This window comes from Lactuca sativa, chromosome 6 (genome assembly GCF_002870075.4).
Source record: "Lactuca sativa cultivar Salinas chromosome 6, Lsat_Salinas_v11, whole genome shotgun sequence".
NCBI lineage: Eukaryota > Viridiplantae > Streptophyta > Magnoliopsida > Asterales > Asteraceae > Lactuca > Lactuca sativa.
In genome coordinates this window covers 21,596,834-21,661,289 of record NC_056628.2, presented here as the reverse complement: position 1 = coordinate 21,661,289, position 64,456 = coordinate 21,596,834, and the positions used below count along the sequence as shown (strand labels likewise).

Below are 64,456 nucleotides of genomic sequence, written 5' to 3'. Positions count from 1 at the left end.
ATGAAACTGGTACTTTATGTTTGTACCCCTTTTTGGTATGAAACCGGTACTTTGTATTTGTACCCCTTTTCGTATGAAAAACCTGGTACTTTGTATTTGTACCCCCTTTTTGGTATGAAACCGGTACTTTGTATTTGTACCCCTTTTCATATGAAAAACCTGGTACTTTGTATTTGTACCCCTTTTTGGTATGAAACCGGTACTTTGTATTTGTACTCATTTTCGGTATGAAACCGGTACTTTGTATTTGTACCCCTTTTCGTTTAAAAACCTTTTGTAATGAATTCGTAATGTAAATGGACACAAACTATACCTATTATAGTCTATCATAATGTTTGTATTGTATATGCAACCTAACTATACCTATTATAGTTTAGTATGTTTGTTTGTGGTGTATAAGAATCATTTTCTATGTACGTCGAATGTATAGCAAAATATAACTATGTTTATCATGCCTTGTTTTGTACTATTGGTAATGATGGAGGATTCTTAAAATTCAGTGAGTATTTTATGTTATACAATTATCCCACAACAAGAAACACATGTAAAATATGAAGTCATTAAAGATTAACACTTTGCTCAACATGTTACAAAGTGTGTTGAAAGTTATAAGCTGTTATCTAGATTTTATGTTACAAAGTTTGTTGCTTTTTGGTGGAGTCCTGGGCTGGTTGGTCCTTCTTTTTGTTCCAAAACTTCCTTTTGTTGTTTCTCCCTCCATCTTGCTCAGGGGTGGTTGCTACAGTGACATGGCTGGCCCTATGGTCGATGAGTTGTTGTGCCAACTCCTTGGCACTGTCAAAGGTAGTTGGTCTTGAGGCCAACACGTTATCTTGAATTTGGGAGGACAATCCCCAGAGGTATCGCTCCAACTTTTTGTCTTCCGGGGTGACCATAGCAGGACAAAGGAGTGCTAGATCACAGAATCAGGCGGTATAAGTTGCAAGGTCAGAGCCTGTTATTTTGAGATCCCACGGTTCTTGCTCCAGCTTTTGCACTTCGCCTCTTGGGCAATATTCTTTCAGCATCATCTTCTTTAAGTCCTCCCAACTTAACCAGTTAGCCACTGCAAGCGTTAGCGACTTAACGTGGCTTTTACACCAAGTGAGGGCCCGGCCAGAGAAAGTGTAAGCTATAAATTTGACCTTGCTTGCTTCGGGGCATGCACAAATTTCGAAGACCGATTCGGTCTTCTCGAACCATTGCATCAGTGCGATGACTCCCCCGCTTCCATTGAAAGAATCGGGTTTGCCATTGGTGAAATCCTTAAAGGAACACTCTCTCGAGCGCCCTTGGCTTTCTTCTTGAGTGGAGTTATTAATGCCACTCCCTGTTCTTCTGGTACCGTCAGGGCTGATTTGGGACATAGCAGCTGCCACTGCGGCCGTGACCGCAACTTGGAACATGACAGGATCATATTGGGGAGGCGGCGGTGGCGGATTTGTTTGCGTTCTGCCAGTGCGTCAAGCAGACCTACGAGGCGGCATCTTTCTGCTATAGAATTTAAGAGTCGAAATAAGTATAAGTCTTTTAGTAATGGTTATTAGTCCCAACATGGACTCGTCGAGTAGGTTACTTAACCTGCAATCCTTCCCTCTGCTACTCGACGAGCAGATCCACCCACTCGTCAAGTAGGGCTTAACCCTAAAACTCGCATTTAGACAATACCTGAGAATTTGGGGCGTTACACAATGGCTCTGATACCACTGTTGGGTTTTCTATGCATCAAATACACTCTAAAACTAGGCAGCAGAAAAATCGAAACAACGATATACCTAAGTGTACATGCATCCTATGGATCTATGGCTTCATGCTAATTACATCAACCCTAGAAAACTAAAACATAGGTAAGAAAACATACCTCTTATGTAGCCCTTGATCTCCATGCTTGAGATCTTGAACCTCCATGAAGTTGCTTGGATGAAAGGACCCAAACCAGAATCCTTATAATGGTATCACACCCAATGACACCAAAGAGTGGAATAAAAATAACTAGGAGAAGGGTCAATTTCATAAAACCAAAGGGGTTAGAAACCGTCCTCAAGCCAAGGTACAAGGAGGAATGAAATCCCTAAGGCCCTATTTATAGCATTGGATGCCTCCTAGGGTTTAGTACTCCTTCCCATGTAGGATGGAGGCCGAACCATGAAATTTCACTCCTTTCCCATGTGGGATGAAGTGATTTTCATCCAACCCTAATTCCATAAGGTTCTGGAACATTCCTGATTAACCAACTATCGATTAATGAACATTCAACCCTTTAATTAATTAAAGTGTTAATTAACTCCCATAATATATTTCCAAAATATATTTCCAGTTAGTTTCTAATTAATTATTAACCATAATAATTGCTAAACTAATTTCTCCTTTATTTATTCTACTCAATTTGGGTCTTTAGGGCAACCCTAAGGGACCCTGCTATTATTAGAAATATTACCAATAGTTAATGACCTTGGACACTATTCCAACATATCCCAATGCAAAAAAAAAAAAAAAAAAGTTAGGGACCAAACGTGTAATCTTGACCAAACCATAGGGACAATTTCAGTAATTTACTCTATTATTTAATTAATATTGGTCAAGAATTATTTAAGAATTATTTTTGTGGCTAAAAGAGATTAATTGAACTAAGGGGACTATAATTGCATTTATAAAATAATTAGATTTGGGGTTGTGGATCTCTTGGATTATAGAATGGACGATTTTAAGGTGGAAGCCCACTTAGAAATCATCCAAGGCCTTGTTCTGGAGGGTTCCATTGGACTGCTTAAGGCCTAAGCTATCCAATTAGCGTTTTGACTGAATCCCCAACATCACACCTATATAAAGGACCCCAGGGCTTCATATTTCGGCTACCCCAAGAAACCCTAGAGTTCTAAGAGCCGAAATTGTGCCTCCATTCCCTCACTTCTAGATCATCTTCTTGCCTTGGCGTTTGTAAGCCATTAAGGGTATTACAATTGTGATACTAAGCTCTTGAAGTTAAAGATTCTTGTTACTTGTGAAAGGTAATCATCTAAACTTGTTTTAGTTGTTAATTTTAGATTTTGTATGCTAGATCTAGGGTTTGAAAGCTTTGGATAAATTTGCATGTACAATAGAGAAACCTAAATCCAAAGCTTTAGGGTTTTGCATGTGCACATAGGAATGTTCTTTTGATCAAAACCCATCATATCATACATGAAATAGTCACACAGACAACTAGCATCCTAATCATCATAAACCATGAGCCGGCATTGGTGCCTTCGACCCGCTAAACACAGTGAGAAAACTCACCTCTAGCTGTTGAATCTCTCAAATAAATCTCGGTTTGTTGGTCCGGAAAATCTCTGCGCTAACATCATAAAATAATATCCAATTAATAATTGGATCTCGACTCATAATCAAGAATCTAATATACTTTTCCAATATCCAAGGTAAAAGACCCTTTTACCATTTTTCTTACTTGGCTTAAAACCAAGGCCCAACCAATTTGCTTAAAGGCCTAAATTCCTAAATGACATCACAAGGCCTACTAAGGCCCAACTTCCAAATTAGGCCCAAAAATCATCATGGACCTAATCCCAAGAAAGCCCATTGTATGTCCATGGCCCAAAATCAGAAGTCCACTGGCCTAACAAGGCCCAAATCCTAAAAGCCCAAAATATGACCCAAACCTGAGGAAGTCAAACCGAAAGTCAATCTGCTGAGTACGCATGGGCGTACTCAGCTCGTACGCTTAGCGTACTCCTTCCGGGGCCAGTACGCATAGCGTACCAGCTAGGTACTCCCAGCGTACTCCCCCGATTACTAACCCAACTCAAAAAGAACTTAATCGATTAAGCCAATAAGCCAAACTTCCATATCTGATCCTAAATGGTGTCTTAATATGTAAAGTTGGCAACTTTACACCCATGCATGACTTAATGGGACCCAACACTCAAAAAAAGAAGCTTAATAAGACTCTTAACACTTGCATGGGCCAATATCTCTCATAAAGATTACATTTTTAAGGACAAGGGACCTTAATGGGGCTAAGATCTAACATCTATGACTTCGAGAGTAGATCAAAAGCTCAACTTTAGCTCAAAAGACCCAAAAATGCATAAATGACACCCTAAGTTAGATATAGCACATAGAATCATCAAGATGGGAGCTTTTTACCTCAAATGACTTGCTAAGATGAAGATGACCCTGGATCTACAAGCCCAAGCTAGTCCCAAGCAACCACCAAGTGTTCGTCTTCTTCTTTTTTCACTAAAACACCACCAAATCTCACTTTTAAGCTCAAACTCACAAAAGGCACTTAGGGTTTCGTTTTTAGGGTATAGGGTGATGGAGGTTGATCAATAGAATGTCCCAAGGTGGTTTAAGTTGCTTAAATAGGGTGCAAACCCCAAAAATTAGGGTTTTTCCCTACACCACGTACCCCCCGCGTACATAGGTGAATCTCACGTCCAAAAAAGAGCTAGGACGCCCCGCGTACTAGCTAGGGACCAAAAAGGTAAAAAATTTGCATTAATGGCTAAAAGGGAAACATACCAAATTACGAATGTTACATAAAATTATGTATATAAGTGCTCGATGGTCTTGGAACATACTTATTCTCACTATATTAGGCTCTTGTAATGATAATCATCACCGTAGAAAACCACAAAAGGCGTTTCTTTTGGGGCGGGTCAGCGGACAAAAACAAAATGTCATGGATAGCCTCAGAGAAAGTTCTCTCCAAAGTTAAGGACGGAGGCCTCAGTATCGGAAGCTTGAAAGCTCAAAATCTTGCGCTCTTAGGAAAGTGGTAGTGGCGTTTCAAATCAAATAAAAAAGAGATGTGGAAAGATGTCATAACAGCCTTATACGGTAATGATGGGGGTTTCAATGCTCCTTCAAATGCCAAGAGAAAAGGTTTTTGCTGGGGTACCATTGAATTTGCACCCCGCATTATCAAACAAAACTTAAATTTTCAAAACTCCTTCATAAATCCCCGCTCAAATCAAAATGATAGGAGGTTATGGAAGCTTGAGCCATCAAGAATATTCACAATAACTTCATTGAGAAACCACATTGACGACTTGCTTCTCCCAAAGACAAACATTTGTTGAAATGGAACTACCCAGTGCCTAGAAAACTAAACATCCTAGCATGGAGAGTATGTCATGGTAGGTTGCCAACAAAAGAAAACCTTAGCAATTTGGGAATTGGTACCAATATTTTGTGCACCCTCTGCAACCGATAACCAGAATAAGAAGACCATTTATTCACCTTTTGTCCAATTTCATGTGAAGTTTGGGGAAATATTGGACTATGGTGGCACTCATTTCCATTTGGTTTCTAGTCGTTCTCATAACTATTACATTGCAAGAATAGTTTGACATCTAACAAAGACCTAGGATTGATCGGAGAAGCTATAACTTTGGTTTTTATTTGGGTCATCTGGAAATTCATGAACAAGTTAGCTCGCTCTATTAAACTCATCTCATCTTCAAGTCTTGCAAATAAAGTCCAAATCTTATCCTATCTTTTGATCAATTCTAGACAAAAAAAGTAGAAAACTTAGTTGGTTAGAGTGGTGTTGTAACCCGATCCTTGAAAGTAAGATCATGGGGTGGGGGTGGGGTGGTTTTATTTTTCATTCTTCTAAAAGTCTTGGTGTCTTGGTGGTATGCATTTTCCGTGTGTTCTTTCCCAGCTGGTTTTCTATAATATATGTGTTTTTCTGTTAAAAAAAAAGTATATTGATTTGATCCAAACATGTAACTTGATAAAAGGCCTAAAACAAACAAAAGTGCAAGGTAGATGCTTGCTTCACTTCCCCATTTTCCGTTGCACGATTTTTTTTTTCTATAATAGTTTTATTCTTTAAATTTATTTATTTATTTATTTATTTTTATTTTATTTTATTTTATTTTATTTTGAATCTCAATTTTATACATTATTTTTTTTTTCATCAAATCCCACTGGTTTATGTTTTTTTCTAGCCTGACACAAATTTGTTACCATGGAAACTCTAATAATAATAATAATAATGAACTCATACAGAGGAGAGTATGCAACAACTGAAAGGCCATAAACCTAAATGGTGTTGTTCATGTACTATGTTTAGCATGGATTAGATTGAATCTGTAAGTCTGTAACTTGTAACTAATATCAATGGGACAAAAAAAAAATAGATCTTTTAAAATGCTCTCTTCATCATTATCATCAAAAACAACACTAGAAAGTTTGTCCAATCACATCCAAATGTTCAAACATAATCTCACAATCCAATCTTTAATCATAATAAGAAGTTTCAACATGTTAATTGCAAATCTGTGTCACAATCAACACTAAAAAAATGCCAACTCGAACCATGAAAGGCTCGAAAATAATCATCTGAGAGAGTTTTAATCTCAAACTCTTTAGTGAATTCTTGTATTGCAAGTAAATGTTTCCTTGATTCATCTAAAGCTTGGTTCTTAGACACCAATCGATGATGCTCATATTTCTCAAAACTGTTTCCAAGTAATATGATTTTGTTTAACAAATCATGTCTCCAATTGGTTTTCAGTAAATTATCATATAACTCAACTTCACAATGTGGCATGAAAAATAAAATCGGGTCAACCGCTTCTCTCCTACCATGTTCATTGACCAAAAGAACACGACAACCGAGCTCCACCATGACCTTTGACTCGGTCAAAGAAATAATCGGATCAAAAACTTCCATTTCTCCAATCCAATCAAGTTTTCTTTTCATCAAAATTGCAAGACTAAGTTGCAATCGAGGTGATTCAAATGATTCGATGCTTCCAATTCCATATATCACCATTTTTACTTTGGATTGTGATTGTGTAAGTTTTAGAAAATGTTGAGATGCTTCGGGGGTGTGGATTTGATCGAGAAAAGCATTGAAGAATTGGGATTTTTCAAGTTTTTCAATTGAGATTTTCATCTTGTTCATCAAGTGGAGTTCTTTTTCTAGAGTTGTTTCGATGTCTGTTGGGGCCCACTGTGTTTGTTGTTGCTCTTGTTGTTGTTTTGAGGGTTTAAGTTTTGGAAATTTTCGTTTGGGATTGGTGCGTTTTCGCAAAACAATTGTCCAGTCATCATCTTCTGCTGTTTTATGATGCTCACATTTCAAGGTTTCTGCAGATGCAGCCATTGTAATCAAGAAAACCAGAAAATAATCTGCAACAAGAAGATGAAGATCAGACCTTGGTCAAAGGTGAATACAGTTGCATGTTCCAAGATTTCACTCAAGCATTTTATCAAACACTTGGGTTGCATCGAAAACTATCAAAGACAAACTTGTTCAGTTGACAAATTATATGAAGCTAAATGCGAAAATTGAAACGCTAATAGGAAAAAAAGGGAAATTTTAGTTGCCTCGCGTCTAGAGGTAATATCGATTTGATTTAATCCGGATGGATAATTGGATACACATTGATGCGTTTTTCAAATCAAACAGAGACTTTGTTTTCAACAATCAAGTAAAAATCATCAATAAAAAGCATAAATCGATGAAATATATACAACAAATCCAGGGCTTAAATCGATGAAAGACATACCTTACCGTTAGGGGCGACGGATAGCTAAGTCAGCAACACCGCCCACTCCCTCTCCCTTGACACACGCCCAACTTAAAACGTCTAGATCCACATCTGGACGGCTGCACCTGTATTTAAATGTTATTTTTATATATGTTTTTTTGTTTATTTATATGGTTTAAAACAAAATAAAAAATACGTATTTATGTTTTTTATAAAATGATAATTTTTTTTTAACATTCTTAAAAATATTTTTTATGTTTTTAGAAATATAAATATACTTTTACACATTTTTACGTTTTTAGAAGCATAAAGACAACGTTTAGAAGTATAAATATGTATTTTTAGTTCTTTAGAAATATAAATACTTGTTTTTATGTTTTTAAGAAGCAAAAAATATATTTTTACTTCTTTAAAAATATAAATATGTTTTTAAAAGTATAGATATGTATTTATACTCTTCCTGCTTCTAAAAAAACGCATTTATCTTTTCTTTAAAACTTAAAATATGTATTTATATTTTTACAAATATGTTTATATTTCTAAAAAATATAAATATATATTTACACTTCTAAAAACATATTTATACTTCTAGGGACATAAAATATGTATTTATATTTCTAAAAACATAAAAAATATATAAATATATATTTATACTTCTAAAAACTAAAAACGTAAAAATGAGTTTTTAAGAAAATTAGTTTTCACCATTTTAAAAATACATATTTCATGTTTTTTTAGAATTAGGAATATTTTCTTACCTGTTCTTGAAGTATAAAAATGTTTTAAACATATAAATAGTAAAATACATATACAAAGAAATACCATTTAAAAAAACATAATAAGATGTTTTACTAAATAGTATTTATATATTAATACATATAATATGGAGAAAAAACTTACTTATGGTAAAAAATGTAAAAGAATTGTAGATTTAAGGTTTTTGCTGCGAAATTTATTTCATGAAAAACTATAAACTTATAATAACACGTCACAAGGATAATAATAGAAAAAACCTAGAAAACTTATGATTTTAACACACATACAAACGATTTAGGATAAAAGCAGACATTCCAAGGTCTAATGGCGGAACTAGGAGTTTTAATACGGGGGTACAAGCATAATCGAAATTTAAAATAGCATTCGAACCCATCAAACCATGAGTGAAAGCATGAAGCCTCTTGGAATGTTTATTTTTAACAAAAATTATTGAATTGATGATGAAATATCGATCTCACTGTTGTCTCTAGACTCTCGGCAACAACCCCTTTTATTCTTGAAAAAATGGTAAACAATAAGGTTTAATGTTTCGAGATGGGGGTGCAAGATAGTTTAGCGTGCTTACATATAGAAAATTAATATGTAATGTTTAATATATATAAATTTTATTTTGGGGATGTAGCTGTACCCCTAACGCCCCATCTAGCTCCGCCACTGCTAAGGTCATTGGTATGTAAGATTAATATTTACAGCACAACATACCATTTTTTGTAACCAAAACACCTAACGTAAAAGATGTATAGATCTTCATAACTCACGAACATAAAAACTTAAAATTTTTCTTTCATTTTTTTTTCATTTCCTTCGAATTCAGGAACATGGAATAAGAAAAATTTGTCCCTCCTTTATTCCTGTCAATATTTTCTTTCCCTTTCGTTTATTGGATTAAAAAAATAAAAAATAAACTCGAGAACAATGCGTAACACTATTCAATAAGAGATAGCGTTGTCAAAGACAAAACAAAAAACTCAAAGATTGCACGAATTGTTTTTAGAGAAGACCTTGCATTGAACAAAATTTATAATATAAAAAAAAAAAATTCTCAAAAAAATTACATTACATTAAAAAATTTATGAAACGGTTGTTGGATAATATATCTATTGAACACCCCAAAGTTTTTGGTTCAAGAATTGTGGATGTCTAGTCCAAGTGATAAAATTTATAACTATAGTAACAATAATAATAATCTAAATGATAATAAAAGATACCAAAATAAAATAAAAAAATCAATTTAAAATAACAATTTTTTTAAAAAAAAAATAGAACAAACTTTAATTTAAAAAAATATATTATTTTTCAAAATTTTCTTTATTTATTCTTGATCTATTTAATGATTAACTAGGTTATAACACGTGTAAAGCATGCTTACAAAAATAATAAAATTTTTATAGAAAAAATCATTATTAATAATAATTATTTTCAATAAATTATTAATTAAATATGATTTTATAGAATTTTCAATATAAAAATACAATTAATTATCATTAAAAACTGGTTTTAAAAAAATGTTTGGATGCGAAAAACTGTTTTTTCAGGAATAAAATGGTTAAAAAGCTATGATTTTTCAACTTTTTGAAAGTTTTATTTTTTTCCATCCAAAAAACTATTATAAAAAACATTTTTTAAATAATCAAATATTTATTTTTTTTAGCTGATTAACATTTTTTAAAAAACAAAAAAACTAATAATCAAAAGCTATCCCAAACACCCACTTAAATTTCTTAAAATAACGAAGGATGAAAGATATTGACTATCTTTTAATTAATCCCTTGACGGGTAGTACAAACTACAAAGTTGCAGACTTATATCGACGAACACGATGTACGATTTATAATGTTGTGCTCCGCACGTGATTTCATTCGTACTTTCTTCTTTCGCGGCGGATAAACGCAACACGTTATACAGCTCTGAAATTACGACTCTCAGATCGCCTCTTACAACTCTCTTCTTCCCACCTGTCTCCATAATCCCTTCAATTCTCTGATTCCGTAAAGGTACGCGTAATGGATTTTTCGATTTCTGTTCAGTTCTTTCGTAATCTAAAAATTCCGATTAGGGTTAAACAAGGAATCAAAGTTATTGGTTCCCGGGTTTAAGAAATGTATAGAATCGATCAATACATTTTAGTGATCTGGTAATCATTTGTTTCGCAATGCGTTAGGGTTTTTGTAGGGTTTTAGGTACTTTTTCCTTGATTACTCCATCAGCTTGTTCTTGACGATTCACAGAAGATTGGTTAATTGATATTGTTTCGTTAGGAAATGAATACAATTTTGATCATGAACATATTATGTATCTACATGATGTGATTGTAACTTGTAACTTGTAACTAATCTTGATTTGTTCACATATATGTTATGATTCAGGAACTTGGAATCATGAGTGGATTACAGACACAAGACTTCACTTCTACATTAAGATTAACAAAAGCACCAAAAGATGCTACGACAGGACCTGAGTCAAAGCCAAAGAAGAAAATCTGCTGTGCTTGCCCTGACACTAAGAAGCTCAGGGACGAATGTGTTGTGGAGCATGGTGAATCAGCTTGCTCAAAATGGATTGAAGCTCATCGTTTGTGCCTTCGTTCTGAGGGATTTAATGTATGATTTCAAAGCACAGATATCAAATCAGATGAGGATATTCAGGTTTTAGTTTTCATGAACTCATGCATCCTGCAACTCCAGAATAAATGAATTTTGATTGATTACAATACATTATTGAGTTACAAAGGTCAATCCTTTTTTTTAATATGTTTGTTGTTTTGTACACTACTGATTGAATCTTAATAATAAACACAGAGTTCTTGATTACACTATTGAGTTACAAAGCTCAAATCTCAATTTGATATGCTTTGTTGTTTCTCCTTTTTTCTCTCAATTGTGCATGATCGTATTTTTATCTTCTTACCTTTTGATATCACCTTTACTTTTTAGAAAAAAAAAAACGGCATCATGGTTGATACCTGAAACATCACAACTTTTCATGAGGGTAAGTGAAAATTGTACAAAAAGGTTAACAATTGCATGTTTACCCTTATTGATTTTGTTTTACCTGTTGTGAGCATTTTGAAGCAGACCCTAAAGTTGCATCACATTGACCACATGAGATTTGAAACATCCTAGATTCTTAGGCTTACTCATGTTAATGAACATTGAAGTAGTAGTGTGTAGTAACTGCTTCTAAATGAAGCAACGCCAAAGGATATTTTAGGAATATAATAATTTAAAGGTTAATATTCACCTTTTCATGGGATATAAACAATTTCATCATGTCAAAGTCAAACTAAGATAAATTTCAGAGTTAAAAGACATCTTCTAACCTGCTTCATCCAGCACCAATGGCAAGTAACCATTTATGAAGATTACATTTATGAAGATTACACAAGAAAAACATTGGATGATCTTAAACGCATGGTGTGGGAAACAATTTTGGTGTTATTTAATACCAGAATCAATGAAAGTAAAGTCAAACATGAATTTGGGAAAATACAGAGCTGCATTAACCATAGTCGGATCTTGACTATTGCAAAGCTTCATCAAATGCTTCATGTCAAAAATGATGGGGGAAGGAAATACATATATTGATCAAACTAAAGAATCCAGATTATGTAGAGGTAGATTTTGTCACTTTAGCATTTTTACCCAACGCATAATAACATATAAACATCTAAGCATAAGATGGAGTGTAGCAATATAAGTACCCAAGAAATCACACCACGTTATAAAAACTCTACTACCCACCTTTCAAAAGAAACGTTTTTTCATTGATATTTCGGGTTTACTTGTTTAGTCTTTCTAGTTTAAATATTGCTTTGCTGAATCTTTACTTTTAAAAATAGCTTTTGTCAGTTTACTCCGAAACGAAATCACTTTTACCAATATTTACATAGTTCTTCTACTCTTGGGACAAAATAGCCCATGTGGATATGACTCATGTGGATATGATTGTATCACCATGTGCTTCCGTCAACGACCAACTACCAAGAACTCTCACAAGTGGGGATGACATTCATTAAAAGCAAAAAATGGTAAAATATAAGGCAATACCCATTTCGAGTGAGGTCCATACACCCCACTTGGGCCGGAGGCTACCCTCATTTCATCTTTTACTTTTCCTCTATCAGATCAACATCATCTCATTTTCTCTTCACTCTTTAAAACCCAAATGGTCAAATTGGATTTTTTTTTCATAGAGAGTGCAGTGATCGGGATAACATTCCACCCTCACCGTACCCAGGTGTGGTGTTCCTAATACGGTTAAATAGGCATGCCATTAGCACCACACCTTACAGTGCATGTATATGTATAATACATTGTAACCTTATTCAATACTCAGTCCACTACCGGGTATGAGAGTGATTAGTGTTAATCAATGCCTTATTTCAAATTTATTCTCTAGTTAAATTTATTAATATTCTTATCTATTTCTAAATTGCATTTCTTGATATTAGGATATATGATATAAAAAAAGGATTCTTCGTTTAAAATAAATGATCTCAAAGGTTGTGTAATGATTACTCTCAAATTTTTTCATTTATATTATAGTAATATTCTTTGTTTCTCTCTTCATCTCTAGATTCCAATCTAGTTATCATGTATGTGAATTCGTGAATAACATGCTATTATATAGTCAGTTTTTGGTGAACTGACATTTGATAGAAATGTTTTCTTGTCAAATTTAGTCTTGGGCAAAATTAGTTTGTTTTTCTAAAGAAAAAAAAATATGTTCAAAATGTATAATGGAGTTAAAGATCGGATATTACTTCAAAATGTATAATGGACTACAAAATATATAAGTTGAGCTTCTTTTTTAGATAGATATACACCCTTTCAAATATTACTCAAAAACTATACATCTGTCAATCACGAGATTTCAACCCTCAATTTTCTCTGGAGAGAAACTCCTTTTCAAACACCTCTCGTATAAATTGGGCGATTGATAAATTTACATCATTTCTAATAACTTAGTTTTGAAAAATATGTGTATCTTAATATTGTGCAAAAAATACATTCATTCATTGTAAAAAACAACACAAATAGGGGAATGTATATAAAAACGACTATAGTTGGCTAGTTTTACGATTGTAAGCTCTTATAGAAATTTTGTCCCACCCAAAAGGATGGAACACGCTGGGACAAACTATAATTGACAAAAATACCCTCAGCCTATAATCGCTCCCATTTGTTCATCTTTGATAAGGCCGTCACATCTTCTTATTTATCATGTCCCTTGCCTTTTCACCTTCATCAATAGTTCATCAACAATCCACACCATTTTCTCCCATCTATTACTCATTCCATAGGGCTTCAATTTGATAAAGGGATCTATAATGGGGATTTTTACCTCATAAACTACTAAAAGGAAAATGTAATTTCGATCTATTACGCCTAGATCTTGAGTTTTAACAAAGAAAAGGAAAGAAGAGAAAAAAAAGTAAGGAGAGAAAATAAGAAAAAAGAAGAGAAAAAAATTGTTTTTTGTGTTCCCGGGTTGGAAAGAAGTTGAAGAAAACTTATAATTTTGAAGGAAACTTGTAATTTTGTTCTTTCTCTCAAAATCTTTCCAAACCGGAAGGAATGTTGGGAGGGAAATGATCATTACATTTCCTTCCACTTCCCTACTTTGATGAAATCGATGAGCACCAATTTCTTTTAAATTATTCTCACTTCCCTCCGTTTCTTTTATCTTCTTTTTTTAAGTTGAACTTTGGAAGTGTGTTAGAAATGTCTAGATAAAAGATTATTTTAGAATTGGATACTGACAACAAAATAATACCATATTGAAGTTTTTCAATGATAATTGTTATATAGTAAAAAGTAATAGAAAAACATTATAATAAAACACTTCTAAGAATTAAGGACAATGTGGTATTTTTAATATTTTGCTTTGTACCGTTCTAGTTTTACTAAACATAGTGAAAAAAATATGTTCGGTCCAGTTCAATTTTATCCAATCCAGTTCACTTCAGTATATTGATATCCAACCATACACCAAACGTTACCTTAAAATCATCATATTTCGAAAAAATTGTATTGCGACGAAATAAAATATTATTTTATAGGGAGACACGATATCCATAATTGTTTTTCCTTGCAAAATATAATAACTTTAATAAAAGAAATAAAATAATTGTTTAAATCGGAAAGCTATAAAAAATTGTAGTTTTTTTTTTTATGTATTTTGAGCTAAAAAATATTATTTTTCACCTTAATATAATAAAATATTCTTCCAACCTTTATACACATTAATTTTTTAATTTTATTTTCTCCTTTAAATATCATGATTTAGGCTTTCCTTTTGTCTTTGAGTGTATTTTTCTTTCGATCTTATTTCCAACAATAATGTCTATTATTGAACACTTCATACTTTTAAAATGAGTGGGGTTATAGAGATTCATATGCTTCATGAAGATTTCTCATTTTGAGTCAGATTTCTCATTTTGAGTCGAGACTTATTTAAAAAAATATCATTTGTGAACTACTTCACGATTGTCTTTCTCATTTTTAGCAAAGATATCAAGATTTATTTAAAAAAATATCATTAGTCAACTTTTTATAAGACAAAGTACTTTCAGCATAATTTATTATAAAGATATTCACAAAAGGGATACATAATTTTGAGCCATATGAAAATAATATAACCTTATGTATTTGTGAAAGTGACCAGTATTTTCGAAAAGAGACATTTTCGAATTTCAGTAATATATTATGTCTATTTTTTCGCATTCACAACAAATATTTTTCCTAAAATGTTTATATTCATTATTGAAATGTCTAATATAATCGATTTTTCAATTAAAATTCATTTTTTATGTTTTCATATAGTATTTATTTTTTATTTGTTATGTTTCTTTGTATTTATATTGGATCACTATTTTTTTTAATTTCAGAGATGAGAAATTAAATATCTTTATATTTTTTGTTTCTACTATATTCTTACATATTTTAGATGATTACAAGTATCATTAAATTTAATTTAAATTTAATTGAGATGTTAAGTTTTACGGTTGTCATCGTCTTAAATAGTTATGAAAAAAATAAAAACAAAAATAAAAAATATGAAGATATTTAATTTTTGTTTATATGAATGTTCTTCTTTTTTCTTTTTTTCTTAAAAAAGAAATACATTGCTTACTTATTATGTTTCTTAAATAAAAATTGATTTATTTTGTTTACTGTTTTCGGATATTATTTTAAAAGGAGAACGCGCAAGAGAATTCATCGAGCCAAGGGCATCCAAAGAGAACGTAAGGTATATACCACGAGTATAAATATTAGGGTTGGCCAAATCGTCTGATCCGTTCCTGTGAAAGAGAAGACGCACAAAACAAAACAAACACAATTGAAAACACAGTGGGTGGGGGGTGTCTCATCTCTATCTCTCTCTCATCTAAGAGCCTGAAGTTAGGCCTTTGTCCTCCTGTGGCTACCTTAAGGTTATGCCGTTTGCCCTACACCAGGTACTATTATCATCATATAATCTCCTCTTTCAATTAGATCTCGTCGTTTCTATGTTTTTGTTTCTCTTTGATTGGTGTGCTGAACGATATGCGATTGATTTTTAGGCTGAATTATTTGTTTGTTGTTGATTTCATAGAATCGGATCTCAGTTATGATCGATTTTTATTGTTTCGCGTTTGGATCAGGTTAATTTGATTTGGTTTGGATTTCGTTATAGGTATTAGGTATCGTATCCATATTATATTCTGGTGAGCCTGCGTGCTTGACTTTGGTCAAAACTATCGAGTAAAACAGAATTCATCCTATTATCTTCCATAGGTTCATTTTTTTTCTCGACATAAGACTTAAATGTAACTTTCAACATTTTGCCCTTAAGTTATATGTTTACATCTTTCCAATTTTGCAAAAGGTAGACCAAAATCGGTCAGTTATGAGTCTGTATGTGTATATAGTATTGTCTGTTGGTGTGTAAATAGAGCTCTGTTCATATGACAATGAACTCAGTTGATGCTAATTTATGTTTATTTGATTTTTTTCAGCTTGGAAAGGTTTTAATCTCTACTGAAACATGGAGCAAGTGTGCCTTTTGTCAGATTGTTTCCAGAGACAGGTTTTTTCATTCCAGGAAGTGCTCGATTGGCGTTTTCTCATCCTTGGAGGTTTCCATTTTGTTTCCTTCAATTGCACTTAGTGAGCCTACTGTATATGAGCAGTTAAGCAGGCGTAATGCCATTTTAACCTGAAACTGGTGTTTGATATGTCGCTGTACATTTACAAGTAAGCTGATTTACTTTGTTATGTGAGGTGTATGCGATCATTTGTGGAAATAAGTAAGTGATTGTGTGGTGTATTCTGACATCATTCCTTTTCTGTTTTCAACTTGTAGGGCTGAATCTTGCTTGTAAATGCTGCATTATTGTTGGTCTGACCTTAATTTTAGCAACACTTGTCCTTTATTCCCATGGTTCAGTTAGATTTTACAGTAGATATTGGTCAAAGATTTTGCAACTGAATTTAAGTAGAGTAAATGAGATAGCCATTTCAAGTGTCTTATTGTTGGCTACGAGTATTCTGCTTTTATCTATTCCTGGATCAGTGTCAAGATGCCCTGCATTTCTCAACTGTCTTTGCTTCATTTACCTTGTCAATGTCTTCACATCATTGATCGGGTGTCTTTTATAAATAAGGCTGTGAGGAGTGTCCATCAGAAGCATACATGCCTGCTTATGCATGAAGAATGAAGGTGGATACAGCTACAACAGCCAGGCTGGTGGTTCATATTTTATAGTTTCTTCTTTAGTTTTCTAGGTAAAGCGTGTTATTTCTTCTATGTTTGTGTCTCTTCTTCATAAATAAAGCACTACGTGGAGCTGTAATCGTGAAAATGGAAAGGTGAGATGATTTTTCTTTGTACTTCTTTATCAAACTAGATTGTGAAAGCATATTGATCATTCAAGGTTTTTCATTTTTTAATCTAGGTATAAGATAATCAAGGAAGTTGGTAATGGGACCTTTGGGGTTGTCTGGAGAGCATTGAACAAACATAATGGTGAAGTGGTAGGTTTCCCTTGATTAAAGAATCTTTCAAAACTAAGTAAATGCATTTATTAAAGTTTATGTATACTGGTGCAGGTTGCTATTAAGAAAATGAAGAGAAAATATTATTCGTGGGAAGAATGCATAAATTTGAGAGAAGTCAAGGTAACAATGTAACAACATTCTTTAGTCATTCCATTGTCATAACTTTAAGCTCAGAAATTGACCTTTTTACCCTTGACAGTCGCTGCGAAAGATGAATCATCCAAATATCGTGAAGCTGAAGGAAGTTATCAGGGAAAATGACATTTTGTACTTTGTTTTTGAATACATGGTATACAGCTTTTTCTTATTGTGTGTTAGCTGTCATTTTCTTTAACATTTGTTTAATAAAATATCATTACATTTCTCTTTCAGGAATGTAGTCTTTACCAACTTATGAAAGACAGAGTGAAGCCTTTTTCAGAAACTGAAATTAGAAACTGGTGCTTCAATGTTTTTCAAGGCCTCGTATACATGCATCAAAATGGCTACTTCCATCGTGATCTTAAGCCAGGTATTTTCTTGAATGAATAGAGTCGCTTTATCATTTATTTTGTGTTGTAAATATTTTCTGGCTTATAATGAAAAGATTTCATGGTGTCAGAGAACTTGCTTGTTTCAAAGGGTGTGATAAAAATAGCTGATTTTGGTCTTGCTCGTGAGATTACATCCCAACCACCATACACCGAGTATGTTTCAACACGCTGGTGAGTCTATGTTCTTTCACACCGGAATAAAAACCATTTTATGAAAAAAGTTTCCTTTAGGGGACCAAAACCAAAGAAACTTGGAAACCACAGGGACCATTTTGCAATTTACTCGTAGAGATGTTGCTTTTCAACTTAATTATTTTAACGGGTTAAACTTAATCTCGAGAACTATACATGACTGTTTCTTTTTTACTTAACTTAATGGATAAGCCAAAAACTTTTACCTCTTTTTTTCCTTCTTTACCCATTCTTTTACTAGCTATCTAAACATGGATCATGCAGGTATCGGGCCCCAGAGGTGCTTCTCCAGTCACCAACATATGGTTCTGCTGTTGGTAAGTTGATGGATTTTTATAAGATATTTATTTAGATCTTTTACAACTTTTGTGGAATATTAATATATTTTTGTTTTTACTTCAATCACAGATTTGTGGGCAATGGGTGCAATCATGGCTGAATTATTTACTCTTCGCCCACTTTTTCCTGGTTCAAGGTATATGGCCCTTTAAACTATATAAATAAAAATCATGCCATACTCTTAAATCTTAATTAATGGTTTTACATACTAATACTATCTTGTTTTCTTTTATGCAGTGAAGCAGATGAAATTTACAAAATCTGCAGTGTGATAGGCAGCCCAACACAAAGCACATGGCGTGAGGGACTTGAACTAGCAAGTACAATCAATTATCAGTTTCCAGAGGTTAGTTTGTCTTGTTTTAGTTAAAGACTAAATTACATTTTTGGTCCTTACATAATAAGTACAGCTGATTTTTTCAATTTTGGTCCCAAAAAGTCTTCTTTTGCAATTTTGGTCATTATATAAGGCTCTTATAATTTTTTTTTGTCCCTGTTCCAAGTAAAATGACTATATAATTGAGACAAAAATCAGCTATACTCGGGGATAAAAAATAGTCAATATACTTGGAACATGGACAAAAAACGCTGTAAATAAGGACCAAAATTGCAAAAATCAGCTATACTCAGGTACCAAAATGTAATTTATCTTTTACAACTATCATGCTTTATATCTTCGAAAATTTATTTATAATCTTGTTTTTGATTTATAATCTAACCAGTACAAATGATCAAATATTAAAATACACATTAAAAAAACGAATCCGACACTTCATTTATGGATTCTATTTTCTTTTGTTTTGTTGAGATAAACATGTAGATGCCTAATTAAATTATTTAGTTCTTTTACATAATCTATTTTCTTTTGTTTGATTAAGATAAACATGCAAACATGCATTGAATTATTAAGTTCTTTTATGTAAACTATTTTCTTTTGTTTTATTAAGATAAACATGCAGATACATAATTAACTGAAAAGCTGATTTTACTTGATCATGCATTAAATTATTAAGTTCTTTTATGTAAAAGAGTTGTTAAAAATGCAATATAAAGTTTTCTCTTGCAATTTTGGTCATTATTTGAAGTTTTTGTAAAGCTTTTGGAGTAAAATGAGTTGCAAAAGTCAACTATAAAAAATCAGTTTATTGAAACAGAGATGTAAATTGGCATTGCAGGTTGGTGGTGTAAATCTTTCTGCATTAATACCATCTGCAAGCAAGGAGGCAGTGAATTTGATTTCTGTAAGTAGTGGTTTTAAATTTACCATTTTGCCCTTTCCAAACTGCCTAATAATAAGCAATCATATTGAACACGTAGGCTCTCTGTTCTTGGGACCCATGCAAGAGGCCAACAGCTGTAGAGGCCCTTCAGCATCCTTTCTTCCAGGTATCCCTGCCATTTCTGACAAATTATAAAATATCATAATCATTAATCAATATTAACAAGAGATGTCTTTTTTTATTTATTTATTTATTTAAAATAATTTGCAGAGCTGTTACTATATTCCCCCGTCTCTTCGCCATAAGCCTGCTTCTACTGCCAGGATGTCTCCATCTGTTGGGGTAAATGGTAAAGGAGGAGGCATGGAGCAGAAATATGGGTATTCTGGTCATTTGTCTAGTGTGAAGCCCGCTGTGCATGTTACTTCTTCTGCAAAAGTACATGCGTCCTTAAACACAGGTATTTTTGTTTTTATTTTAAAATAAAAATAAAGGCTTGATATGTTTGTGTTGGTGATATTATTTATAAATTTTGGTACAGGGGTGCATCATAAAGTGGAAGTGAATAATAATAATAATAATAATAATAATAATAATAATTATGAGGGACCGGGTGGAGTAAAGAAGGAAAAGACCTACAAGAACAGTGCTAGTGCTGCTGCCAGACAACCAAAATATCGACCTCCTCCTGGAAAGTACAATACTACTACTACAGGTAAGAATTGTTACTTTTCTAGAATAAATAAAGTCTTACATTCCAACCGACACTTTTCATAACTGAGGAGTTGGAGAGCAAATTCCATCCAGATTAACTCAAAAATAAAGAAACATGGATTTAGTAAAAACGAAACAACTCCTTACTGGAAAAACATTGTGTTTTGTGTAGTAGCAGGTGGAGGGGGAGGTGGTGTTTCTGAGACTGGTGACAAGTTGGGACACATGACTATGGTTGGTTCAACCAGAGTGGGTCCCTTTCCTATTCCTAGACAGCATCAGCAACAGCATGCAAAAGGTTGGGTGCGTAATGGGAGATCTGACTTGTTTCCTGGGAGGTCTTATGATAGAGGTTATTGCAGTAAGGTGGCTGGATGAATAACAACTTCAAACTCAAATGCTATTAGTTTGCTTTATTTTTAATTTTAATCTTAAAATGTGTGTGTGTGTGTGTGTGTGTGTGAATGTTTTCGTAATTTTATAAATTTGTGTGCTTGTTCTGCTACTTTGAAATACTATCTGTCTTGTTTCTATAAGAATATTATTTGTATTGCTTGCTGTGTTTTTTGCTATCTGAGTTTGTTGACGGATAAAAAAAAATATAGGTTAGAGCTAGAGCAAAACATTAAACATTCAACTAACTAATATCAATTGAGATTTTAAAACTTTGATTAATTCATTACTGCAACAATCCATTTAATTAGCAAGCAACTGTGTTATGAATTGTTGCAGCAAATTTGGGATTTTTTAAGTATTGTTAAGTTATGTTATGGTGCGGGTTAGTTGTAATATCAGAACAAATGTAATGGCAAAGCCAAACATGTGGGATTTGGGGAGCCACTGTGAGTGTGAAAATGGCTGGCAATCGGAATTATAATGTTTAAAATATTCTATAAAATTTTAAAAAGAAATTAAATATCATTCTATTTTTATTCTTAATTATCTTCCTATAATGATAAATGGCTTAAAATATAATTAATTTTTTTCTTCTTAATTATCTTTCCTATAATGACAAATGGCTCAAAATATAATTAATTTTATCAAAATATGCCACAAGATAAATAGAAAGAAAATGTTAAGAGGATATTTAATTTCTCAATTTTAAATGCTTGAATTAAACAATTACAAACGAAAGTTAATAAATTTGAACATCTTATCGAACCATAGCATCAAAAGAAGAGAATTAGTCAAGCTCTTGAAAGTTTGTTCTTTTAATTTTTTAAATAAATATCTATTTAATTTGAGGGGAAGAATTTGTTTACCAACTTTATTAATCAGTAAGTTGTATAATATCTATTTTTTTATAAATCAATTAAAAAGTAGTGGGCACTACCGACAACTGTGTCAAGTAATGTATATAATTGAGAATTCCAACAGACTGCTAACTTCTGTTTTCCGAGTGTAAATAAATACAAAATACCAAATAAAATAACCAAAAATACAGATGGACAAAAAAACGAAATAAAATATGGGTGGCTAAGTATAAGAATGCCCAAAACCAGGGCTATACCAACAACACAACACAACACAAGTCTGTTTGAAATGGATGACAAAACAGAAAGAAAAATCTTAGTATATCGTTAGATTGGAGTTTTTAGTAGTAGTATATCCATCCTCGTTGTTGTTAAAGGTATTGAGATTGTATTCTCTCCCGGTTTTGTTCCCACCATTGCTTTGCATGCACTTCCCCAAACTTCTCACGACTACACACATTAACAACAATATATAAAAAAACAGTCAGCTACTCATCAATCAAGATATCAACGGATGGGATGAGAATGAGAGTACCTGAATCTGACACGCCGAAGCTCACGTGTTCCATCCACCAATTGTCTGATTGTAATATAAACACCAGGCTCGTCTTCCTCTATCCACTCCGAATCAACATCACTCGCATTACTAATCGAAACCGACCCCGCCTCATCTCGCGACGATGTCGTGGTCCTCGATGCATCCATGGACATTGACGATGGCCCACCATACACACCACCCCCACCAGGACCCACATTATTATACTGATGGTTCCTCATCGTGTTCATCATCGGGCTGTCCTTCACCGATCCAAGCTTCGAATAACACGAATCCCTCTACACAATATTCATCATATAAAAATTACAGATGAAAATAGATAGATAGACAGATAAACAGATAGATTACCCCTCCATCCTCGGACCTAGAAGGCGTGTCAAGCGCTTGACAATTGAACCTCTGCACATTGTACAGCTCCATAATTCTATCATAATTCTCTCCCCACCATCTTTGCGCTTGCCATTTGTCAAACATCTCTCGGCTGTTTTTCATTAATTAATAACAAAATATAAAATAAAATTAAAGATTTTCATACAATAGTGAAAAATACAAGGACCATTGTAGTATAATTTGGTCCCCACATTGATTAACGGGACCATATGCATTGCATGTAGACAAGTCACACGGTTTAATTATGGCTAAATCAAAATCAAATAATTGAGAACCCACTTACTTGAATCGAATCCGTTTGAGGTCGTTTCCACCATTAGGCAAGGACACAAATGTAATTTGAACACCAGGCTCCACTTGAGCCATCCATTCTATAGGGTCATCATCCTCATCCAAAACCAAATGACCGGATTGTCGAGGGGGTTCATATCCCCCATCCCAAACTGGAGGGACTGAACTTGAACTTTCAGGTGGTTGTATCGTGTAAGGATATTTGATTCCTTTAGATAATGTGGTGTCATAATCTGTGTAGGCTCTGTAGTTGTACCCTTTGTTCCCTGGCCCTGTGGGTGGCTTTCCCTTTGAAGACCCAGAAACTTTCAACGCCATGTCCTTCATCTGTTTGTTTGTTTGTTTGTTAATTTCTTCCAAATTATTATTCTTCTTAAAAAAAATAATTTTTAGGTTTAAATAGTACATGTATTATCATGTACAAATGTGGAAAAATATGAATTAATAGCGAGGGGTATTCAATTATGGGTCTCGTGTCGCTTTTACCAACATGGAATTGGATGTTTGTCTGTCTTTTCCACACATCCACTTGTTTTGTAGGGTATATATCACAGGGAATATAACAAACTTTAAACCATTCTCTATGAAATTTGTTTTTTGAAATGTAAGGGTAAAATAGTCATTTTAGTATCATTAGAAAAAAGAAACATATGTATTGTGACTTGTATATACAGCATTCTATAACGGTGATTATCATTACTTCACTCATACACATACTAAACCTTTTGAACAAACAATCGAGTTTTAGAAGCTTCTCAATTGTAACGATTAAAATACACTTGCAATAAAATAATCTTTCTTCCAAATAAGAAAAATACAAAGTGAAAGATTCAAATCATACAAAATTTTAAAAGAAAGAATCAAATATATTGGGATCTAGTATGAAAAGTACAAGTCTCTCTTTTTGACAAAATTTAGGTTCAGAATTCATTTATTTTGTCCTACAGCTTAAATAGGGGGAATTGTCAATTATGCCCCTTGGTTGAATAGGCTGGAGCCAAATCTACCGAATGACTAGAGCAACTGCCAAAAATTTATTTACTGCCATCACACTATTATTTGTGACAGCACTGTAAAAAGTTAACAACACCAACACATGAAATAACATAAAGGAAACACACCCATCCACCAGCTTTCTTGGGCAGTTAAAAGAATTTGGTTCCTTCATTTTGTATTAATAATTACACCTACTTCCGTATCTTTTATCTTCATTACACTCACACTTTCAAATTTACCTTTTTTTTTTATATATATATTTATTAATACCAACCCTTTAACTTTAAACTGCGATTTTTTAACAACTCTTTCACGTAACCAGCTTCACAGTTTCAATGCTCTTTCTATTTATCTGTATTGGGTTTTCTTTTTGTTTTAATATTTGATTATTTGTGGTTCTTGAATTATTTATCTAGTCAAAGATTTAAGATTATAAATCTTTTTTGAAGATATAAAACATGATCTTATTTAGACACTCCTAAAGGGAGAAGGTAGAAAGTATGCGGGCGTACATCTAAATATAGACGACACAACAGCTTTTTTTTCCTACTTGTAACTAACAACAATTTAGTCCAATTAGAACTACGACTAGAATTCCAACTAGAATTATAACTAGACTTAACTCTTTTTAAAAAAAAAAGCAAACAGTAGCTATAAAAACTTTTAACACGAATAGGATCTAAAATAATTTTTTTTTGAAGCAATCAACAAAACAAACCCGCGTATTCGTTTATTAAGATTTTACCAACATTAGAATGATAAAAGAAATACTAAATATTAAACTTAATGTGTGTGTATATATATATATATATATATATATATATATATATATATATATATATATATATATATATATATATATATATATATATATATATGACAATGGTATGGTAATGGAACGAAGGAAAAGAAATAGATGTGTTCGAAAAGATTAAGGTAAGGTAATATTAACCTGCGTGGTGAGGGTTTTGACGGCGTCTTTGGTGGCGGGTGCCCCACGCGCCCCCACTTCCTCGCCTCCATCGTCTACCTGCTGCTTTGAGCACGTTATACACGTCAGCATCTTCTCTCTTGTTCTTCTTCACACCTCACACTGCAACAAAACAAATGCAATGGCAATATGAAGTTAAGAACCATTTATGACGTCATCATTCGTTGGGGTCCCTCCCTCTAATCTATTGTATAGTATACGAGGTAAAATGAAAAATTAAGGTTAACGTGAAGGTGAAGGTGAAGAAAGGAATGAAGAGGTTTGAGTATGTGTATGTGTATGTGTAAGGGATTTCTCGAATAACCATGGAAAAAGTAAAAGAAGATTTTGATTTTTGTTGGAACCAAGGAAAAAAGTGAAAACGAGAGTAGAGTGTCCCCGGGATCCCAAATTCTGCACACAACTTTGCTTTACCCTTCTTTTCAAGCTTTCATTATTGATCGCAAAGTTGCCTCCTGCATCTGTTGCTGATCGTATCAATATCAACATCATTATCATCTTTCCCGATAATAGGACCACAGGACGCAATACCCCAGTTAAATTTATCAGACGAATTTTGAGGAATTTATGATTCTGGTTTTGCTTAGAAGAAATCAGAGAGGGGAAACAATGCGATCTTGGAAGAAGGAATGATACTGATGATGAATCGCTTTCACAAGTGTGGAAGGTTGTCGAGCACATAAGGTGTTCGATGAATTGACAAAGAGACAAATAAAGTTATACCATTGAAAACGACTCACCTTTGGCTGACCCACACACTCTGTTTCTGTCTCTTCTTCTTCTTCAAAGCCTCACACAACTATCTGTTCTTTTACTTTTGCTCCTATATAATATTCATCACAATCTTTTCCGCTTCTCCTGCAAATCAATGAACAGCAACTCCAAATGAGTACCAAATCGAGCATAAAACAGTGTCAACTCCGTTCAAAGTGCTTAAAATGTATATAAATTAAGAGTTTTCAGTTTTGAAAACTCACGAAACTTGTTCGTCGGTGTGTGTGCTATGAAATAGGATAGAAAATGGACATGGAATCCGGTGATATATGGGAATTGGTACGGGTGGGTTGATTCTTGACAACACTGGCAGAAGGAAGGTATTGGAATGGCGCTGTCTCCTAGCACGGTTGCAGGTGGTTGTAGCATATATATGTATATACGTTCAAATACGTGCGAAAGAGAGAGACAGAGAGATAGAGAGAGAAAGAAGAAGCCAAAAATGGTGAATAGAGACAAGAAAGCAGGAGCATCTCTGGTATTTATAGAAAAGGAATTTTGTATCAATTTAATATTACGAAATTCCTCACTAATGGTCAAATGTAATGGCTTATCACCTTTTATATCTGTTATGTTATTTTTTTAAAATTGGGTTACGAAATGATTTTATTTGGAAAAAATAAGATTGGTTGTGGTTTTGTTATTTTCAAAATAAGATGATTAATTTGTCATTTATATAAACATTGAAATTTTTACTTTTATTTTAAAAGAAATTATATATATATATATATATATATATATATATATATATATATATATATATATATATATATATATATATATATATATATATATATATATATATATATATAATTTTTTGTTTTTATCTATCTTCCTATTCATTATATCAAAATTACGAGATGATATTAGAAAAAAACTAATAGATTCAACATGTTATTATTTTAAATTATTAAATTATCAATATGATGGATTTAATTTATCTATTTAAATATAATATTAAATAAAAAATAGAAATCAAAATAAAAATTAATCTTAAAATACTAAAATATATTTTTTTCAATATTAAGAAAAAAACAAATAAAATTTTAATGTTACATCTAAATCAAAATATCAAATTAACAAAAATTGACAAACTTTTCTAAAAAAAATAGTTTCCAATTTAATAAACAACAATAATAACTAGAAATAACAAACAATAAAAAATATATATTACCATAAAAAGATGTTAAATACATTATTTATTTGAAATCTTCATCATCATCGAAATTCAAAAGATGTTAAATACATTATTTATTTGAAATCTTCATCATCATTGAAATTCAAAAGATGTTAAATACATTATTTTAAAGAAACTAATATTTAAGTTAACAAGGAAATCAAATTTTAGATCAATCAATTTTTAGCAAAAACAATCTAAACAAAAATTGAAGATCTCATTAATAGGAGCTTAACGATAAAAAGAATGTCGAAAACGGAGCACTTATGCAAAAGATATGGATGAAACTTAGGTGTTGTTTGTTTTTTTGGAAAAAAACATCTTCAGACCTCTTATTGCTACGCGGCGCAGCACACGCGCAACACTTTTCATCTCGTAGTTGTTTGTTTTTTAGAAGTCTCCAGAGTCAAAAACCTCTGTGCGTGCTCTGTTTGGCGTAACATTTGTACTGCCTCTTCCAACCTCTTCTTCTTCTTTTTTTCTTGTTGAAAATTTATTTCAGTTTTTCTTTTTCGTTTTTTTTTTGTTTATTCTTGTTGATTTTTTTGTTTTTTTATATTGAATAATGATAGATTCTTGATGAAATATCATTATTTTTTTACTAAATATTTTTTTTTGTTGAAATATCATTATTTTTTATTGAAATATCATTAATTCTTGCCGAAATGCTATACATTATTAAATTTTCCGTATTAAAAAACTATTTTTGATTTATAAAATTAGTTTATTTTAATTTTTTAATATCTGCAGCAGTATGCAGATGTTAAAAAAACAAACACGCTTCTTATTACAGTCTGCAGCCGTTTGGTCAACCTCTTCTACTGGAGAGGGTTGCAGAGGTGGTCCGCAGACTTCATGAATTATTGCTTCAGAAAATCAAACAACACCTTAGTCCCTATTCTTCGAGCGCGACGAATTCGATACAGATTTGTAAATGTGAGATACAATGAGAATTAGCCGATGGAGTCTAAATGAAAGTTGTATCACTCGGAAATACCAACGTGTATATAAAGAACGTCAAGAATAGAGATTGTATGTTAAAGATATGGACGGAACTTAGTACCTACTCTTCGAGCGCGATGAATTCGATACAGATCTGTAAATATGATACATAATGAGAATTAGCCGACAGGGTCTTAATAGAAGTTGTAGTACTTGGAAATACCTATGCGTGGATACAAAGAATGTAGAAAATGAAGCTCATACGCAGAGGATACAAACGAAACTTAGGGCCTACTTTATGACCAAACCCCTATAAATAAAGGACGAATTCTTCATATTTCCTTACTCCATTCCTCTAAACTCTCTCTAGAATCCTTTTTTCTTTCTTGTTCGATTTCTCCTAGTTTTAGGGTGCGATAGAGAAACTCTAATTCATCAAAAAGCCAACGAAGAGAAGTTTTTAGAGTCGGAGTTTTGTCCGCACAATTTCCCGGTTTTCGTTAAAAGCCCTGTAAGTTAAGCTACATTATTCTATTTTCAATGTAACTTATATTTATAGTCATAAGTCGTATCAGTAATTCCAAGTCATTATACTGATTGATCTATTTACGGGGATGATGTCTTGGCTGTGATTTAGTAAGGTGTTTAAAGTGGAATTTCCAAACAGTATACTTCATATACTAAACGGACCTTACCTCTGATATGATCTTACGTGGTTGTTCCTTGCTTGATAGATCTTGAAGTAGACTTTGAGTTAATGATGAATTTAAACTAATAATTAGTCGCAATAAATATTAGACTAAAACTTAGCGATAATAATGCTAGGTTACGTCAAAGGAAAAGACAGTTGCTCGAAGCGAAGCGCTATCCAAATTTCAAGTCGTCACTTTAACAAGTGAGTGCATAGTCCCTTTCATGAACATGATTTTAATACAAGTACTAATTAGAGTATTAAATATATGTTTATGTGTGAAATATTTGATATTGCTTGAAATACGTGTTAAGAGCATTTCTGATAATATATGATGATTTTGAATAAACCTAAATTAATTAAGTTGAATATCGGGTAGAATCTTCTTGTACGGGTGTGATATACACTGAGGATAAAACTTTAAAATGTGTCATTGATTCGAGAGCATGGATTAGACATAGTCATTTGTCCCTAGTCCGAGAGTATGGATCGTTTCGCTGTGAGGATCGACGGGGTGGGATAAAATTGAGGCGAAATTGTATATTGCAAGTTCATATATATATATATATATATATATATATATATATATATATATATATATATATATATATATATATATATATATATATATATATATATATATATATGATATAACATTGTGGGATTGAAATCCCTATTTACTCATCAGGTTTCCCAACCTGACCCACTCAATCTATTTGTATCAAATGTATCAGTGCAGAAATACATTACACTGAGAGATTAAAGGATATGTAAATCATTAGTGTAAATGAATGTAAGCTCTGTTTATACTTATGTTTTTGTATTGACGATGACATCCTAATGTTTTAATATAAATAAAATATATTTCTTCTGAAATGTTTTGATAATATATTTATCATATTTTTGGGACAGATTCCGCAATAATATTCTTCAAAAGGGATACTCTGATTTTTAAAAAAGCATAAATAAATTTTTTAAAATGTCCGTGAATTTGGGGATGTCACGGATAGGCTCAGGATACTAAATTGATCTTGTCATCATTCCATTACTGACCTGAAAACTCACCACCAGTATCACAGGGGCTTAAAGATACACAACCATCAACCCACTGACCTGTAGGAACCCCATCAATCTCTCTCAACACCAAAAAAACACCCCATGAGTTATACCCTTCTATAATGCACAACTCTTTTCACAGAACGGGTTGCAACCAACATAAAATCACACGAAAACATGATTACACCAACCAAACACCCTATGAGTCATACCCTTCTATAAAGACTTTTATGGAGTTTTCCCTATAGTTTATATGAATCTTGTTAAATGTGACCTGAACATTTGGAGCATTCTCATGGAGCATTTGAGTTCAATGGAGCACTTGGAACTAAATGGAGCACTTGGGGTTAATGGAGCATGTAACAAAGGAATGAATAATCTGCAAAGGGAATTGATCATCTAACAAAGGGACGGATCAAGTGCCAAAGGAACGGATCATCTAAAATGGGGTATGGAGAATTTGTTAGAGGTTTAGAGCACTTGGGGGTGGAATGGAACAACTTGATGCATAGTTGCGCCATTTAATTAGGTGGTGGGACAATTGGAAAGCATGTTGCACCATTGGCATACACGTTGTGCCACTTTGGATCATGTTGCGCCATCTAGTAGATGTTACGCCAAAATGGAAGAGGTTACGCCAACCTCGAAGATATTACGCCAACTTGGAAGGATGTTGTGTCACTTTGAAGGAAGTTGCGCCTTCCTTGCACAAGATGGGCCATAATCATGCAAGATTGTAACGCCGGCAGATCCGGGCTAGCCAATTTAGAGACAATGAGCATCAAAAAATAAGTTTTTAATGGAAGATTATTTAGAATAAATAATCTTAACTAAGTTGTAGAATATGTCTCAAGGGTTCCGTACATATAAAGAACGCCGAAATCCGAGTTATAACGAACAAGTTATGGCTCGACGAAGTTTTACAGCAAAATCGGCACGACACCGGGAAGCGTAAAAAGTGAATTTACGATAGAAGATTTTTTAGCCTTAGTAGTCTAAACCAAAGTCATAGAGTATGTTAAAAAGAGAAAATCCATAAAAAGAACGCCCAAATCTGACTTCGTATGAGGAAGTTATGATTTTTCAAAGTTTCGGCTTAGAAGTGTACAGCCCCGAAACTCGAATTTTAGTTTGAGCGGTTTTTGGCTTACGCGACCTAAATGAGAGTTGAATATCTCATTAATAGGAACTCAACAGTAAAAAGATGGACGGAAACGGAGTTCATATGAAGGAGTTACGAATTCTTCGCGGTCATTTAACAGTCTAAACGCCTACTACTGTTAAATTTGAGATCAGTCGAGAATTAGCCGACGGAGTCTAAATGAAAGTTGTAGATCTTGATTTTACCTACACTTTGAAAAAAAGAAAGTTGAAAAAGGAGCTCGTATGCGAGAGTTATGATTTTTCTATGTTTGAAGGCTGATACGCGATAGGGGTGACGTGACACCACCAGAATTGGACACGTGGCACCACCAGAAGGCTGCCACATGCCCCAACTCGGCGATTAGATCCTCCTAATCGGGGAGTCCATCAGTCATCACCCCTATAAATAGAGGTGTCGGGTTCCCTCACTTCTTCACACCTTCAAACCCTTCTTTCTCTCTCTAGTTTCTCTCTCTAAAGCCCCAAACCCCCCCTAAAGTCTAGGTAAACCCCCTAGCACCCGAAGGAAGCCCCGAGGCTCCTGAAGCCTCGAGAAAAGAGCCTTTCGGCTCAGAAACTCTGCTCCAGCGAAGCCCGGTTTTCGAGAAAACCTGCTGTAAGTAAGCTATGCCTACGCTATCTTTAGTATAACTTATGTTTCAATATAGTAATGTTATTAGGACCTTATAAGGAGTAGTTGGGCTATTATTATGGGTTATATAAGTATTGTTTAACGCTTATATAATAGTAATAATAGCCAGACTATTAATTAGTCTCAGCGAATATTAGACTAAACCCTAGTGATATTGATACTAGGTTTTGTCGAGGAAGTTGTTTTAAGAGTAACGAAGTGTTGTCCAAGTGTCGAGTCACCACCTTCCCAGGTGAGTGCATAGTCCCTTTCATGAACATGATTTTAATACAAGTATCGATTGAAGTATTAAATATATGTTTATGTGCGAATTATTTGATGTTGCCTGAGATACTTGTTAAAGAACATACCTGATTATTTATGTTGATTTAGGATAAAGAGTAAACCTAAATTAATTATGAGGAATATTGGGTAGTGTTTTCTTACGAGTAAGAGTGAATTATACTAAGAGAATAAAACCTTAGTATATGTCATTGATCCGGGAGCATGGATTAGACATAGTCATTCTCCCTAGTCCGAGAGTATGGATTATGCATAATCATTCATCATTAATCCGAGAGTACGGATTAGTCATTCATCCCTAGTCCGAGAGTATGGATTAGGTAAAGTCGTTCATTTCTGATCCGGGAGTATGGATTAGGTAAAACGGCTAATCTTAGGTCCGAGAGTATGGATAGTCTCGTTGTGAGGATCGACGGGTTGGGATAAGAGTTGTTTATATATATATGGTGAAATGGTATATTTTGTGAGTTTTAAACTATATATATGGTATAACATTGTGGGATTGAAATCCCTATGTACTCACCAGGTTTCCCAACCTGACCCACTCAGTTTATTTATTTCACAGGTGTTGATATGAAGTCACATTACACTGAGAGATTAAGGAGATATAAATCACTAGTGATAATGAATGTAAGTTCTGTTTATGCTTATGTTTATGTATTGACGATGACATCCCAAATGTTGTAAAATGAATAAAAATACTTTTCTTCGGAAATGCTTTGATAATGTATTTATCACGTTTTACTGGGAACAAATTCCGCAACATTTTTATTAAAAGAGGTACTCTGATTTTTATAAAGCATAAACAAAATCGGTCTTTTCTGGCCGTGAAAATGGGGATGTCACAAAGATGCACCATCTTGGTGCAAGGTGCCCCATTTTGATTCGTTGATGAGTCATGGTATCCATGATGAGCCATGTATGCTATGAAGTCCTTTATGATGCTCAAGATTGTTCAAGGATACTCAGAAGTTGGTAATGCTCAAGGAATACGCCATGTTGTGCCACCATGATGGATTTTGGGTCACTAGTGTTCATGATGCACCGCCTGTTCATCATGATGCTCCACTATGGCTCATGGTGCTCCATCATGTGCGTTGCTGATGCTCATGTGTTGTATGTCATGGATGAAAGTTTCAGAAGATGTTGCATGGATGATTGTGATTGGTTGACCTATTTCATGGGGCTATGGGTTTGGCCCATTAGGGTTTTAGGTATGACTCCTTCATTATAAATAGGGGTGCATGCCAAGTCATTTGAAGTATCTTTTGTATTCTTAACGAGTAGGACGAATCTCTGCTAGTTGTATTTGTAACCTCCATTTGAGAACTCTGCGAATAATGAATACTTTGCTCTTGCTCGTAGAAGTAGGTCGCCTTGATCGAACAACGTAAATAGTGTGTCTTTGTGTGCTTTTTGGTTTCGTGCGTTATCCGCATTACTTCCTAACAATGGTCATCAGAACTTGGCAAGTGGCATAAGTTTTATTATGAGTCTTAATAAGTATCTTCTGAAAGCCTAACAAAACTTTTTTATGAATTTTCGGTTTCAATATACTTTCATCAAATAAGCCAAACAAGATTACATGAATTAGAATCTACTAAACTTTATATAATTAAACGACTTTTCAAATATAAATTATTGTTAGATGAAAAATACCAAAGTTTATTGGTATATTTGGCGGATCACCCGCTATACATAAAATATAATAAAGGTTTCTTTAGAACGGTTAAACACGTATCCACTATTTTATTCATAAATTTATACATTCTGTCGACAACGGGAATAAAATAAAAGTATTGATATGTTCAAATCAAATATATAAAAACTACAAGTTATCTTCTAAAATTTCATATTACATGTTCTTCGGTGAGCAAGACTAAATACTTGGTAGACAAAAAACAATTTCACCTAATTATTTGCATCATGTAAATAGAAAAATATGTAAATTTTGTTTTGAAATATTTCTTAAAGTAAAAAATGATGTTAAAGTGTAAATATGTTATTAAAATGGGTAATTATCCTAATTTTTGAATGATGCATAGCTTATCATATTTAGGTAATTGTTTCTTACGAGTAATAACAATAACAAAACCCCAACTCTGAGATATTGGGTAAAGATGTTATTAGATATTTTTCAGTTTGTTTAGATAGGTAAGGAAAGGACATGGTGTGACCATACACCCACATCATTATTGTGATTATGTTTAAAGACTTATGTTGGTTTTATGATATGATCTGTTCGATACTATGTTTTATGACTTTCGAATAAATGGGTTTTATGTACTTTTGAATTATGGTTTTCAACTTTCCTTATGTTTTTAAAATGAAAATTTTGGGACATTACAGGAGGGTTGACTTTGATAGTGGTGAGATCGGTTTCAATCGTGGAGTTTTCTCAAGAAGTTTGAAGATGTTGATCGTGTTGGAGCATGATATGGGATATGTCTTTATTAGGCAGTATCTAGTTGATGTAGGATGCATTGGTGTTATATTTCGACATAAGACCTCTAACTAGTTTCAAGATTAAATGTTGTTCATTGACGGGGTTGCCAATATTTTTTAGTTGATCTGTAATATCTGGTTCAAGGACACAAACAAGAAGATCGTCACATAATGTTCCATAGACCTACTATAAGACAATGCCATTGATCTCAACTTGTTACTCATAATTGGCATCAGTTTTTGTTGGTGGTCAGGTATTATCAATTTGAGCTAGAACTTTGTACCGACGAGCATGTAACTTGAGCAGTTTTACCTATGATGAATATGTAACCTTGATTCCATCCATAATGTGAACTTCGTTTTGGATGTTGGTTATAGTATAAAAGAGGCGTAGGAGGTTAATGGTGGGTTTGGTTCAACATCCATCATTGTGGATGGCATCGCTAGAGGGTTGCCAGAAACTATGGACAATCGTAGCCATCAAGAAGGAGAAGGATCAGGTTTAGGTTTAGGGCTTTTTCTTTGATGTCATAAAGGGTTCCAAAGAGTCATTCGATCTTCTCAATAAAGACAAATGAAAAGATATAGGAAATACACAATATACAATCTTAACAAACTTTCATATTTACATTCGTGTTCAAATTAATTCAAATATATGATGTATATCTAAATATCATAGACATAAAGACCATATCGAACCAATGTAAGATACATTAACACTTTTTCTTAGAGATATAACCTCGACGAGGTGAGACAAATATGTGTTAAGTCATGGGGTGCGGACGCTAGCTCCAATATGATGTTAGATATATTTGAAGTCCAAGATTGTCTCTTCTGAATGAGATCTTATAAAAAAAGGAGACTCCAACATATATACAGAAACATAAGGTATTGCATGTACTGATGTGTGATACATTAACATAAACAAAAACAACCCAAAAAATGTCGGGGTCAAAAATTTGTAAGGCATACCGGCTATCGACACGATGTTTATGTACGGAACGACACATACCAAGTAGGACCACCCATACAATGAGATGTAATGAAGGACCTTACGATCCATTTAGGATAAAGGGAGTGGTGACAAGTTTGCCACGATCCACGTACGTGTCACCTATGATTTACCACACCACTTTAAATTTTTTCCATTTACATGGTCTGGGTTGTCACACTTGTCATGCTATTTATTTAAAAAATTAATTAATTTGAAAAAACCTTTCAAACATACTATTTTTTTAAAAACTAGAATTTCATTAAACTAAAAAAAAAGTATAATACACCACTAGAAATTAAAAAATCATAAGATCACTACAAATTTAAAAACATCACTTGAAATTAACCTAAAATACAAGACTGCTAGAAATTTAAACACATAACCCACTAGAAATTTAAACACATAACCCACTAGAAATTAGAAGACAACGACTTTAAACTTGACATTATTTCAGCCACTGCCACACAATTTGACAAAACTCAACAAGTTGGAAAGAGTTGATCTTTACTTCGAAGAACATTGAGGATTAAAGATTTAAAATTTGAAAATTTGAAAAAAAAAAAGGTTATATTTTTGAAAATATGGTATTTTTTGAAAATTGAAGATTGATTAAATGGTAAAAAAAGAAAAAATAGTTGATTTTCTTTCTCTCTCATCAGTAGACATTTATCGAGTTGTCTTGCTAATCTGAACTTGTCAAAGACAATGCGCGGTGTTTGCCGAGCTTTGCCGACGCCCAATCCGTCGAGTCTTAGTGAATGACTCTAAAAAAGATTTGTGTAATTTATTTTTAAGATTTTATCTTTGGGACCATAATGGTACCATAAGAAGAGGTTTTGATATGATACGGGTATGGTGCATGAGGAAACCGTGGGGACAAAATGACAGTCTGGCTCTAACATAAATCATAAATGGTCTTTAGTTTTGAAGACACGATGGACCGGGATGTCCCAATTGGACCAAAACACATGACACGTGTGACAATATAATTGGATGGAGTATGCGTTGGTCATGTTGTTTAGAAATCAACAACAATCATCATTTAAGGACCTTGTTATTAAGGTGGAAACTATGATTATGCAAACAACATTTAAATTTTTATTATATATATATATATATATATATATATATATATATATATATATATATATATATATATATATATATATATATATATATTTTTACAGTATTACATCAAATCTTTTATCTAATTCGTACTTAGAATTCATGTAAAATATATACGAGTATCTTTTTTTCATATAATTCACAGAAGTTTAAAATAAACTTCAATACATATTTGGTTTGAGTTTAAAATCTTATTAAAATTAAGTCACAAGATCTATCTATCTGGTTTGATTCTTATAATTGAAGTATCAGTTCTATAGGATGTGATTCTAAGCTTATCCATTTTATTGTTTTATATAACTTCAGTGGTATTTTTAAAGTAGATTTCCCCAAATAAGGGAAGTGGACATGATAACAATTTTGACATAATCAAAGTTGATTTTTTAAACATATGATATTTGATATTGCATTACACATAATTTTTTTTTTTTTAAAGAAAATGGGAAAGAGGATTTATACTATATGAAAATAATGTATTAGGTACGATGGTTATGTTCTATATATAATTATATATGTATGCCTGTATGGACCCAATATGGTCTTCTGCCCAATATGTCATGCTAGGAATGAAACCAATAATCGTATTCTTAATTTTATTTGTTGTTGTGAAAGAACTACGGAAAATGGTTTGCAGATGGTGGAAGTGAGTCAAAGAAATAGTTGGACATTGTGGTGATAAGTGATAACCAACGTTTTGGACCATATGGTGCTGCATGAACAATGTTGCTACTTTCATGGATGACAAGATAAAACAAGATGTTCACTTTGATTATATTATATGTAAAAAATAACTATCGTTGTGGTTAGTTATCTGTTAGTTTGTATAATAGAGTTCGGATGATTGTAAAAAAAAATAGAGAGAAAGATAAAAAAAATAGTCTAATTTTATAAGTTTGTTTTAAGATTTAGAAAAAAAAAATTAAGCAAATTACCAAAACAATCACTATTTTCTAGGGATCCCTGCGAAAATAGCAAAAAACATGTGAAAACACAACACAACACAACACAACGAATTGTTTTGTTATATTACCACTAGATTTTTAATAGGCTCATGAATTTGTTCCGTATATAACCTTTATTTTTGTATTTTATTTTCATTTTAAAAAATAAACCAAAAAATACTAAAACGACATTGCTACAATATTTGTTAGTATTGTGAAAATGTATGATAGAATTGAGAAATTGCATTTTAACAGGTCCGTGACCCCCCAGGAAGGTGGTTTAGTTTACTGTTGAAAGCGAGAGTAATTATCTTTAGAGTGCTAGTTCCGTTTCCAACAAGCTGACCGAAAATAGCGGCCCTCGCTTAAAGAAAAGATTATGTTAGAATTTTTTTTTTCTAAAACTCAATATGATCACTTTATAAACAAATTTATTGTCATCCCACTCATTGTACGATGACAATTAAAATATATGATTAATTCCTATTTAGGTGGGAAAAAAATTGTTATATTGTTTTTTCTATTTGTTAAAACTATAATTAGTTTGCATTAGACAATTAGAAAGCATGATTAAAAACAAATTTACTTTTTTAATAAGTATGATACGTCAACAAAGAGATGAAATATACATAGATACCCATATTGATACATATATATTAGGAACATCTAATTATATCTTGGACCCATAAATAACAATGAGGCCCCTACAAACCTAATTTGTTACTTATATTAAAAGAAAAGACACAAATGTATTTATATATCACTATGAAATGTAGGAATGTCAAACACTTAAATGAATTATAAGTAGATTTTTATTGGTTTGCACTTAAGTTATATGATTTTTAGATGCATCATCATTATTATGTGCGAGTGTATGTTTATTCAGGTGTGATGAATTTGTATTGTACAACAATTATAAGGATGCTCAAACATAAATAACATATTGAAAAGCTAAGATACATGTGAGAAATATTTGATGGTATACAAAACATATAGAATTCCAGTAGTTAAAACATTTTATTTTTATACAATCTCTTTATCTTTAGCAATATATCTTTATTATCTATATAAAATTCATCGTTTTCCTTTGTAAAGTTTTGTTAGCTTTTTGCTAACATTTTTTAATAAATTCAGATATTCAAAAAAAATTATCATTCAAAATGTGAATGACACTTAGGTCATCTGATATACCCACCATTAACTGTTATAATGGTGGATGTCACTTCATCATCATACACAACCACAAAAAAGAGTTGGTATATGCACCATTATATCTCTTTTATTCTTTTGATTTTTAAATAAAAAAATATATTTTTTATTGTAAAGGTAGAGAGAGAGAAAAAAATTCATTGAATGTGTTGGTTCGTCCTCCCTACTACAAGTGACCACAGATCTTCAACCAATAGCCACCACTAAATAATTTGGGTGGTGTTCACAATTGTGGTTTGTGACCACATAGACGACGGATGTTTTTGTTGTAAGTATATGTGATGCTCATATATACAATATATAATGTGAGCACGATAAAAACATTTGTATGAAATGTGAAATACCAACAATTGATGTGTTAATAATTAATTCATGAATGCTTAATTGTTAATATAAAAATTGGATACATTAGTTATTCGCATTCGTTGGTCGTTAATGTACATGACCTCTGAACCTAATTTTTATGTCGATGATTTATCATGTCGAATTCAACAATTTTGAAGTGAATGATTCTGTAAATTGTTGATATTAACCATTCATAATTATCATTAACATTAACATTAAAATTAACATGTGAATAACATTTATATAAAGTGAAAAGTCCTTTGATATTATAAGCTCACTATAAATGATGATCATTCATATTGAACATCAACTATCCAAAATTACTAATGATCAATTAGTAAAAAAAAATAAAAAAAATCTATAAACTAAGTTCATTGCTTGTTTAGGTTTTTTGGTTGTTCACTTGTTAATATACAATATTTTTACTAGGGAGTTGGTTATTGACCGACATATCCCACTTGATCAAATCATTTAGAAATGATTTTGAATAATAAAAATCATAGATATCTATAATTCATCTTAACAAAAAAACCATTGATATCAATAATTCATATTCATTATTTAGTGATTAATGACAATTGTATATAACTGAGAAATATATTGAGCGATGGGTATGGTTAATTTGAACAGAACAAATGTGATTTGAAGAATCGAAGTTGCCACTCATCGTATTCTCGAGTATGACAATTATAGAACCGTCAAATCATAGTCTTGCCCTCTAACTCTTCCACCCCGTTCCCGAGTTCAACTTAACAAGAGAAAAATAAAGGAAATTGGTGGAAATGAGAAGAAAATAAACGAAATTGGTGTTCCCGAGTTTCATTAAAGGAATGAAGTGGAGGGAAACGGTAGCATCACTTTCCCTCCTAACTTTCCTTCCGATTTGGGAGGATTTGGAAAGAAATAAAAAAATGATTAATTTTCCTTCCACTTCACTTCAACTCGGGAACACAAAAGAAAATTTCGTTTCCTTTTCCTTTCTCTTCTTTTCTCTCATGACTTTCTTTTCTCTTCTTTTTTCTTTTCTTTTGTTAAACTCGGGAACTAGGCGTTCAAGCGTCCAACTACTCCACTTCAACTTTCCAAGAGTCCAACTCCGATACTCCAAATTTCCAAGAGTCTAACTCTTGGAATCCAGCTTTCCTGCACACTCTTTCTCAATGCATAACTTTAAAGACCATGCTCCTACCTTATTATAGACAGTGGCCTTTCAAATTGAATATCGAATATAAACATTCAACATGCTACTGATTAATTAGTGAATGACCAAATGTTAATATAAAAACTAGGCACACCACTTGTAACATCCCAAATTTTCAGGTATGAATTTAAAAGCTTATATGTCACAACTGAAAATTTTGAGCCATGTAATCTATACATTCAAGTTAATGTGAATCAAAAACTGCAATCAAATACATCATACAAGTACTACAAATAGTCATCAAACAATTGGACAACCCTAGAAGTTCTTGTTAAGTCTATTTTAGACTAGAACTTCCTTATTGGATCCAAATGGACCAATAAGCTTCCAATTAGACTATCATGGGCTTAGAACCCTAATTGGGCTCTAATTGGACCCACACTTATTTATTTCAACATCTTGGGTCATATTGGGCCTAGAATGAAATAAATCACAAACTTTGGTCCATAATTTAACCTAACCTAGCTCATTAAAGCATAAAAATCACAATTTTATTTTATAAGGCTAATAAGCACCCAAACTACCTCTAATGTTGGGCTTAGGGGCAAAAAGCCCAAAAACCCTTTCTTCTCTCCCCATTCTCGGCCCAAGCTCAAATAAAAGGGAAAGAGTTGACTTTTCATGACACCTCATCTTTGTATGGAGGATATCTAGGCATTACCCTTCAAACATCCATGCATTCTCATTCTTCCATGCAAACATCACCTCAAGGTCTTTTCTTCTCTCCCTCCCTCTTCTTTCTTGTTTTGGCCGAGAGCAACACCACACACACACACAAAACACTCACAAACTCTCTCTAAAATTCACTCAAGACTTCTTCCTCTTCTCCATCCAAAATCTCGAAAATTAGGAAGCATTCAAGGAAGTTCTTCCACAAAAATCATCATCTAAGGTAAGGTTTTGTTTGGATCTATGACTTGTATTCCTTATTTATCGAAAATCTCTTCCTAATCCATGCAAAAATCATGATCTTACACTCTAGAAACCCCATAATCTCGAAAAGTTCATCAAGGAGTGCAAAGGCCAAAAATCACTTCATTTCTTCCATCTTTTCTTCAAGAACCGAAACTACCCCCTAAGGTGAGCTTCATACCCCCTATTTTCTGTTTTTATGAGTTTTGTGGGGGGGGGGGAATACAAGTGAAAGTGTAGATCTATATGTGTTTTGTATGCCTTGTATGATTTCCATGCTTATATGTATGCTTTTATGTGTTTTAATGTTGGATCTAGCCATAAAACTCCTCCAAACCGAGATATAACTTAAGTTTTATGATTTTAGCATGAAATGTATTTCTACATACAAAGTGTTTCAAGAAAGATAGCTAAATGGTTTAGTAACAATTTTCTTTAAGCTAAAAACCCAAATTTTGGGCCAAAAATGTGAAAGATACAAAATTAAGGGCCCAAATTGACATTTCACAGATTCTGATGGACGAAGTGTGCCAAAACAGTATCCATAAAACTATTTCTGGAATTATACTCAATTAGAGGGTTAAAAACATAAATTTCAAGCTTAATGGGCTAAAAATGAAAATTTCGGCCCAATGAGGCCCACTATGCGAATTTTTCTGTTTTGAAGGGCCAAAACTGTAATTTTCTGTAAAACAGTGGACTATAAGTGTTCCAAATCCTTTTCAAAGGTTTAAAATGCTTTTTAAATTTAAAAAGGACCAAAATTGCAAAAAAATTTCAATTTGGGCCAAAATTGTCAAAGTTGCGAAAAGAAGGGATTAAAACCGAGAAAACTGCATTTTCAGGGTCTTAAGCTGTTTTCTATGAAAAATATGCTGGAAAATGTTTATTTCAATAATTTTTGGTGTCAAAATGTCAAGAAAACTGATTTAAGGACCAAACCGGAAGATATTTTAAATAAAGGGTGGAAAAGGTAAATTTTACAAACGAGGAGGGGCTGAAAACAGAAAATTTCCAAGACTAATTCAATACATGCAATATGATCAAATAATACTACTACTACTATCGACAAAATACAATACACTACAATACCAAAAGTCGTTGTTAAACGAATTGGTTCGGTCTCGAACCAATAAAAATCCGAAACCACTAACACAACGATACTACGATACTACAATACTATGGTTCATACAAATAACGATTCGGAATACATTATACATGTGCACAGACGTCTACGCACTATCTTTGGGCCCCACAAGTGTAAAATCTTGTTCGTTGAGCCTAGCTAGCCCGACGACCTGATCTTAAGGCCCAAAGACTTCATCTTACGAAGTGTTGGGTTTTACCAACCCGACACGACGTAACCGGACTTTCCATAGCTGTAGACTACTGGCCCCCAAGGGTCCTTTAGTGTCGCTAGTGGAGTCTGCCTTTTTGCGAGGCGGGTCTGGGACCCCTCGTACCTTTTTATCCCCAACCGGCTAATGGAGTCGTCGAGGCCTTCGTGCCCTCCTTCTCTTCGGATGTGGGACTACAGGACGGTTGGATAGCGTGACTAGTACGGACGACGCCTTCGGGATCGTTAGTATTGCTATAGACTAGTCGTTTGTGTAACGCGTGTTTGTGGCGGATAGTCATGCTCAACAATGATCCAATGTCGTCTGGAATGATAACTTCATGCGTTGCAATGGTTTCAAAGTAATTTCATGGAATTCAAAGAATTAGGAAAACATCGGGTTTTCCTAGGGTTTTCAATACATACACTTTCAGAATACATACGATTTTTAACGAACAATATTTTACAAGTATAGAAAACAAACAAGCATACTTATGGATCTTCACAACATTTTCAAAAGCTTTTCTTTTCAGAAAATATCGGATTTTCTGGTGGTTTTTCAAACGATACAAACATTCGATTTCAAACACTACTTATGAACTCACCAACACTTCATATGTTGACGATTTTCAAAATACTTGTATTCTCAGGGAACCAGTGAATCAAGGGAAATCATATTCAGTGACGGTTGCAGTTATTTTTGTATGAATGGAACAAATTAATTTTTGGGGAATGTAATGTTTAAACAATGTATGATATGTAAACACTACTGGTTGTACTATGTTAATGAATGGTGACGAATGTTGTTATGTTTCATATATATTCAATGTTATGGTATTCAATTGAGTCACGACAGCCCCCGGACGTTTCCGCCGTCTGGTTCGGGGGTGTGACAGGTTGGTATCAGAGCTTTGTTTATAGTGAACTAGCATGTCGAGCCATACATTGATATGCAACTATAAACCAAAAAGAGGGACTAACATAACTCTGAACAAAACAAGTAAATAAAACACACTTGCTTGCATTAGGAATAAGGACCTAACGCCGAATCAAACACAATAATGCTGGTATCTCGGTTAATTCGGGACTGTTCTTAGTGATACCAAGGAGTGAATGTAGCTTGATCAACTACATTCCCTCCAAAGTAAAACTAACACACGTCTTGATGAGATCGGGATAGCTAGGGAACCTAAAACTATACCCTTCTAGCACCAAAAAGAGAACGTCTGTTTAGTCTGCAATAGTGGAGGAGGCATAGGATAATATTAGTGAACTTTTACGTGTTTTGCTATGTGTTGCGAATCTATGATTGTATGCTAAATGATAGAAGTACTTAAGTTCGTGCCATACACCTAGTCAGTAGGACCACGACCTCACGGAAACCACGTACACTCAACATCTTTCCGTTTCGCGACAAGAAGATGCCTCGCCGACCTACTCGCGGAAATCCCGAACCAACCCCGCCCGAAGTTGACTCCACTGCTTTCCAGGCAGCCGTGTCTGCTGCGGTCACAACAGCTATGGCACAACTTCACCGAGGGAACAACGGAGGAGGTAACGGGCAAGGATCCGGAAGTTCGAACAACGGGACGAACCAAGGACTCACTAAAACGTGCACCTACAAGGATTTTGCGAACGCTAAACCCCGAACTTTCAACGGCATTGGAGGAGTGATCGCTCTAAAGCGATGGATCGAGAAGGTAGAGTCGGTGTTCGAGATATGCGAGTGCCCCGAGCAGATGAAGGTGAAGTTCGCGGCCTGCACTTTCGTGGACCAAGCCCTCACTTGGTGGAATGGACATGTGGAAGCTATGACACTCCCTGTTGCCAACTCTATTCCCTGGGCAGAAATGAAAGAGATGTTGACGGCTGAGTACTGCCCCCGAGGCGAAATACAGAAGATGGAACAGGAACTATGGAATCTCACGGTGCAGAATGGGAACATCGATGCTTACATATCGAGATTCAGTGAACTATCTCTGTTGTGCCCGGGAATGATCACATCAGAGGGAAAGAAGATCGAACGATTCATTTGGGGACTGACATCCCCCATTCAAGGGAATGTGATAGCTGCGAACCCTGAAACTTTTGACAGTGCGAAGAGATTGGCAAAGAGGCTGTACGATCATAACAACAAAAGAGGTGAGAAACCAATAGAGACTGAGAAGAAAAAGGAGGGTGATGGCAGGAGAGGGAAGAACCCCAAGAGGAAGGGGCGTCAGGGCCCCGAGACCTCTAAAAGGCAGCAAACAGTGGCAGTTAACGCTGTCACCGCACCGGTTCCAGTCACCCCACATGCTCCAGCCTCAGCTGCTTCAAATGCTTCAAGACCCTACTCCGGTAATCTTCCTAGTTGCAATAAATGCGGCCTCCACCATCACGGCGAATGCAGGGAACTCCATTGCACCAGTTGCAACCGAAGGGGACACACTGCAAGGTTCTGCAGAACGTACCCTCCTAGGAACCAGAGTCAGGGGAACAACCAGAACAACAACAACTACCGCAATAACAACAACACCAATGCCGGCGGCAATAATGCAGGGTCTAGTCACACCTGCTACGGGTGTGGAAGGACGGGACATTTTCGCCGAGAATGCCCTAACAAAAACTCAGGAAACAGAGGAGCAGGAAGAATGCTGACTATGGGTCAGAGCGATGCAGTCCAGGATCCCGCAGTTGTGACCGGTACGTTCCTCCTAAACCACACCTATGCATGCATCTTATTTGATACCGGAGCGGAGCGAAGTTTCGTGAGCGAGAAGTTTAAACATTTACTAAAACAACAACCCCAGAAGCTAAATGAAACCTATACGGTGGAAATGGCCAATGGGAAAACCGAATCCACTAGGGAAATCTACATCGGATGTACCCTAACCCTCAACCAACACGTCTTACGAATAGATCTGATGCCAGTATCAATTAGGAGTTTCGATGTAATTATCGGCATGGATTGGTTAAGCCCCCACCATGCTGAGATTTTGTGCCGTGAGAAGGCCGTTCGCCTTCGTCTTCCGAATCACGAAACCCTAGTGATTTACGGAGACAAACCCAGTACGAATCTCCGCCTCATCTCGTGCATCAAAGCGCAAAAACACCTGCGAAAGAACAATTTGGCGTTCCTGGCTCACATAGTGGACAAGACCAAAGAAGAAACTAACATCCAAGACATTCCGGTAGCGTGTGAATTCCCGGACGTGTTTCCTGAAGATCTTCCGGGAGTACCCCCAGGGAGACAGGTTGAGTTCCGAATCGACCTCGTTCCAGGAGCAACTCCCCTCGCTAAATCACCATATCGACTGGCTCCTGCTGAAATGCAGGAATTGTCCAGCCAACTCAGTGAGCTTCTGGACAAGGGATTTATCCGACCTAGCTACTCGCCGTGGGGAGCCCCAGTGCTCTTTGTCAAAAAGAAGGACAGATCTTTCAGAATGTGCATCGATTACAGAGAGTTGAATAAACTCACTGTTAAAAACCGCTACCCACTCCTACGAATCGATGATCTATTCGACCAGCTCCAAGGAGCTAGCTATTTTTCTAAAATAGATTTACGGTCCGGATACCACCAACTCAAAGTCCGAGAAGAAGATATTCCTAAAACCGCTTTCCGAACCCGCTACGGACATTATGAATTCGTCGTAATGCCCTTCGGTCTAACAAATGCACCTGCTGCATTTATGGACCTAATGAATCGAATCTGTCGACCGTTCCTTGATAACTTCGTCATTGTGTTTATCGATGACATTCTCGTCTATTCACGAAGCAAGGAGGAGCACGGCCAGCATCTACGACAAATTCTAGACACTCTGCGATCGGAAAAGCTTTACGCCAAACTCTCCAAGTGTGAGTTCTGGCTTCGGAGTGTGAATTTCCTAGGCCACGTGGTTAGCCAAGACGGAATTCATGTGGACCCCTCTAAGGTCAAAGCTGTAGAAGGATGGGCAACTCCGACTACACCCACAGAAATTCGTCAGTTTTTAGGCCTAGCAGGCTACTATAGGAGATTCATCCAAAACTTCTCTAAAATCGCCAAGCCACTTACCTTGCTTACACAAAAGAGCGTGCCTTTCAAGTGGACAGACCGGCAAGAGATTGTGTTTCAAACCTTGAAGCAAGCCCTCTGTAGCGCTCATGTGCTATCTCTACCTGAAGGAACAGAAGATTTTGTAGTCTACTGTGACGCGTCGAATCAAGGTTTAGGTTGCGTTCTCATGCAACGTGGAAGAGTGATAGCATATGCGTCCCGCCAGCTAAAGACGCACGAAGTAAATTACACGACCCATGACCTAGAACTGGGAGCTGTGGTTTTTGCTCTAAAAATTTGGAGGCACTACCTGTACGGTACAAAGTGCACCATCTTCACAGACCACAAGAGCCTCCAGCACATCTTGAATCAAAAGGAGCTGAACATGAGACAACGGCGATGGGTGGAATTACTAAATGACTATGAATGCGAGATCAAGTACCACCCAGGCAAAGCCAACGTGGTAGCTGACGCATTAAGTCGGAAGGAGTACACAAATCGCCGTACGAAAACACACTCGATAACCATTCAGTCTCATCTGGCCACTCAAATTGCATCAGTCCAGTCAGAGGCTATGAAGGCGGAAAATAGAACTAGCGAGGCATTGCGCGGAATGGAGAAGAACCTAGAAGTCAAGGAGAATGGAGTATACTACTTCATGAACCGTATTTGGGTCCCAAAAATCGGGGGATTTAGGGAGACCGTTATGAAGGAAGCCCACAAGACACGATACTCCATTCATCCCGGATCGGACAAGATGTATTTAGACATTAAGCAACACTATTGGTGGCCTAACATGAAGGCGGAAATCGCGACCTATGTTGGTAAGTGCCTTACGTGCGCCAAAGTGAAAGTAGAGTACCAGAAACCTTCCGGATTGTTACAGCAACCGGCAATCCCTGAGTGGAAATGGGAGGGGATTTCTATGGACTTCGTGACCAAGCTGCCCAAGACGTCGGACGGATTGGACACCATATGGGTAATAATCGACCGACTGACGAAATCTGCACATTTCTTACCAATCAAAGAGTCCTACAAGATGGAGAGACTGACGCGTTTGTACCTACGAGAAATCGTAAGACTCCATGGAGTGCCAAAATCTATCATCTCGGATAGGGACAGTAGGTTCACGTCGCGGTTTTGGCAATCACTCCACAAAGCAATGGGAACTCATCTCGATATGAGCACCGCGTATCACCCACAAACGGACGGCCAAAGCGAACGAACCATCCAAACGCTTGAAGACATGCTTCGTGCTTGTGTGATAGACTTTGGAAAGTCTTGGGATACCCACCTGCCGTTGATCGAATTCTCATATAACAATAGTTATCATTCGAGCATCAAGGTGGCCCCTTTCGAAGCACTGTACGGGCGTAAATGTAGATCACCGTTATGTTGGGCTGAAGTAGGTGACACCCAGCTAGCAAGAACGCATGCGTCACACAGGGCATTAACGGGACCGGAAATCATTCGCGAGACCACAGAAAAGATTGTCCAGATCAAAGCTCGATTACAAGCATCGCGTGACCGGCAAAAGAGCTACGCAGACAAACGACGAAAGCCCTTAGAGTTCCAGGTCGGTGATCGAGTATTGCTGAAAGTCTCACCCTGGAAAGGAGTTATACGTTTCGGAAAACGGGGAAAGCTAAACCCACGGTACATTGGACCTTTCGAAATCGTCGCCCGAATAGGTCCGGTAGCCTACAGACTACAACTACCCGCGGAGCTAAACGGTGTACACCCCATGTTTCATGTCTCTAATCTGAAGAAGTGTCTATCAGATGAAACCCTTGTCATTCCTCTCGACGAAATCGAAATCAATGAGAATCTCCTGTTCGTCGAAGAACCAATCGAAATCATGGACAGGGAGGTGAAGCGTACTAAGCAAAGTCGCATCCCGATCGTGAAGGTACGGTGGAACGCAAAGCGTGGGCTAGAATTCACGTGGGAACGCGAAGATCAAATGAAGCAGAAGTACCCTCACCTATTCTAGCAATTCTCAAATCTAGCTTTCAAACAGAATTTCGGGACGAAATTCCCTCTAACGGGGGGATGATGTCACAACTGAAAATTTTGAGCCATGTAATCTATACATTCAAGTTAATGTGAATCAAAAACTGCAATCAAATACATCATACAAGTACTACAAATAGTCATCAAACAATTGGACAACCCTAGAAGTTCTTGTTAAGTCTATTTTAGACTAGAACTTCCTTATTGGATCCAAATGGACCAATAAGCTTCCAATTAGACTATCATGGGCTTAGAACCCTAATTGGGCTCTAATTGGACCCACACTTATTTATTTCAACATCTTGGGTCATATTGGGCCTAGAATGAAATAAATCACAAACTTTGGTCCATAATTTAACCTAACCTAGCTCATTAAAGCATAAAAATCACAATTTTATTTTATAAGGCTAATAAGCACCCAAACTACCTCTAATGTTGGGCTTAGGGGCAAAAAGCCCAAAAACCCTTTCTTCTCTCCCCATTCTCGGCCCAAGCTCAAATAAAAGGGAAAGAGTTGACTTTTCATGACACCTCATCTTTGTATGGAGGATATCTAGGCATTACCCTTCAAACATCCATGCATTCTCATTCTTCCATGCAAACATCACCTCAAGGTCTTTTCTTCTCTCCCTCCCTCTTCTTTCTTGTTTTGGCCGAGAGCAACACCACACACACACACAAAACACTCACAAACTCTCTCTAAAATTCACTCAAGACTTCTTCCTCTTCTCCATCCAAAATCTCGAAAATTAGGAAGCATTCAAGGAAGTTCTTCCACAAAAATCATCATCTAAGGTAAGGTTTTGTTTGGATCTATGACTTGTATTCCTTATTTATCGAAAATCTCTTCCTAATCCATGCAAAAATCATGATCTTACACTCTAGAAACCCCATAATCTCGAAAAGTTCATCAAGGAGTGCAAAGGCCAAAAATCACTTCATTTCTTCCATCTTTTCTTCAAGAACCGAAACTACCCCCTAAGGTGAGCTTCATACCCCCTATTTTCTGTTTTTATGAGTTTTGTGGGGGGGGGGGGGAATACAAGTGAAAGTGTAGATCTATATGTGTTTTGTATGCCTTGTATGATTTCCATGCTTATATGTATGCTTTTATGTGTTTTAATGTTGGATCTAGCCATAAAACTCCTCCAAACCGAGATATAACTTAAGTTTTATGATTTTAGCATGAAATGTATTTCTACATACAAAGTGTTTCAAGAAAGATAGCTAAATGGTTTAGTAACAATTTTCTTTAAGCTAAAAACCCAAATTTTGGGCCAAAAATGTGAAAGATACAAAATTAAGGGCCCAAATTGACATTTCACAGATTCTGATGGACGAAGTGTGCCAAAACAGTATCCATAAAACTATTTCTGGAATTATACTCAATTAGAGGGTTAAAAACATAAATTTCAAGCTTAATGGGCTAAAAATGAAAATTTCGGCCCAATGAGGCCCACTATGCGAATTTTTCTGTTTTGAAGGGCCAAAACTGTAATTTTCTGTAAAACAGTGGACTATAAGTGTTCCAAATCCTTTTCAAAGGTTTAAAATGCTTTTTAAATTTAAAAAGGACCAAAATTGCAAAAAATTTTCAATTTGGGCCAAAATTGTCAAAGTTGCGAAAAGAAGGGATTAAAACCGAGAAAACTGCATTTTCAGGGTCTTAAGCTGTTTTCTATGAAAAATATGCTGGAAAATGTTTATTTCAATAATTTTTGGTGTCAAAATGTCAAGAAAACTGATTTAAGGACCAAACCGGAAGATATTTTAAATAAAGGGTGGAAAAGGTAAATTTTACAAACGAGGAGGGGCTGAAAACAGAAAATTTCCAAGACTAATTCAATACATGCAATATGATCAAATAATACTACTACTACTATCGACAAAATACAATACACTACAATACCAAAAGTCGTTGTTAAACGAATTGGTTCGGTCTCGAACCAATAAAAATCCGAAACCACTAACACAACGATACTACGATACTACAATACTATGGTTCATACAAATAACGATTCGGAATACATTATACATGTGCACAGACGTCTACGCACTATCTTTGGGCCCCACAAGTGTAAAATCTTGTTCGTTGAGCCTAGCTAGCCCGACGACCTGATCTTAAGGCCCAAAGACTTCATCTTACGAAGTGTTGGGTTTTACCAACCCGACACGACGTAACCGGACTTTCCATAGCTGTAGACTACTGGCCCCCAAGGGTCCTTTAGTGTCGCTAGTGGAGTCTGCCTTTTTGCGAGGCGGGTCTGGGACCCCTCGTACCTTTTTATCCCCAACCGGCTAATGGAGTCGTCGAGGCCTTCGTGCCCTCCTTCTCTTCGGATGTGGGACTACAGGACGGTTGGATAGCGTGACTAGTACGGACGACGCCTTCGGGATCGTTAGTATTGCTATAGACTAGTCGTTTGTGTAACGCGTGTTTGTGGCGGATAGTCATGCTCAACAATGATCCAATGTCGTCTGGAATGATAACTTCATGCGTTGCAATGGTTTCAAAGTAATTTCATGGAATTCAAAGAATTAGGAAAACATCGGGTTTTCCTAGGGTTTTCAATACATACACTTTCAGAATACATACGATTTTTAACGAACAATATTTTACAAGTATAGAAAACAAACAAGCATACTTATGGATCTTCACAACATTTTCAAAAGCTTTTCTTTTCAGAAAATATCGGATTTTCTGGTGGTTTTTCAAACGATACAAACATTCGATTTCAAACACTACTTATGAACTCACCAACACTTCATATGTTGACGATTTTCAAAATACTTGTATTCTCAGGGAACCAGTGAATCAAGGGAAATCATATTCAGTGACGGTTGCAGTTATTTTTGTATGAATGGAACAAATTAATTTTTGGGGAATGTAATGTTTAAACAATGTATGATATGTAAACACTACTGGTTGTACTATGTTAATGAATGGTGACGAATGTTGTTATGTTTCATATATATTCAATGTTATGGTATTCAATTGAGTCACGACAGCCCCCGGACGTTTCCGCCGTCTGGTTCGGGGGTGTGACATTATATATGTATTTTCAGGGCAACTCGACGAGTTGGAAGGCTCCAACTCGTCGTGTAGAATGTTTAATGCCCGCGTATATTTCAAAGTCTACCCGACGAGTTGGAAGGCCCTAACTCGATGAGTTGAAGGCTGGAGATGAAAAATCTAATTTTCAGGGTTTGCACCATATTTAAAGGCCTTAACTCTCATTATTAACCTCCTTCATCGCCTCCTTGTCCAGAGAAAAACCCTAGTTCGTGCTTTTGCCCTCTTTGTGTGTGTGTGAGCTTAGAGAGTGATTTTGGTGCTCTTTTGGAAGGAACAAGAAGCTTGAAGAAGTTGGTTGAAGGGAGAGGCTGTAGATCCGGTGTTTACTCTGTTGTGGCAACCATTTTGAGGTATAAAGTCAAACCTTGGCCTCTTATTTTTTAGATCTACTTCTATGAAAATATATTATTTTTCTTGGTCCATATTGGAGTCATTGTTGGAATGATGCATTGTTTGAAGGTGTCACTTCATATTTGGATGTTTTATGGCTCTTTGAGTCTAAAGTTCCAAACTTTATGAAGTATTGGCCCTCCTTCATGCCCTAGACCCCTTACTAAGCTATGAATGAGTGATTTAGCCCATGATTCCATGCATGGACGTAAAGCTTGCAGCTTTATGTGGTATCTCAACTCTAGAGGACCAGATCTATAGCTTGGGGGCATTAGACTCACTTGGAAAGCGACTGGATGGATTAAGACTAGGACAACTCGACGAGTTGCCTAGCCAACTCGACGAGTTGAGTCGGGTTTTCCCGCTTTCTGGATGATGAAGAACTCAACGAGTTACCCTGGTAACTCGGCGAGTTGTATCGAGCTTTTCATGATTTTGCTGAGATAGGAAGGAACTCAACGAGTCAGTAGATGCACTCGATGAGTTGGGTCAACATGAATTGTTGACCTTGACCATTGACATTGGCTGTTGACTTTGACTTCGACCATGGTTGACCAAGTTTGACCTTGAGGTTATTTCAGGATTTTGATGAGGTTAGTCACATGGTGGTTGTAGGTAGTCGAGATCGGAGCTGAGAGTTGGGGTTTGATCTTCTTGACTCAACACTACTTGTGAAGTGAGTTTTCCTCACTATACTAACAGGGTCAAAGGCACCAAGGCCGACCCTTTTGGATTGTTATCCTGGTTATCGTATGGTTGTATGTTGTAGGGATCTATTAGATATGTATCCTGGTAGATATGATGATGTCATGCTTAGTCATTTGTAAGATCTGCTTGTTTGTTTGTTGGTTGGTTATATGTTTAATTGTTAAGTATATATCGACATGGTTTGTGTGTGGTGGGGTTGAGGCGGTCTTGCTTGGTGCTGAAGGCCGAGATACCTTGGGCGATCCAGATAGACTGTAGGCCCTACGAGGCGGTCCAGTCTGGTTAAAGGCCCGACGTGTGGTCCGGATAGGCTATAGGCCCTACGAGGTGGTCCAGTAATGTCGAAGGCTCAAGAGCAGTCCAGATAGGCTGAAGGCCCTGAGATGATCCAGTCAGGCTGAAGGCTCATTATGCATGCTGTTATTGGTTATATTTGTGTGGTGGTATTTTGGGGAAGACTCACTAAGCTTTGACCTTACAATTGTGAATTTGGTTTCAGGTACTTTAGTTGATTGCGGAAAGACGAATGCTCGATCGTGCACCTCCTCGTTTTTCATGTTGTGATTTCTGGGAAAACTCTATTATTAGATTATTTTGAAAACAATTTGTAAATAATGGATGATTTTGAAATGTTTAAATTTTACCTAAAATTTATGGATGCTACACCACTTGTATGATCACATTCCTGTTTTTGTTTTATTGTCTTTTATATCTTTACTTTTTCGAAAGAAGAAATTAAATATACAAAAATTCATAAAATCTTATCTGATACAAATAGACATTAATATTAATTTATAAACCAGTTTATAACCCGTAGGCACCATGGATATAAAATTAATTAAACTTTCATATTAAAAAATCAAAATTATTAATCAATTAATTTAAATAAATTATTACTTAATAGATATTTTTTAGTTATATAAAATTATAATCATTGATTTAAATAAATACGTGAAGTTATATCACCTTATATTATGTATTAATTTAGTTTTATTTTTTAATATAATGTTATTAATTTAATATAATTAAAGTGAAAAAAAAATTTTAAATTTAAAATGGATAATCAGTTATTAATTTAATGTAATTAGTGTGGAAAATTTAAAATTTAAAATTTAAAATAGATAATTAATAGGTTGACAAGTGACATGATAGATCTACAATCTTACATCAACATCGATCTACAATTACCTATTTTTAGTACCGAATGCACTAATGAATGGTATCTTTTTAATGTCGCTATATTAATCTTTGTATACAACTTAAATTTTTGAAAAAAAAAAATTGATTTTTATATTAATATGACTGTTTATTGAATAGAATAAAACTTATTACCTTAAGTATATTTAAAAATAAAGCTTTAAAAGAACAAAAAGAAAAATATATGGTTCATAATTATACCTACTTTGTAATGAGAATTTTCGTTAACGACTGTTTTCACTAAATTTTCCCATGCCAAAATGGAATACAAATACAAGCACTTTCCCAAATCCTTTTTGTGAACGTTATTCTTGGAAGATCTATCAAAACAAGAAAAGCATCAATTTGTAAAAGTATTCTCAACACCTAGCAAAGCTATATTATATTTAGAGTTCATAGATACACCATATTATATTCATGTTTTGTGAATTTAAAATATAATTAGTTTAAGTTTGAAAAATAATTATAATGTTTCTATGCGTAGAATTTCATCTTTATTTTATTGTTAATATCTTAAACTTATGGTAACATTCTGGAGTAACCTAAAATCTTGAACTAGTATTTTGGGATTATCTTCATATTTATCATGATACCTTATGCATGAGCAAAAAATTGAATGGAAAAGGATGGATGAGTCAAAAGACACATGATCAAAGTAAAATAGATGTTGAACGGGTGACGAATTCTAGAAAACTATATGGTTCATTAATTTTTCTATATATATTTTTCTAAATAAATTCAAAGATTTTTATTGGTAAGGTAGGTCCTAAATATTTTTTAAGATAGATTCTTAAAAATTTTCTATAGAAATTTTAGATAAATTAAAAAAAATTATATGGGTCCTAGGACCCACCTTCCTTACTCCAAGCCTCGCTAATGACATGAAACTATAAATTTTTCCAAAATATCAAAAATCCTATGTGCTTTCGTAGTTTACGTGATCCATAGCATATGTTTAAATAAATACTTAGTTTTATAGTGTTTCAATAAATTAAAAAATTAATCATGCAATCTTGGTGCTTCTACCAAACATTCCACGGCATACGTACTTTTTATAGTTTTATCGTGATTCATGAGTTTGAGGCTTTGAGTCTTAAGATAGGTGGACATGGAATATGGAAACTTCTAGTAGTTTCATGGCTAGTGATACTAAAAAAATTGTCGATGATGCTTTGTTACCAGATAGTCAGATGGCTACTAGGTAGAATCGGTTTCTATCTAGGAAAATCAATATTATGTATTGGAGAATTCGTTTGGATAGATTACCAATTTGCATTAACTTGGTAAGTAAAGAGGTACGATGTAGCTTCCATGATTTGTCCAATGTGTTCTTTACTTAGAAAAAGAGAATGGAAAATTGACTAATCATTCGATGTTCTTAAAGAATTTATCAAAAAAAAATTAATATCTTATAAAGTTTAGTAACACTTAAGCATAACTTTTTTTTTTTTGAATGGCAAACAATTATTTTTTCTCCACTCCGTGGGATTAAACTTATGATCTCTTAGTTAGTTGTTAGTTTTAACACCTCCTTGTTAGCTAAGTGACTTAAACATAATTAACCTAATAACAGTCATCTTATTTATAATTGCTAAAATCCCAAGACGTTCGAATGTATAAGAAAACAATTATATTACATTAATAAAAATGAAATAAAAGAATACCCCTATAATGCCTCAAAGTTCGTAAAGGGTTTGAAATGGTGGGACGACCCGTTTTGGCTGGGCTTGTGGACCCACTTGCTGGGGCTCATTGGATTATTCTGTTGAATAATAAATAAATGTGAAATATAATTTTTTATTTTTATATGTGATGTTAGTTGTTAAATATTTGAATTAAATTAAATTTTAAGTCGATTTGTATTTATTTATCCTTATTTCTTTATTTTTATTTTTTTTAATTTTTTCAAAACATTCTAATTTTATACAATAGCTTTCCAAAGTCATTTAAGTAGTTTATTTGATGTATTGGTGTAATCAAGACCAACTAGATTCATCACAATAACCTCTTTTAAAGAAAAAATTTAGTGTCTTGTTTACATCACTATGAGATAATAAACCATTTGGACGACTTTGGAAAGTCATTGTATAAAATTATGATGTCTTGAAAGAATAAAAGAAGAATAAATACAGAAAAGTGAGTATAAATCTATGTAAGAGTTCAATTTAACTCAAATGTTTGTCAACTAGCATCATATATGAAAACCACATCAGCTTTTTGCACGGTCAACAAATAAAAAAACATAAAATGACAAATAAAAAACATGAAATAGTTGAAACAAACCGGTTGATTGGTTAAATTTGTAATAAAAAATTAAACTTAATGACTTAACTGGAAAAAAAAACACAATGTCAAAATCAAATTTTATGTAAGCTTAGTGTTTTTATACAACTTGCCCTTCATCAATTAACAACAATAAGAAATCTAATTATAATTTTAATCGTAGAATTTCAGAAAATAAACAAGCATAATGTTCTCTAACATTTGCATCTAATTATTTTGTTATTAACAACTGGTTTATTTATTGATTTCTCATTTTTTAAATTTTATTATATTTAGTGTGTTAAAAGAAGAGACGAAGCAAGGTAGCCAAGAACTCAAGATTACTTTGGACTTATACTTAGTACCATGTGCTTTAGAGTTTGAACAATCAAAAAGCAAATAAGTGGTCATTTGCGGGAACATGAGTCATCAATCAATGACTTAACTTGGTTGATAACTTGCGACAATCTTTTGGTATATTAAACTTTTACCCCAATTATTTTCATCAACCTTTATGCTCTTCTTTATGAAGCTAGTAATTATTGAATCATTCATTATTTTATAAAATCTAAGGTTTGCAAATTCATTTTAGTATCTTTTTACCCCCTTATAACTAATAAATCATATCAAATCTTTCATGTAATATTTATTTTATTTCATGTAATTATAGACCTGAAGTAATAAAATAAATAAATTATTTTACCGGTCAAAATAATTATTTCACTCGTACGAGCTAATATCATTCTGCCGGATTGTATAGATGCAATGTCTATTTAATTTACAGAATTTTGTCAAGGTATTAGATATATGTATAAAAAAACATTTTTTTTCTCTCTCGACGAATTGGGCTAAGGACAAGGGTATCAAAAAATTGAGGGCATAAATTTAGTTCAGTTATTAATACTATATATATGATGTAGGCCCATAAAATTTAGCTCAAATATAACCTGATGTAGGCGTGGGCGTAAAGAAATATAAAATTTGAACCGTGGATCATATATGGTGCCTAGGAAAACTAAATATCCACATGCGCATGAACTCAACGCCTAACAGCTCATATATTTCGAATTAGGACTAAGACTCATATATTATATGGTTTTATTTAAAAGAACTAAATATAAAAATTTTAAACATTTAAAACATTTGAATTTATAAGAAAAATTAGAAAAATATTGAATTATTAAAATTAAAATATTTTTTTCTCTTTAAATTAAAAAAAAAATAGATAAACTAACAAAGGAAACTAATGAAATTTTAATTTACAAATTTTGAAATTAGAAGGAAAATCAGTTATTGAAATTTATATGCATTTATTATTACATTTATTGTAATTATTACATTTAAATATTATGTGGAATTTAATATAATGAAAAAAAAAAACATAAAATGTCATATGGAAAAATTTTAATTGAAAAATAACCACAAAATGACATGTGACCAAATCAATAAGAATGTAACATGTGACAAAAAAAATTCATTTATCATAGTAGATGCCTTTATTACTTTTCAAGTCGGTGATGTCTCAATGCCTAGAAACACAATGATGCTAAGGATTTAGTTTGATGTTTATATTTATTGTTTTTACTTAGTTAATTTGAAGCATGAGAGAATACATACTTTTATGAGGGTACTCGAGGGATGTTTTTCAATTATTTTCATTATAGTTTCAAGCTAAAATTAGAGTATATTAAGGTAATTGCGTTTGTAACTTACTAAAAAATCTAAAATTTGTGACGCGTAGGTAGATTTATTAGCTTGGAAATGTATTGATGTTTTTGTTACACTAATACTAGTATTGTTACCGGTTTTTGCACTATGATACTTGATATGCCTTCATATTAGTTTCAAATACCAACTTTGGAATTATGATTAGTCATTAAAATTTTGTTCATGTTTTAAGGTTGTCTAATGTTTTTTTCATTTGTATTTATCAATTTATTCCCAACTGGCAGTCATCAATATTACTGGATGAAGAGATAACTAGACTCGCAAAACCAAAACATGGTGGTGGAATAGAGGTTATGGAATTATAGGCTTGAAGGGCTTATGCCACTCTCAAAGATGTTAATTTGAACTGATATTACCAAGGTTGCAGAAAACGTTAGATGTTAGCTAGTCGGTAGACTAGGGTCTAGGGATTAATTGGCTAGACGAGGATTAATCGGGGACCGTTAATTATTAAGAAAATTATTCAAAAATTTATAAATCTAACTTTAAATGTAAGAATATAAATAAATACGCATAAGAGTTTAATAATAAGTTTAACAAGCACAACAATTTATCATCCAATTAATAAAAAAAATTATTCAAATTTTAATATATCTTAAGAAAAGAAGAAAATTTGGGTATTTGTATATTTGAAAACATAGAAATTTTGGAGAAAAACTTTAAAAAAAATTAATTTTTTTATATATTAGTTGAACATTAGAATACTATGAACTTTTGAATTTTGAAAATTTTGGTTTAATTTTTAAAAATTTGAAAATCTGAAATTTTGAAAATTTGGCCGATTAAGCCGCCTATGACCGATTAGAACCGTCTAGTTCCGATTTTAACCCCCTTTGACCAAAACCGATTAAGCTAACCGATTAGCCTTAATCATTTTCGGTTAAAGACCGTCTAGCGATTAAAGTGTGTATCAATCAGGCCGACATTTGGGATTGGTTGGGTTTGACTGGAAGCGACGGTGTAAAACGATCAAAAAATGTCATGGCCGCGGTGGACGGCGTCACATATGACAAATCAAAACTCTAAATGCCAGTTGAGAGAAAAAAGATAGAGAATGAGAAGAGGATGAGCTTCCAAAAGTAATTTAGGGTTCCTGTGGTGAAGTCGTTTTTGGAAAGAAAGACGTCAGAAAGCGGTGTCATAGAACCGGTGGTTGGGGATAGTGGAAGATGGGAGATGAAGTCATTTTTTGTTCCTGGACGGTGGACTTTATAGCAGAGGAGGGAACAAAGAGTTATATGCGATTGGAGGGATATTTGAATCAACATGCTAAATTTAAGGATATCTAAAAGGGCTCAAAATTTGAATGAATCCGGGATTTGAGGGAACCATATCAAATTGCTGAGAAATATAAGGAGATTTGATGAAAAATATTTGAATTCAAAATGTGGTTAAAATTTAATATTATTTTATTAATGGTTACTTGTACTATCAGCTTCATCATTTGGACGTTTTAGAAAAATATTATTATTATAATCAATCTATTTTTAGAAATAGTTACATTTCTTTTATATGATAGTAAAGATATATATGCATTCTAACATAATACATTTATACATGCTTTAGAATGTTTATGCATATAGAAAAAAGACTATGATTTAAGTGCATTATGTAATGTATTTTGTTAGAATTTATTTATATATATGCATTCTGTTAGAATGTCTTTTGAGAATGTTTGTTAACAACAACTATATTTGTTTAACTGGTAATACTAACGAGTAATGTATCTTGTTCTTTCAGAATTGCATGGAGAAGAAATTCAATATTGATCATATATAACATTTGATGTTGTGGTTCTTAATAATGTTAAAACAAAATATTTTAGACTGTATTTTTGGGATGTTACACTTGTAGTTGATTTGATTCCTTGAAAACCTTGAGAGTCTAGCACCCCAAGTGTGATGGCTCAAATGTTTCACACAACACCAAGTGCTTTGGAATAACCTTAGAGAGAATGTATAACACTCAAAATCGGTCTAGCACTCTCCTTTTCTTAGTGTAGCCGATTTTTGGTGGATAACATGTTCTTTATATAGTGTGTCACATCTAGGGTTACACCATGTAAACCTAATGTGACATGACTCTTCACTTCCATGACCCATGTGTTTGTAACTCCCATAGAGCATCCATGGAGCATCCTATGGACCTTAGCCCAACTTGATAATCCATGGAGCATCTAGTCCACTAAACAAGTACGGATGATTTACATAATCAACCCATATATTTAATTAGTCATCTTTTGATCACTTAATTAATTCAAAATTAATTCTTAATCAATACTAATTAAATAATACTATTAATATATTAGAACTTATAATATATTAATAAACCTTAAGTGTTATTTCTCTCATTTTAGTCTATCCAAATGCATGATGCCATGCAACCCAAATGGACCATGCTGGGTCGGGTCAAGTACATACCAGATATAGTTATGGACTTAGACACCTTATCCAATAGTATGTTATGTGATATGTGTATGGTATGTGGTAGTAGGGAGACTCACTAAGCTTCGTGCTTACTGTTTTCAGTTCTGGTTTCAGACACTTCCACTAGCAAGGGGAAGGGCTCGGGATGATCGCATGGCACACACCACAGTTTCAGCATGGGATGTTTAGACTGTGATATTTTCTCATATGATTTTGATACAGTATTTTGACATGATATTTTGAGATATACGATTTATGATTTTATTTATGATGATGGATGACTTATGGTTTTATTATAATTGTTTTTAAAAATAAATCTTTGGTCTGTATTTTAGGGATGTTTCAATTCAGCCCAAACTCAATTTACTTCTTAATCCGCTAAGACATTTGATCCCAAAACACAGATCTGACTTCCCTGAGCTGGATAATCACGTAAAGTTGCAAACGTTACGTTAATGCATGACTAAATGAAACTCTTAAGCTTAAGAAGGACTTAATAAGTGACTTAATGCATGCATGAGACCCAATACCCCATAAAGTTGGCACCTTTATGCTTAAAGAGCCCTTAATAAGCTCAGATCTAGAAGCAAGGCTGGTCCAATGTTTTTTACTACCCGGGGCGAGATAAAAAAATTATGCCCTTATATGTGTACCGTACAATAACAAAAACATTTATATAAAAAATATAATAAAAAAATGCAATAATTTTTATAATCAAACAAATAATACAAACAAAACATACAAATTAAAATCACCTAAAATGATGTCTTCGTGCATTTTTTGAAGCAAAAACATCTCTTATTTTACAATAATCAATATTTTGTAAAAAATCACTTTCAATACTTAAAATTACTAATCCATTCAATCTTTCTTGACTCATGGTACTTCGGAGATACGATTTCAAAAGCTTCAATTTTGAAAAACTTCTTTCCGCGGAAGCAACCGTAACTGACACCGTCAACAATATCCTATAAGCAACCAACACATTAGGGAACATATCCATTCTTCTTGCATACTCCATTATTTGAATAGATGTCCAAGGACTTTCACTTTTGTAAGCTTCACCCGTCAACATTTTCTGCAAAATTTGTAACTCAATGAATAAACCGTCTCCATCAATATCATAATCTTCACCATTTTTCAAATTGGACTCAAGATTTAAACAATATTTTTTTAATTCATCATCATCTAAAGAAACTAATTTGGAACCATCAAACAAAAAACCAAATATAGATTCAAAATATTGCATTTGTTCAAATCTACTTTTCAATTGAACAAGAGCCATATCTACAAGAATAATAAAATAATCTCTTTTAAATGCTTCTTGAGAAGATTGATGTTCTCTTTCGGGATTTGGAATTTCATCAAATTGTTTTTTTTCTTTTAGAATTGCGTTTTTGAGTAAATTCGGGTTTAACTTTAACACTATTTGCTATTTCTTTTGCTTCACTAATAGCAAAGTCAAACCCATTTTCCCTATATCCTTCAAAATAAATAATTAATCCCTCTAAATTTTTTACAGCAACATCAATAAGCATTTCTTTGGATTGTAACTTTTTACTTACCAAATTAATTTTGTACAAAATTTCATACCATATAACTAAACTTAAAATAAATTCAAAACTAGAAAATTCACCATTTACTAGTGAATCAACATCTCTACACACTTGTCCATTATCACTTATTATAGATAACTTTTTTAAAGCTTTTCTTATTTGAGAAAATTGTGTTTTTATTTTAACACATTCAATATGACTTTCCCAACGAGTAGCTGATAATGATTTAAGTGTTAGATCATCTATAAACTCAAGTAAGACACTCCATCTTTTTGTTGAATTAGAAAAAACATTATAAATTGTTTGACATGTACCAAAAAAAGTTTTTGCCTTTTGGCAAGAATTTGCCATATCACACAAAACCAAATTTAAACTATGACATCTACAAGGCATATAAAAAGCTCTATTATTTATGTCAAGCAACCGTTTTCGAACACATTAGTGTTTACCTTTCATATTCGCCCCATTATCATACCCTTGACCACGAACATAGTTAATATCCAAATCAAGAGATTTTAGGGCATCTTGTAAAACATTAAAAAGACCTAAACCGGATGTATCTTCTACAACTAAAAACTCTAAAAAAAACTCTTCTACTTTTAACGGAACACTTTCCAAATCTACACATCTTATAATCAAAGTCATTTGTTCTTGGTGACTTGCATCCGGAGTGCAATCAAGAATAACAGAAAAATATTTTGCATTTTTTATTTTTTTTAATAATTGCACTTTTAACCTCGGATGCTAACATTTCAATTAATTCATTTTGAATTTTATGACTAAGATAATGATTATGTGTTTCTTTGTCTTTAATCATTCGAAAATGTTCTTTCATTACCGGATCCCACTCCGCAATCGATTCAATTACACTTAAAAAATTGCCATTTGAGTTTTCATAAATTTTTTCATTTGTACCACGAAAAGCCAAGTTATTTTTTGCTAAACATTTTACAACAGAAATGATTCTACCCATAACTTCTTTCCAATGTTCGGTATCTTTTTTTATCATTTCTTGAATTTCTTTGTCAATTGTTTCATTTTTATTTAACCTAATTCGTGTTTCAGTCCATGTTCTTAAATTAATCATATGGTCAGAACTATTTTCATGTTGTTTTAATGTTTCACTAAGATGCTTCCAATCTTTAATTCCTTCGGTTGCCAAATTACTTTTAGTTCGAATTGTTTTAAAAAGCTTACAACAGAAACAAAAAACCTTATCAAGCTCTTTTGAATACACTAACCATTTTCTATCATAAAAATCACCATTTTTTAATTTACGAATAAAAAAATCACATGAAAAATGTCTACCAAATGAATCTTTTGGAAAAACTGTATTGGCATCAATTTCTCTCTTAGGTCATTTTTCTATTAGTAAATCTTTCATTTTAGAATCTAAATCACCCCATACTCTAGGATCAAAGATATTAAAGTCACTTGGTTTATCTTTATCAACAAAATCATTGTTTTCAAAATCATTAGGAATTTCAACTGAATCATTGGAAGCACTAGGTGAATTATTAATTGGATCATTAGAATTATTTTTATTACCATTTTGATTCGTAACTAAAAATTTATTCAAAGACCCTCTTAATTGATTAGACTCTTCTTGTTCTTTTTTCTTTCGTTTTCTATTTTGGGCACCTGATGGCTGTTTTCGGGGAAGCATATTAAAAACGCAACAAATATAGTTATAAAAGCTAAGCAAAGAAAGATACAACCTGACCAAATTGTATGAAATAAGGCTTTTGCAGTTCTGCTACTTCTAGTCAACAATGTCAAAAATATAGCTCCCGCTTCACATTACATAAATAATAACAAAAGTAGTTTAGACAACAATTATTGAATAATGAACACAAAACAGATTTCAAAATTAAACTCAGCAAATCTTATTGTTGAATTGTGAAACAATGGAGAAATTTGAATTGTATCAGATTCAATTTCTGAAAAACTGAAACTGAAATATAAAATAGAAACTCTTACAGAAGCAATTAACCAAATTTTTTCTAAACCATAAACAAACTTAAATAAACAAAGATTTCAAGTTTTAACTTACCCAAATATAATTTGATGATTTCTAAAACAGCAAAATCAAATATAAACAAAAGACAAATCTGATTACCTGTAATGAAACAGTAATGAAACAGAGACGAAATTAGGTGAACATATTTTTAAATAACCAACAAACAAATCAGATGAATAAGAAATTGAGCAGATTTTAGAAACAAACTTAAAAAAAATATGAACTCTTGGAGAATAAATCAGATATATGCAACATAAATCACTAAATCAGATTTCTAAAACAATCAAAGGAACCTAAATAAACACAAATTTCAAGTTAAAACTTACCAAATATGATTTGATGATTCCTGAAACAACAATATCACGCAGCAATATCACGTACAAATACAAGAGATGGGAAATTTGACTTCCTGTAATGAAATAGATAAGAAATTAGGTCACCCGATTCTAAAATAGACAACTAGAAAACGAAGCAGATGACTAAGAAATCAAACAGATTGAATAAACTAACCCAAATCGCTGCCCTAACTTTTAAAATAACCAAATCGATGATAAATCGGACTAAATCACAGCTTTGCGTTTGAAGACTAAACTGAATCGGAGAATCAGGTATGCAAAAAGAGCAGTGTTCTAAAAGGCGCGCCATGGCACGCCATGGCGTGAGGCGTGGCTTCGCCGTTACGAAAAACTTCATAACGTTGCTATTAGGCGTAACGCGTGGCAAGGCGTGATATGGCGCATTATGGCGTGTTATGGCGCATGTTTTTTCGTTTGAGACACAGTTTTTTTCTCTTCGTTATGTCTTTTCAAATCGGAGATACAAGTATTGTGGTTTTTGTTAACTTTTTGTTATTAGTTATTGATCTAACACTTCTAATAAGTAGTTATATTTAATATAAATTTATATTTATGTGGTAATATAATTTTAAGTTAATACAAAATCGCCGCCTTACATCACGCCTTGAAAAACGCCGTGGCTCGCCATGGCTCGTTAAGCTTGAGGCTTGGCCTTGCCGCCACGCCACGCCTCACGC

At 33.9% G+C, this 64,456-nt stretch overlaps 5 protein-coding genes and 1 long non-coding RNA gene across 10 annotated transcripts; 2 read left to right on the top strand and 4 right to left on the bottom strand.

Annotated features, from left to right (window-relative positions):
* Positions 1-6,146: 6,146 nt before the first annotated feature.
* LOC111899357 (protein SENSITIVITY TO RED LIGHT REDUCED 1) lies at positions 6,147-7,633 on the bottom strand. 2 transcript variants are annotated; one of them, XM_023895202.2, is made up of 2 exons: positions 7,527-7,633; positions 6,147-7,146 (listed from the first exon to the last, which is right to left on the bottom strand). In XM_023895202.2, exon 2 carries the CDS (start codon positions 7,118-7,120, stop codon positions 6,269-6,271), a length of 852 nt encoding a protein of 283 aa, XP_023750970.1. In that variant the 5' UTR covers positions 7,121-7,146; positions 7,527-7,633; the 3' UTR covers positions 6,147-6,268. The 2 variants fall into 2 exon arrangements, with proteins under 2 accessions (XP_023750970.1, XP_023750976.1); XM_023895208.2 differs by having other exon boundaries at positions 7,532-7,629.
* A 2,452-nt stretch (positions 7,634-10,085) lies between these two features.
* LOC111899374 (cytochrome c oxidase copper chaperone 2) lies at positions 10,086-11,095 on the top strand. Its single transcript, XM_023895219.3, has 2 exons — positions 10,086-10,279; positions 10,652-11,095. The coding sequence occupies exon 2, from the start codon at positions 10,664-10,666 to the stop codon at positions 10,889-10,891; it is 228 nt and encodes a 75-aa protein (XP_023750987.1). The 5' UTR covers positions 10,086-10,279; positions 10,652-10,663; the 3' UTR covers positions 10,892-11,095.
* On the bottom strand, positions 10,706-12,028 carry LOC122194685 (uncharacterized). Its single transcript, XR_006184110.1, has 2 exons — positions 11,337-12,028; positions 10,706-11,247 (listed from the first exon to the last, which is right to left on the bottom strand). It is a non-coding gene; the product is annotated as an uncharacterized LOC122194685 (long non-coding RNA).
* A 3,504-nt stretch (positions 12,029-15,532) lies between these two features.
* On the top strand, positions 15,533-20,876 carry LOC111899384 (cyclin-dependent kinase F-4). Of its 3 annotated transcripts, none has more exons than XM_042895668.2 (16): positions 15,533-15,744; positions 16,285-16,522; positions 16,632-17,137; positions 17,224-17,302; positions 17,378-17,446; positions 17,526-17,615; positions 17,699-17,837; positions 17,928-18,030; positions 18,316-18,368; positions 18,460-18,526; positions 18,628-18,736; positions 19,566-19,631; positions 19,708-19,776; positions 19,881-20,070; positions 20,152-20,325; positions 20,503-20,876. In XM_042895668.2, exons 3-16 carry the CDS (start codon positions 17,130-17,132, stop codon positions 20,700-20,702), a joined length of 1,416 nt encoding a protein of 471 aa, XP_042751602.1. In that variant the 5' UTR covers positions 15,533-15,744; positions 16,285-16,522; positions 16,632-17,129; the 3' UTR covers positions 20,703-20,876. The 3 variants fall into 3 exon arrangements, with proteins under 3 accessions (XP_042751602.1, XP_023751005.1, XP_023750997.1); XM_023895237.3 differs by having other exon boundaries at positions 15,534-15,744; positions 20,500-20,876; XM_023895229.3 differs by having other exon boundaries at positions 15,535-15,744; positions 20,497-20,876.
* A 907-nt stretch (positions 20,877-21,783) lies between these two features.
* LOC111899400 (protein Brevis radix-like 1) lies at positions 21,784-26,037 on the bottom strand. Of its 2 annotated transcripts, XM_052764581.1 has the most exons (7): positions 25,779-26,037; positions 25,542-25,659; positions 24,763-24,903; positions 22,807-23,141; positions 22,482-22,614; positions 22,113-22,411; positions 21,784-22,027 (listed from the first exon to the last, which is right to left on the bottom strand). In XM_052764581.1, exons 3-7 carry the CDS (start codon positions 24,871-24,873, stop codon positions 21,949-21,951), a joined length of 957 nt encoding a protein of 318 aa, XP_052620541.1. In that variant the 5' UTR covers positions 24,874-24,903; positions 25,542-25,659; positions 25,779-26,037; the 3' UTR covers positions 21,784-21,948. The 2 variants fall into 2 exon arrangements, with proteins under 2 accessions (XP_052620541.1, XP_052620542.1); XM_052764582.1 differs by lacking the exons at positions 25,542-25,659; positions 25,779-26,037 and adding an exon at positions 25,216-25,471.
* Positions 26,038-60,598: 34,561 nt separating this feature from the next.
* Positions 60,599-62,048, bottom strand: LOC111899508 (uncharacterized). The gene is made up of 3 exons (XM_052764855.1): positions 61,853-62,048; positions 61,241-61,330; positions 60,599-61,134 (listed from the first exon to the last, which is right to left on the bottom strand). Exons 1-3 carry the CDS (start codon positions 62,046-62,048, stop codon positions 60,599-60,601), a joined length of 822 nt encoding a protein of 273 aa, XP_052620815.1.
* Positions 62,049-64,456: the final 2,408 nt, after the last annotated feature.

Coding starts and splice junctions, on each gene's coding strand:
- LOC111899384 (XM_023895229.3), top strand. Junction 17,616..17,698: donor ACTTTGTTTTTGAATACATG/GTATACAGCTTT, acceptor TTTCTCTTTCAG/GAATGTAGTCTTTACCAACT. Junction 18,737..19,565: donor TCAATTATCAGTTTCCAGAG/GTTAGTTTGTCT, acceptor TTGGCATTGCAG/GTTGGTGGTGTAAATCTTTC.
- LOC111899508 (XM_052764855.1), bottom strand. CDS start 62,048: ATGACTTTGATTATAAGATGTGTAGATTTGGAAAGTGTTCCGTTAAAA. Junction 61,331..61,852: donor TAATGGGGCGAATATGAAAG/GTAAACACTAAT, acceptor TTTATTTTGAAG/GATATAGGGAAAATGGGTTT. Junction 61,135..61,240: donor ACCCGAATTTACTCAAAAAC/GCAATTCTAAAA, acceptor TTATTCTTGTAG/ATATGGCTCTTGTTCAATTG.
- LOC111899374 (XM_023895219.3), top strand. CDS start 10,664: ATGAGTGGATTACAGACACAAGACTTCACTTCTACATTAAGATTAACA.
- LOC111899357 (XM_023895202.2), bottom strand. CDS start 7,120: ATGGCTGCATCTGCAGAAACCTTGAAATGTGAGCATCATAAAACAGCA.
- LOC111899400 (XM_052764581.1), bottom strand. CDS start 24,873: ATGCTGACGTGTATAACGTGCTCAAAGCAGCAGGTAGACGATGGAGGC. Junction 23,142..24,762: donor TCAAAACCCTCACCACGCAG/GTTAATATTACC, acceptor ACAAACAAACAG/ATGAAGGACATGGCGTTGAA. Junction 22,412..22,481: donor CTAGGTCCGAGGATGGAGGG/GTAATCTATCTG, acceptor AATATTGTGTAG/AGGGATTCGTGTTATTCGAA.